Genomic DNA, 69,194 nt, shown 5'->3' on the forward strand with positions numbered 1-69,194 from the left:
AGGTGTGTGAGAAAGGCAGACTGTTACCCTAGCTCTGTCAGTGAGAAGCTTCTGCAAAGAAACCCTAAAGGTTCAAACCAAGTTATACAATTTAAAAGCAATGCTACAAAGTACTAAGAAAATGTATCTAAACATCTAAATTTGAACAAACGTTTTAAAAAAATCTAAAAACATTTTCTTTTTTCTGGCATTTAGGAGATCATCAGGAGGGAATTATTTGGGTAACACTAACTGACCTAAAACTGTAAAGGTTCCATCTGATTTCATGTCAGACAGTGATAAACAAAAACGTTGATGCATCTTTTTATACGATATATGAAACCGGTGTATGATTGAAAACCAAGTAACCTGTATGTCTAATTTTCTCCTTGTTTCTAAATGAAATCTGTAACCATGTGGTTGCCAAGGGACAGGGTGTACTGGTGATTAAAGATGAATGAGAAGGAGGGATGAAGGAAAACAGAACTTGAAAAACAGCCATCCATCAAACTCTGCAGTGGTGAATGTTAAAAAATAAATCATGAAAATTAAAAATGAAAAAAAAAAAGAACGAGAGAGAAATACCCTTGTACCTACTTTGTATTCAAAACCTGATAAATGATTTCTCCGAGGAGATTGTTTGGACGTTGAATATTTTAATACTCATTGCATTTCTGATGGCGCCATGCACGATGGGAGATGAAACAGATGACATATGGCAAAGGTCAAAACTTTCTGCTGGGAACAAAGGAGCCGATTTGATTCTCAGTGTTACACAAGTGTTTTGTCCATAATTCCAGGAAACATTTTTCTTGAAAAATTAAGGGTTTTTTTTTTTTGGTAAAAAAAAGCATCCCAACAAGGACTTCTTAAAAATACTTTTGTGTTTTTGATTAGTTTTGGAAATAGTTGTTTAAAAAAGGAGCATATATCTTTCTTGTGTTGTTTTTACTTTTTTAATTTAAGAGAAATCATTTTCTCAGCATAAACTCTCCAGTCTTGGACAGGAAATGGCAGAATTGAACAAGCAGTTTCAAAAGCTTTTACAAAATTAATGCCATGGTTCGCTTATAAGCTCTGTACAGACAGATCTCCTCTGCAAAAGCATAGACGCAGGACGAGATCCATGGCCAAACCTTGGGAGACCAGCAGAAACCTGGCTTTTCACAAACTTTACTACAACGGTTTTTAGGGGTGGCAATTTGCACTGACTCCAGGTTGCTGTGACGAGAGATCAAACGGAAAATAGCTAAAATAATTAGAAAAATAAAATTAATTTGCTAGTTTAGTTTCAGCCTGGCAACAAAATGACCAGCTGGTATATTTCTTTAATGAGCTCAGTGGAAGAGTTATAACAAGGACAGAACAGCTGTCATTTTCGCTGAGTCAAAAATAGTTGCTTTAAAAGTGGCAAATGCTAGAACCTTTTGTCAAACATGGTTTCCTCAAAGAAAAAATGTGCTGTCAGTGTTTTGCATCCAAAAGGTCTTCACAGGTAAAAATATTAATGCTGATATAATTGCACAAAAATCAACTAGGTACCAAATCTTTAAAATCTTCAAGACACGAGGTTTAGAGAGCTACTTGGTGCCTAAGAAAATGCCAGGACTCTTCTCCTAAGGAGGATCTAACTAAGAAATTAGATTTACAAGGTTTTAGGTACTGTTGTGGTGTGGAGATGGGAAACAAGGAAGCCCTTTCTGTCAAAAAAAAAACAACATCCAGGTAAGAAAGAAATACATCAGGAAGTACCAGGATTGGACTACAGAAGACCGGCATAAAGTGATTTTCTCCATTAAAGTCCCCCTTTAGACCATTTAGGACATCTGGAAAAAGGACAGTCAGGAGAAGAAAAGGTGCACCCTACCGTGACTGAAGCATCATGGCCAAAAAGTACTGATCAAGAAAGAATTGTTCCCCATCAGTCAGGTTTTGACCCTAGAGCCAATATCCAGTAAGCCAAGGCAAACTGAGAAAGTCTTAAAGAAGTATGGTCGACAATGTAAATATTTATACTTTGCATAAATCACATGCATTCCTGAATAAAAGCCTCTGAAATTTATGAACTATTAATTACTGAGCAATCGTTTACGTATTGAAAAATGAAATCAGCATATTTTATTTATATTTCTCAGAATCTGAATTAATTTGGAATTTAAACTAATATTAAAACTACAACTAAAGATTAGAAGAATAATCAAAAATAGCTTGTAACTAAATCAAGAATGTATATTTTTTATTAATAATCATTTTATATTAAACTGTATTTCCTAAAGACAAAAGAAACAAACAGCTAACGTAAACAAGCAACACTAATTCTAATTTACTACTACAGGTAAAAGAGGTAAAATCCAAAGAACAAACTATAAAGCACTAATAATTTACCAATTGAAAGGTCTACAATTTATCTCACATCTGTCAGTGTCATTGAAGCCTAAAAAAGAAATTATATGTTTTAGTTCTATAAGTTATTTGCCCTTTGAGAAGCACATTATAGATACTGAAAAACCAAGCCAGAAGACGGCTTCTCCTTCTGTCATTGCACAAAAGCATCATCCAAACCATCCTACTGTACTGCTCCACCTGTTTTTGGAATATGCTCGCTGCCAAAAACCGGACTAAACTCACACGCATAACCAGCCTGCCAATGCCCAACGGTTCTGAACTCAATAACAAGGCCATTATTCACATTGCAATCTCAATATCAATGATCTCGGCCATGGCGCTGGTGGTGTAGGGGTTAAGCGTGCGACCCATGCATAGAGGCTACAGTCCTCGAAGTAGTAATGTAATGTTGTGCTCTGTGCTGTATTGTTCTGCCTGCTGGTAATGAGAGTCCAGGGGCTGGTCTGTGGAAAAGGATTTCCCTTTGGTGACAATAAAGTCTAAAGTCTTACCCAAATTTAAACTGGAAGGGGAAGTTTGGGAAAGAGGATGTTTCCAGTCTTCAGAACCACTTTGGAATTATCCAATCTCTAGCACCATACATCTGCTGCGTTACGAGAACTGAGTATCTTACTTTGGTCCGATATAGATGGCTGCCCAGTTATGGTAAATGTCTTCAGTGTAACTTTCAAAGACTATTTCAAACAAAATACAATTAGTAACCTGAGGATGGACTTATAATGGGTGTGATTCTTGAATGTTAAACAGTGTGAGAGAGCCTGATCCTGATGTAGGGTTTTCAGATGCCTCTTTTACTCCAGCGTACAGGGTTTTCCTCCAATTTGAATCTAATGATTTTTACATTTCTTTCGAGTGATTTTTTTAATGTTTCTAGAGTAAAAAATGTCAATTGACTGACATACAATAGTACATTAGCAAGAGAAAGCGAATAACTGAAAATTTGGGGATACCACAGACAATTAAATGATTGTTACATGTTTTCACTGGATTTGTGTTCAACTCACTGGTGCTAATATCCAATCTTATTCCTGTCAAACTTCAGGTTCAATCAAATCAATGAGTCAAGAGTCTCTTCGACAAACGTCTTCCAATTTAATGCCAAATATTACAATTTAAACTATTTGGTCTCAACAACATGGTGCCATCACCTGGGTATAACCATCTTTTTTAAAGCTTTGATAAATCATACGTCAGTGTTATAAGGTCATATAAAAAGGACTGGCCTGAAACTGAAAAAGAAAAAAGATACCTTTATTTAACTTGTAGAACTTTTCTACCAAACAGATTTAAACTACAACAAAGTCTGCCTCCTCAAGACCTTCGCTGTGTATGACTGTGGCTCAAAGGAGCAAAGTGCAGGCAAACAGGAGGCTGTTTCAAAACAAAGCACAGGGAGCCCAAGTCAAATGAGAAAACACAGCAGAGGATCTGAGGAATAACTATGAAATCCTGGTGGTCTATATCCATACATACACGCAAAAACAATGAGGGAGATGATACGAGAGTGGAGACCGTTGAACCACTTGGGAATACTGAGCAGGTGGGAAAACTGGAAGCTTGAAGAAGCAATAACTGAAAACATCTGAAGACAAGCAGAAACTACAAAAATACTCCCAGGAAGAACAACAAATGCAGGAAGTGTCACAGTCCACATTGTGGTACAGAAGTAATAGAAAACAGAGCAATATAATATCTTAAAGTCAGTTTCTTAGATATTTCAGGTTTGTGTTGTCAAGCAGCTTTTGTGGCTGCTTAAAAAGAGCAAAAACGTTTTAGAGCCATGTAAGTCATAAAAGAAAAAACATGTCATGATCAGATGTTTTTAAAGCATCCGCGTAATTTTTGAGATTAAGAACTCTTTTCCTGCTATGCCTCTGATATAAAAAGGAAAAGAGAAACATATTTGTATTACTTGGTATTTAAACCTGCACCCTTAAAGCATGGAGTCAACAGCCAGACCATTAATGAAAACGTCACTATTCTTAATGTACTTAAGTTCATCAGCAATTTTACTTATATACCCCATATTAGTTTACAACATCTGCAGATGTTCACTCATCATGTTAAAATCAATAACTTCTTTCTCCAAACGCTCTTACTGCACGTTCAGCTTCAGCAGTTAGCGTTAGCTGATACAGCTTGATTGTCGCCAGAGTAATGTTTTCACAGCTACATTAATGTGCAGGCAAATGCTCATGAGTAAAACAAGGTTTATGTTGTGTTCAGTGAGTCTAAAACAGTCATTGCATGGATTGATAATATAAAGCAGACAAATTCTGGAGACAGGTGTGTGTGTGCTAAAGCAAGCCTGTGCACACTAGAGTAGCAACACTGAACAGAACCAGAGCAGAAATTATATCCATTTAAGTGCTGACAAGATTTTAGTGTTTTAAATTACAGTTTTAGTGACAAGCGACAATAAATTAGTAAGCAACAGTAAATTACAAGCAGACCAGACTCACCAAGGGCAGCTTTCAGGTACCTCCGTAGGAAGCCGTTTTGGTAGGTAAAATTTTTCTTGACTTCCTCCTCCTCACTAGAAAAAAATAAATCCATAAATCTTCACTTTATCAATTCAAAGTTAATCTTTTTTCTTGGATGGACAGCATGTTTTGCAATGATACCAGAGTTCAGCAAACCAAAAACCATCACTGTTTAGCACCTTTTAACTGCCTTGTGCTCACATTTTTACACATTTCTTGACTTTTCTTAAGAACATGAACATAACTATCATGAGCTACAAGCCTGAACACAACTGAAAAGAAAATATATAAAAATGATGATACATTCCTGATAAAATTTGAGTTAAATGAATTTTAAAGATGTTGGAGTTACAATTTGAAAATCGTCAATGAAAGAGGGAGGACTTCTACCTAGAAAAGGTAATTTGTGCTTGATGTGCCTGAAGCATTGGCAAACAAGGATCATGCTTCCATCAGACTTCTATCCATAATAAATGTGATCCATAATTGCAATTCCTGTCTGCTTTAACACTTGAAGCTGATGGTGTTTAGCCTGTGGACCAATTTGGTTCGAAGGGTTTTGAAGTGTGATTGTTCTGCAGGATACTAGGTTACCTTTTCATAGAAATGTCAAACATTTTCTGCCAAAATTATAATGTTGTGAGCTAGCAGAAGCAGAGTGAGACAGCTTTCAAACTGATCTTTGAGGTTAAATGTGTGTAGATAAATGAACATACTCTACCACTGGGTTACTGGTAGGTAGAAAAAAACAACAGTATGGTTAGCTTACCTCCTGTTCCACTGATTCTTCATCATGGCAGCAGCTGCTCATCTGGTTGACCCAACAGGTGCATCCAGTCTGAGGGTTTCAGTTCAGTTTTATTAAAACAAACGTAGGTATTCTTCTAAATAAGCTTTTACTTGCCTCACTGAAGTGTTTTTCTTTTTTTCTATGAGATCTCTCCATGACATTCCTCTCAAGTCTCTGTCCTTGTCTGCAGCAACACACAAACTCCACAGGTGGAGCTCATCAGCCGAATCCAGGCAGTACACCTCTCCAGATGGTGCATTCACTGCTTCGGGACGTTTGAGCACCGCCTTAGCGCAACGATAGCACACATTGTTTCTCAGCCAAAACCGGGACATAATGTAGGGAAACTTTGACTAAAACAAAGTGACCCAGATGCAGAACTAGCTTTCAAAACCAGTGCCTGAATTTTGACTAATCTCTTGTTATTTTTAATTTATGCTACATAAATAAAACCCTACATCGGAAAGAGGTTGTACTTTCTAATAAATACATATGGTTCATACTGTGTGTATATTTGACAAGAATTGAAAAATGGATTAAAATAAAGAGCAGCAAAACATTTTTTTCCGTAAGGTAAAAAATAGGTAAGTGTGGCCTGTTTTGTTTTGCATGAAGGCCACAGAAGGTTTGCCTATTCTTTACACTAAAGACTCAGGACTTAAAGATTATTACACTCAAAAGACCAGCAGCTTAGTCTTTAACAAATCCCCTCCCTTTTTACAATCATCTCATTTTTTTTCTTCAGCTGTTGTTTGTATTGACGTTTTGTTTCGTTTGTAGTTTTTTATTTATTTAGAGAAATGAAGAAGAACACAGAATCTGGCATTTATCTTTGGATAGAGGATGCCTAAAATATGAGTTTTAGAGGAAAAGGGTGGGAAGAGGTGAAGAGTTAATCCAATGAAACCTGCAGGGTTTTTACACTCAATAATGTTCATCAGCAAGGTGTGACTCGCTGGTCTGGGTTGATTGGCTCAATACAGCACACATTATTTATAAATAAGCTGTTCAACTTGGGATCCAGGGATTCCTGGGGATAAATGTATAAAGGGTTGGGGTTTTATGACTGAAACTGTGCATAAAAAAGCAGAATTGTGCATATGTTTCATATTTATTAAACATACACTACAACTAAACCTTTTCCCCCAGTGTGGTCAGGGTTTAACTATAGAGAGAGGAAGCGTTGAATATAAAACTAATAAAATACCAAGAGAAATAATTAGCTCTGAGTTCTTTGCAAACTACCTCCCCTGAGATGAAAAAGTAATGGTCAACATATAAATGAGAGCTGAAAAGGAGAAATCTATTTAAACAAGGAGCATTAGTGCTGTAGCCAAACCAGTTCCTCACATTGCTTTAAGAGAACAGCTTTATGCAGATTAAAACAGCTGATATCCCAGGAAGTGTTGGGTTTCTTTCTTTACACAAGCTTTCTACAATGTCAGGGGGCATATAGTGGCTTGCATAAGTATTTCTATCCTTTTTTTCAAATTTGTTTGTACCAAAAAAGAGGAGCATTAATCAGAAAAACAGCCAGGAGGTCCATCATAGTTCTGGAGGAGCTGGATATCTATTAGTTGTGCACATGGCAAAAACAAAACAATTGTTAAGAGACCAACCTGTTTTTGGCCAACAAGCAAGAAGCTATGTGAAATGGAAAACGACACAACACATCACCCTAAACACACAATCCCAATGGTGAAACATGGTGGTGGCACCATCATGCTGTGGGGATCATTTTTCAGCAGAGACAGGATAGCTGTTCAAAGTTCATGGGAAGATGGATAGAGGGCAATCATGGGAGAAAACCTGTCAGAGGCCATAAAAGACTTCAGAATGGAGTGGAGGTTCCTTATCCAACAGGACAATGACCCTAAACCTACATCCAGAGCTCCAATGAAATGGTTTAGATCAGAGCATATTCATGGGTTAGAATAGCCTAAGTCCAGACCTAAAAAAAAACAAGAATCAGTGGAAGGACTCTTAATGATGTTCACAGATGGTCTCCATCCAATCTGACTGAGCTTGAGGTATTTTGCAAAGATAAATGAGCATAAATATTCAGTCTCTAGATGTCCAAAAATTGGTAGAGACATACCCCAGAAGACTGAAAGGCGGTTCCATGTTTTGACTTAGGAAGGCCAAATACATGCCACAGATTTTTCTTTGTAATAAAATAGAAACACATGTATTATTTTCCTTCCACTTCAAAATTATGGACTACTTTGTGTTGGTTTATGACATGAATTATAAATAATATACATTAGATTATGTGATGTAACAAAATGTAGAAGTAATATGAATACTTGCAAGGATCTGTCCTTATGCACAAAAACTAAGCACAGCATTACTTCATGGGATCTGACTGGCAGAAAGTATGTTATAAAAACTTTTAAATTAGAGCAATCCTCACCAAATCAAACAGAAACCTTTGTGGATTTGTTGTGTTTCCCAACATATGCCTCAATTTATTAACATCATGTTGACATTAAAAAGCCTGTGTGCACACAATCTGTCAGCATATTTTTCAGACTTTTATTCTCTCTAAGTACTAGTCTGTGTGTAAGACGAGTCATATACACGGCTTTTGTGCAAATGCATTGCGTATGAGTCTGGGAGCTTGTTAAAAAGGGCATAATTAGTTGCTTACAAAACAACCTTGGAAATAAAAGAGAACATCTAGAAGTAGACATATGTCTGTGAGTAAATATATGTCCTCAAGGCTCTGAAGCAAGGCATTGAGTAGCAGCAATTAAACGAGCCGGTATTCTAGCAATGATAGCAATGATACTGTCCCATTCACATGTGAACAGTTCAGTGTAGAATGGTGACTGCCCCGAGAGCATTTTTAGTTGGAAATATGTCTAAACAATTTCTAAAAGGTCCAAAGACATGTAGTCAAAAATAGACATTTATCTAGTCTAAAAGCTAAAGTTTTGTTTTTACATATAAATTAGTTTTTTAGACATTTATTGTACTAGAGGTCAGAATATACACCTATTTTAGTGGAATGGACTTATCTTTTTCCTAGATGAGCTAAACCTCTACACACTCGATTATGAGCAAATTACATATATAAGACATTCATAAGTCCACATGTTTTTATGTCTACCAGTCATATGTTCATTGTTGAGTAAACTCTGTTACTCATCTGCCACTAGATATTATGTTAGCATTACATCATCTATGTTCAAGAGGTGGTCCCTATGCATGAGAGCGATTGGTTCCAGTTATTAGGACTCATGCTGATCAATTGACATTTTTCTTTTACTGAAAACATACTGAACTTGATCTCTGGTAATATGAAGATGTTTTTTTCATTGCACAGCCAATACAGCTTAAATATTCAACGGCACTTTAGATTAAAATGTGTGTTGTTTCCATTTAACAGTATATTACCAATATGTAAGTAAGTCAGCATATTTACCACTATTCCCCCTTTTAGAAATGATTAGCCTTCAAAAATCAACTACCTCATTACTAGCAAAACACATCAGGTGATTTAATAGCAAAATGCAAATGGCTTGCTAAGCTTCAAGTCTTTGAGGCTGAAAGGTGTCCTTGCCATCACCCTAATCTTTAGCACTATCCACAGATCCTGTCAGATTCTGGCTGGACCTCTGGCTGAGCCATTTCAAAATGTTGACAATATTTTAATGTAGAAGAAACATTTTGGTAAAATAAAAATATAACTTTACACAGTCACTAACCTACAAAAAAGGACATTTTGTGATGTATCCTGCTCATGGGCAATATTTCAGCTTTGTCCTCAGCAGGATCAGTTTTAAAATCTTTTGGACGCAAATGGTTGCTACATCAAAACATCGTAAAGATATCTCAGATTTTAGAGAAATAATTCACTGGAGTGTAAATCACTATGTTTCTAAGATCTAGCAGCTGATATTTGTTCTGTTATAAAGTTGAATGGAAGCAGCTCAACAAGAAAATAAATAGTTCATGCTTTTTTTCTTTATTTATTTCAGTGTGATTGTATCCAGGTCTTTTGTTAAAAACATTTTTTAATGTGGACATAGATTTAGACAAAAAAAAAAACATCTTCAATGGCCCTGATTGAGTTTACTGACCAGATTACCGATGCAACAGAAGAAAATGTTACAGAGCAGAATTATATTTGCAGTTACAAAGGAGTGTATTTTATTTGCAGGTGACACTTATTTTTTGTAATTGAACAGATTTTGAGCAGCTTCTGGATGTTTTGGAAAGTAAGTTAGTGATTATCAAGAAACGGTTTAACATTAATAAGTTTTGTTGCCTTGCAGCAAGAAGGTCCTGGGTTCAATTCCCAGCTGGGGGTCTTTGTGCATGGAGTTTGCATGTTCTCCCTGTGCATGCGTGGGTTCTCACCAGTTACTTCGGCTTCCTCCCACAGTCCAAGGACATGCCTGTTAGGTTAACTGGTCACTCTAAATTGCCCTTAGGTGTGTGAATGAGTGTGTGCATGGTTGTTTGTGTGCTGCCCTGTGATGGACTGGCGACCTGTCCAGGGTGTACCCTGCCTCTCACCCATAGACCAGCTTCCCCGTGACCCACTATGGAATGAGCGGTAGAAAATGACTGACATTTAAAACCATAATATAGTTTTCCAAAACAAAAATTTTGGGGGTAATTGGTGATAGTAAATTAAACTGAAAACTGCATATAAGCAATGTATTCTTTGTGCCACAAATAACTAGCTATTTTGTATAATTCACTAATATATGATATGACCATATATGAGTTACTGTGCTGAGGTCGGGAAAACACGAGAAAGACCAATATTAACACAATATTTTTACTGCAGCAGATATAACAGAAGGTCAACCTGCTCATCAATTTTTCTATTAAAACTATTAAAAGTTAATGATTTAGTACTACTTAAATAAATGCAAATCATGTACAAAGCATATAACAACCCATATCTAGAGGTTGATTAAAATTAATCATGCTAAATATGAACTGCATGGAAAATCTCCCCTCGAAAACCCAAAGATCATTACCAATCAAAAATGTCACTGTGTTTCTGTGAGAATTGTTAAACTTGGGAATAGTTGTCATAAGAAAACTGACACTGTTTAAGAAAAACCTGCAAAATGTAAGTTATTGCACAGTATTGTGTCTGATAGTTTGTTGCGTTGAAGACTGAACAAAACATGACTGAACATCTAGAACTCCTTGTAAAATGTGGACGTTTATATGAGCTGTAGCATCAGTCAACCCCTCCATTTTTGCATTCTACTGTTTCTTTTTTTTTTTTTTTTTGGTTTAAGGTTTAACTGTAACTATTTTTTTTTTATTTCTTGGACTGAATGGGCTGAAACAAACAAAAACAAATACATTTGTTTGTCCCATCTATAACAGTACTAGCCTTTCTGCCTATGATTAAAGAGTGTATTCTTTGTTGCTCCTAGTCTAAAGTTTCTGTCAAGTTGCGATACTTGGAAATACTCTTATAAAGAGAGCCTGCAGTCTCCGAAGCCCCACATTGCCCACACTAATGGATAACATGTGTAATCCTCAAAAAACACAGAATAAATAATGATCTTCAGAGGTTTTAGTAGACAGTTAATTCCCGATTGACTGAGTTATTCCAGCTATTTTACCGCATTTGTCTTTAAGCTTGCCTTAGCTAAACTCTGCCAGGTAATCTGTCAGCTAGAAAAGAAGTGCAAGCATGCTGTATAAATCTTAGGTCCATGTGAGTAAATCCTCAGCAAATGTCAAAACATTTTATCGTATAGCCATTTTTGAACATGAAAGCACAGTAGATATTTTGGCCTGTTTAGAAATGTTTATTAAAGTTTGCATGTAGCCCATATTTCGCCAAATTGGCAACATTAAAAAAAACACTGAGTCAAATTTAAGACTTGGACCTTGCTCCCCTTTTGCAACTCATAGAGCTAAAAAGGCATTTAGATATTAGAGCTCAGGGTATTAGTGGGGGACATTCTGCTAAGGTACTTTATTCGATATTTTTAAAAGTGTGCATAATGATTGCTTATTTGTACTTTTAGAAATGCAAGGCATTTTTATGATCTTCAGGGAGTTTCTTGTTGGGCACACGCAGCTTATATACTTCAATAATTGCAATGTTTAATAAAATGCAGCAAAATTCAGTCAATATATACACTGAACAGAGGTTTAAAATACAGTTTAAAAGTAATGAATCCTTTATTTTACTGGCAAAAGAACAAAAAAGAGCATTTTTCAATGCTTTTTGGTATGAAGATCAACATAGAATTAGAAAACTGTATTGACTAGTCAAACCTGGGCTGGGAATGTGACACAGATAGCAGGTTCTTTAGAGGATCGTTGTGATCAGGGAAACATTCATTGTGAAAGAAATAGGATTCCTAAGTTCCACAAAACACTGCTAAAATCTAACCTTTATACCATACACTGTCCCATCTCTTGAGCTGGACGTACAGTATAATTACCCCTCTACTAGACAAGACAGGCTAGATGTTGCAAACCACCAATCAAAATATATATTTTCAACTAAAACACTCACATGAAGTAGATTTTCAGTACCTACTTTACATGCAGAGGTCTCAAAGGTGAGCACACCCCCTGGTAAAATGCCATGTTAAATCATCTTCAGAATCTTTTTCGCCTTTTAATGTGACATTTTCCCTCTACAATGTAACTGAAAAGCAAATGAAACTGTTACGGGGAGAAATATTTAAAAGATGCAACATCATTGTTGCTTAATTGTGCAGCCCCTTAAACTAACACTTTATTAAACTACCTTTTGATCAGCATTTGGTCGTTTTTGATCCGGGTCTAATAGACTGGTATTGGTCCGATGAGTAAAACCGGGCCCGGTATTAAAAACCGATATTTATTACCATCTTTTTATTGTTTGTGTATGTGTTTCTGGAGGGGGAGGGGAGGGGGTTGGTCATGTGGTATTTGTTTGGGCATGTGACGGTTATAGAGATGCTGTGCAGGATTGTGAAGTGTTTAACTGAAGCAGAGCAGCAATGTCAGCGGTGTGTTTGTTTTTTAACAGTGTTAAAAGGGTAGTGCAAATATCTATCTATCTATTTATCTATCTATCTATCTATCTATCTATCTATCTATCTATCTATCTATCTATCTATCTATCTATCTATCTATCTATCTATCTATCTATCTATCTATCTATCTATCTATCTATCTATCTATCTATCTATCTATCTATCTATCTATCTATCTATCTATCTATCTATCTATCTATCTATCTATCTATCTATCTATCTATCTATCTATCTATCTATCTATCTATCTATCTATCTATAGATAGTATTGTAGTTCTAGACTCTGTTTAGGCCTTTCTGAATACCTTTGTGCAATGTAAAGATTTTGATCCTTTGTAACTTCTCTGCAAACTATAGCTTTAGCTAAAGAATGTAAATGAGCAGATGTCAAGAAAATCCAATAAGGACAAACAAAAGGTGTTATTTTAAAGTTTTAGTTTATTTGTTGGTAAGTATTGTAGCTAAATTGGCGGTTAATTGAGGGCCACAGCAGACTGAACTTGGAGATACTATCTGTCTAACACATGCTCCAAACAATCAGCAGTGATAAATTTATTCTGTTCCAAAATCCAAAGGCAGTCCAACGTTACACGAAAATAAAGCGTCGATTGAGATACAGACAATTAATGCAATGCACGGCCTGACATGACATGATATGACACGGTCAACAGAAAATATGACATCCCTGGGCTCACTCCACTTCCTCATCCATCAAAAGCCAGCGCTCCAGTAAGCACGGCATTCATACCTTGTGACACACACCCATCCACATTAACACACTCCAAGTGCCACATCATGAATTTGCTAATTTCACTGATATGGCTCTTACATCAAGGGTGTCCACACTTAAGCAACCAGGCCCTTGCACCTTTTTAAATGTATATGTTAATAAGTTATATTTTTGACCACGTAAGAGATTAGGTTTTCTGTCGAACTGTACAGGAAAAGGGTGTAAAATGTTTGGAAATTATTTATTATGGTTTCAAAAGTTTCAACTCTCAAAGCCTGGCATTTTACCAAGGGTGTGGATACTTATAGGAGCCAATGTATTTTCGGCTGTTTGTGTGAGATATGATTCTGGCTACAATATAGGTAACATTAAAATCCCATCTGGTGCTTACTGGGGCCAGGTTCACTTAGAACAGCTCTTAGGGGAGATAATATTGACATTTCCTGACATTGACAGATTTGTCCCTGACATGCAGCACTGAACCGATAATGAGGTTTGACGAGCCTCTTGTTAATCATCGGCTATCAGTCTGTTAGCTATTATTTAGTCAACTCAGAGGTAGGGAACAACACAGAGTCAGATGTACTTGCAGCAAGGGTAGCTCACACTTTGCAGTGCAAATCTACGAAGTATTAACACTCCTCCCTCTTTATTTATACATGCTTGGTGACACACAGTTCAAACAACATTCAGGGTGGGTGTGTGTGTGTGTGTGTGTGGGGTCAAAAAGGTTAGGGTTCATTTAGGGTTCACCAGGTTTAAGCTCAGGCTTATCAGTCCTGTCCACACATTACAAAAAGCCATGCTAAATTGGGCACAGGTCAGTTGTTTTCTTCGCCGGTTTGAGATGTTGGGCCATATGGGTCCAACCCCTTTGTACCCGGTCTTTCCCCTGTTACCCCGTCGGTTGGTTTGGCTCCTGTAATGGCAATATTAGCTTACAGTGGCTGTTGTGGATCCAGGATGGTCTCTCTGCGATTTTCAGAGCTGTCGGTGTGGTCAGGAGAACACGGTATGGCCCTCTCCAGCAGGGGGTGATCCAATCCTTTCTGTGGAATGTCTTAATCAGGACCAGGTCTCCAGGCCTCAGGTTGTTCTGTGAAATTGGAGCAGAATTTACTGGCATACTACTGGACAACTGTACTTCTTTTGTTTGTAACATCTTATTCATCCATTCAGCTAATGATGTTTCCTGATGTCTGTATAGACGGTTAGGATTTTTCCTTTATATAATTCACAAGCTCTGATAACAGCATACAACTCTGCAGTCTGTGCTGAGCATGTATGGGGCAGGGCCTGTGACTCTATAATTTTAGTTTCAGTGGTTACTGCATAACCAACTCTGTTTTTTCCATATTCATCTTTTGATGCTGATCCATCTACAAAGATTATTTGTGAGTTTTCCAGAGGTGTCTGAGAGATATCTTGCCTAGGTTTTGTATCTTCCTCTACCTTTGTTTTGCAAGAATGTGGTTTCCCATCTTCTGCTGTTGGAATTAATGTGCTAGGGTTCAGTGGACCACATCTTTGCAGTTATATTTGGTTGTGAGAGTAGCAATGAGGTCAACGTAATATGCCTTGCATGAGTCAAGAAAGGAAGTGAAGTTTGTAGCAATACAAGTGACACTGAATGAGGAACTTTCAGTGTGAGCGGGTGGCACAGCACAATTTCAGCTGTCTGTTTCACAGCTTCTGCTGCTGCGATGCAATTTGGAAATCCAGATGCCATCGAATCCAATTTTTTAGAATAAAATGTTTAAGGTCTGTTGGGGCCAAATGGTTGGGTTAATACAGCTTTCATATAACCCTTACATGCATCTACACAAAGTGTGAAAGGCTGGCTTTAATCCGGCACAGCTAAGGTGACTGTTGTTTGAAGCAGATTTTTTAGCTCTATGAATGCTACTTCTCCTTCCTTAGTCCATGTGATTTTGTCTTTTAATGTCATGTCTTTGCCATAGATCATAGATTGCAAGGGTTGTACAATGGCTGCATAGTCTGGTAGCCATTCTCTGCAAAAATTACACAGTCCCAGAAAGGACATCATTTGTTGTTTAGTTCGTGGTTTTGGGGCTTCCTGTATGGCTGTTGTGATAACATATGTGCCAAATAAATCACTTTCTCCTTGCAAAACTGCAGTTTATCCCTAGAGGCTTTGTGCCCCGTCTGGTAGAGATGTTTCAGAAGCTATTTTGGTAGCTTCCTCACAGGGTTGTCGAGTGTCGGAAGCTATAAGGATATCATCTACATACAACAGGACTTGGCTATGTTCAGGCACCTCACAGGTGCTCATAGAGTATCTTAAGGCTTGTGTATATACATGTGGGCTTTCACTGAAGCCTTGTGGTAGTCTGGTGTAGGTGTATTTTTTCCCTTTAAACTGAAAGCCAAATAAATGCTGTGACTCTTCATGCAGTAGTACTGTAAAGAAAGCATTGCTAAGATCTACCACTGAGAAATATTTTTTATCTGGAGTTAATGAATGCAGTAATGTATGTGGATTCGGGACGTCCGGAATCGCATGTCACACTATTTTATTTATTGGTCTAAGATCCTGGACCATCCTCCACTTTCCTGTGCTGGCTTTCTGCACTGGAAAGATAGGTGTGTTGCATGTAGCATCAGGTGCTTCCCTTAATATTCCTGATTTTAGCATGTCCTGTATTACTGGCTTTATACCCTCTTCAGCTTCTGGCTTCAAGGGATACTGGCCGTTCTTCAGATATTAATTTAACCTCATATGGTGGAAAACCTTTATTAGTCCTACATCAGTCGATGATTGGGACCACAATTCAGGTGGGACAGCAGCTAAGGCAGGGTGCCTGTTGCTCTCTTTGCTTTCAGCTAGGCCCTGTATTTGTCACTTTGCCTCATCCAAATGTGTCTTTGGATGAACTTTGACTGTCCACCCTAGACTGAGTTTCCAGATTCCTGTGTTAGGATCTACTTTCCAGTCAGAGCTTGTTAATGCCTCATATCTCCCTCTTTCAGCATGCTGTATAAAGTTTTCTAATTCTTTCCACTGACCTTCCACGGGTTTAGTTAATGACAGATGAGGTGTACTGCCTTTAAACTGTCGGAGCTGTTTTCCTGACAGTATGATTGAGGTGGAGGATTTCCCTGTTTTGGGCTCAACATACAGGTGCTGTATGGTAACAGTCTGATTATTTTCTCTGTGAAAAACAGTATCATACTGATGATCTGGCCCTGCAGTATTTTTATATCTCATGGTTACATGGAGCTCAGTATCTGGCATGTACTGTGCCTCCTGGGAGGTTTGTTTTTCTCTGGTTCTCCTCAGCAGTTCTTGAGCTGTTGGTGTGGGGCCTAGATCAAGGGACCAGTAATAATGCGACTGTGAGAGTTCATTTAGGACTCTTCCACTACAGCTTTCATACCTGTTACTGTTGATACTATATTTATATGCAACTTTTGCATAAGATCTCTTCCCAACAGGTTTACTGGGCATTTTTGACTTATCAGAATGGGAGCCTGACAAGTAAGTTTTGTCTCAGGTTCTGTTATTGTTACTGGTGCACTTAGGTAATGTACCTCTGATGTGCCAGCTGCTGATCTAACATGCACTGCGGTGTTGGAATATTTTACTCTGGGTGGAGGTTTAGTTAGCACAGTTCTACATGCCCCTGTATCACACAAACAGCTATATACTTTGCCATTTATTATTATGTTTTTATATGGCAAATCTTGCGTCCTACTCAGTGCTATAAGTTCCAATGCGGCTTGTATGTCAACTTCCTCCATTTCACTACTGTTTCTCTCTGCTAGTGGGGGAGGAGGTGGGGGCTGTGGCTGTAATTGTCAATTCTGGGTAGAGTTGGGGTTATGCACCCACTTTTCATTACATTCTCTTGCAAAATGTCCTGGCTCATTGCAAATCCAGCAGTTTTCATCTCTTGCGCCAGGGTTTTGTAAATTTGTTCTACATTCTCTAGCATAATGCCCTATTTTTCCACACCTCAGACACACATTGCTCTGTGTGTAACTGTGTCGTGGCCCTCCTCCTCCTCCTCTGTGACCTCTGAATCCCCTCCGTCCTATTTGCCCGCTTGCCCCTGAGCGATGCAAAGCCATTAAACTGTCTTCCTATCTTGCTGTGTTTTATGAGTGTGCTGCGCATACTCCAAAGCTTGTGTAACAGTTCCTGTATTTTGATTAACCCAGTGAGTTCAATTTTAAGGCCTTGCAAAAAGGCTCTCTTCAACTGTTGCTGATAGGCTCCTGCCTCTGCTTCATCATATGGTATAGCAGAGTTTGCTCTAAAAACACGTCTCATCCTATCCAAAAAATCTTGTGGGTCTTCTTCCTCCTTCTGTTTGCATTGTGAGATTTTACCATAATCTGCTGTCTGTATATAAACTCTTCAAATTCTTTCAAAGAGTAAGCGTAAGGGGTCCCTTAAATCTAGTGAATTATGTGCTAATGTGTCACCATTATCATCGCATCCAGTGAAACCTCCTGCTACTCTGCACCAGCGATGACCAAACAGCTGGGTAAAACACTGGAGCATCTCTCTGCCATTAAGATAAAAGCTTCCTCTGAGTTCTGTAATAGCGTCTAGAAATTCTTCCACGCCTTCTTGTATCGATGGGATACCTTTTAAAGCAGCAGTTCTGTCTTCCTGTGTCCATGGTCTATATACTAGAATAGTTGGCGGCTGTCGGTGATTAGCGTCACCTATGTTTGGATTTGCTACCTCAACTAGAGGGAATGTGTCTCCCTCTAAATTTATTCCAGATGGATGAAATTTCTGTTCGTGAGCCATTAAGGCTTCGCCTGGGTATATGCTAAGAATTGTTTTCTTATATTTACTCCTAGTTCGCACTCCTGTACCCCCCCAGGAATTAGGAGACCAGGGCTCACTAGAAGGGCTCTGTTCTTCTGTTTTAGAAGGATTGCTTAATTTTTCTTGCTTATTTATAGGAGTTTTAGGAACTGCTACAGCTCCTTCTATCTGTCCTCCAATTTGTTGTGCTACATCCTGGCCTGCTTCCTGCACAGCAGGGGGCCAAACATCTCGCTGTCTGGATGCGACCACTGTTTCCTCATATGGGCGCACCAAGACTGCAGCTGTCAGCTTCTACTTCCGCTTCTCCTTCTTATCTTGCCTCTGAATGTTTCTTAATTTACTTTGTTCCAGCCATTTGTCAGAGAATTTATACTCGATCTTTCTCTGTTCCTTTTTAGTTGGTTTCTTGGTTTTCATTATTTCTAATTTTAACTTTCCTTGTAATTTTAAGATATCGTTAATATTTAGTTTACTCAAGAAACCATGTTTTTTGTTCCATCTATGACAGATCATACCTGCTCCTTTTACATAATTCTCCATAAACTTTACATGCCCTTCTAAGTTAATTAGTTTACTTTGTTTCTTCCCCATGATGTTTAATTTTAGTTCACAATACTATAAATGTCCCAAATAGAAATTCAGTGGCATGAGATTCAAGGAAAGGACATTAACACGCCCTTCTACTGCGACTAATTCGCAGCGGTGTTAATTTTCTGGGATTAAACCCGACCTTTATCTCCAAGAATCACCAATACGTCTTTCTATTCTGGGCAAAAGAAAACACAAGACCAGCAGAATCTTGCTATGATTCTTCAAAATGCTTAGTCTTCCAAACACACAAAACAGCACTCACATAGTTAGTATTTTAACATATTTATGTCCCTTCAGCAATATGTATGGTTGACCTAGCTTAGTTTATGAGCTTTCTTTATTATTTAACACTTAATTTCATTCCCTTTCGGCGGAATGTTACCAACCAAATTATCCAGTTCACTTTACGGCACCTAGTTGTCTCTGATCTCCTTGCGGCGAGATCCTACCTAAATTTATCACTATTTCTTTGCGGCGAAATAAAACCTATCCAATGCAGTGTCCTTGCGGCGACACACTACCAACGACTTTTAAGTACTTTTCTTCTTTTATTTATATAGTGCTTACTCTTATCTCATGTACTGTATTTTAAAACTATCTCACCTCGGAGTTGACTTCTAGGTGACTCTGTCGGACCTCCAGAGTCACCTGGCATCGAGCAAGACAATAACCCACCGGCCAGATGCGAATGTCACACACCGGGACTTTCAGCCACCAGGCCAAGATGCGGCTGTGCGGCAGCACTTAACTCGACGTCAGGCTGTTCCCGGAGATCCGCCAGTCACTGCAAAGAAAGATAAAATTAGTTTACTTCTTATAATATCCGGCTCGAAGGACCAAATTAATGTTAGGTATTATTTAGTCAACTCAGAGGTAAGGAACGACACAGAGTCAGATGTACTTGCAGCAAGAGTAGCTCACACTGCAGTGCAAATCTACGAAGTATTAACACTCCTCCCTCTTTATTTATACATGCTTGGTGACACACAGTTCAAACAACATTCAGGGTGGGTGTGTGTGGGGTGTGTGTGTGTGTGTGTGTGTGTGTGTGTGTGTGTGTGTGTGTGTGTGTGTGCATGTGTGTGTGTGTGTGTGTGTGGGGTCAAAAAGGTTAGGGTTCATTTGTCTTGATTATAAACAAACAGAGGAAGTGGGAAGTGGGGACCTGGTGAATAGGCCCCAGATGCTGCTAATAAAAGAATAAAAACATAACTCATTATTGTGACCATCTCCCTTCCTGTAACATGTAAGGAGGGAAAAGCACTTACATGAGTGATAAACAATACAAAAGATATAAAAACCCTAACAGTCTTTCAGTGTATTATTGTTGCTGAGGGATTGAAGATGCTACTTTTATGGTATAGTTGTTGTAATTAACACAAGATCAGGCTGGTTTAAAAGAAATGTATTTGTTTTACAAGACTAAATTGTTTTGTTCGTATCTGTTGAATGATTGCCTTTGATCAACAGCCGTGAGTCCACAGTGCTGTAGTTGCTACTTTCTTGGTCTAAAATCCTCTCCTTTGAATTTAAAGTGATAATCTGAAGCTGCATTTTGTTTTGATGGATGGCAGAAGCACAATGTCATGGTGATTAATTACTGACGGTGCCAAGCTATTTACATAGAAATCTGTTATTCTTATTATAGCAAGTATTGGTAAATTCCCTAGCTATCAGTGAAATCTGACTGGATCAACCACTTCCTGCTATGACAGAAATGACTGGCATGTCGGTGGGCGGGTTCTGCTAAAGTGGTGGGGGTTAAATGGGATGGTTAATGGGGAGACTGGGGTTAAAGTTCCAAGCCAAGAAAGCAGGAGACTGTGTCAGGAGCCTGAAATAGGGAGGAGCCAGGGAGGGAGAAAAAAGTCTTAGAGGGTGATAAGGGATGGGGGGAGACAGAGGAGGGAGGCTGTGTGGGGACAAAGAGAGGAAGAAGGACAGAACAGAGATAAGAAGCAGCAGTTAGCAGAAGAAGCCTGGTGATGTGAATAGTTCAGGGAAAACATGTCCAAACACAGCAACTCCCCTGATTAGGGGGGAATCATTTCTGAAGACCTCAATTATCCTTCAGGTGAACATCCAATGAAAATAGAGACAACAATAATGAAACTGTTTTTCCCCTAAATCACCCATTTAAGCTAAAAATGTTTCAGAAACTGATTTTTTGTCTACTCCTGGGCCTAGTCACCTAGTCACTGACAGATAATATGGGTTATCTCTTAGCTGCTCAATAAAGAAGCTGGCACATTAATGAGCTTCGTGCATCCTAATTATCCATTTAACCCAGCAGAACATCTTTGAAAAGTGATGACACTAAACAGATGTGGGACTTATTTCCCCTCCAACTCACTGGCTGCCCGTGGCTGGTGTCTCTGCCCGCCAGTGCATTGATGGTTCTCTGTGTCTGGGGCTGGGTGCTTGGGTGTGTGCCAGCTCACTCCCGGTAGCTGCTTGAGGGGCCTGGGCCCCCCGGCTCTTTCGGGTCTCTGCTGAGAGTGGTGTGCCCTTGGGTCTCAGGTCTCTGAGTCCATGACTGTAGCTCGATGGGGCTTCTGCACTGTGACTGCTGGGTTGGGTGTGGGTTTGATCCTGGCTTTGGTACTCCAGGGGTTCCTGGGCTCTCGGGGGCCTTTGGATGTCTCTGGCTCCAATCTCTTCTGTGTCTGCCTGGGGCCATGGTGGGCAGGTATGTGGCCCCTCACATCCACTATTGAATATTCTTATGGTGAAAACTTAAATACACAAGCATGCTCACACATACAGCCACAGATGTTTGGATTCAGGTGTTTACAGACACACAGATGTTCTATATTGAGCTGCAGTTGCAACTAAATACATCCTTTTTTAATTAGTACCGTGTACTTTTCAGTAACGTTGTTATATATGCGTTGTCCCTGTGTTTTTTTTCCATCTCACTCTTTCTGCAGGTGTAGAAGCAGACTTTTATGGTGCTATCTTGTAGTCTCTTCATCATTTATTATTTCCTCTACTCTAATCTTCTCTCCCTTTTAACTTTTGCCCCAACTCTTTCCCTTTCCTTCTTCCTTTTTCCCTTTCATTTCATTCACCATGTATACTGCATTTTAAATAATCCCAAAGTAATTTCTAATAATGTTTTTCATATACAGTATATTAAGTGGAGCATTATAGTGATAGCCGTAATACTCCAAATGTGAAAGTAAATGTGTTGGGCTTCTCCTTGGCACTCAGAAAACAAATTTGAGTGCTACTCTGCTGGACAGGACACGTCAGAAAAACAAAAAACAAAAACCATACAATGTCCGCTTGTTGGGAAAATTACTTCACCTTTAAACCAGTTAGTTGATAAAAAATAGATTAGGGACAGCAGGAGCAGTTAGGAAAAGCACAGCTTAGACAGGAGCATTTATCATGCAGAGGTGCAGTCAGGCCTAACTTAAAAGTGGCATTGATACAAGAAATAGAAAGCAGAAAGGCTTATTGTGTGTTTGTGTTCGCATGTGGACGTGCTGCTGTGGAAGAGGACAAAATGTATCAGCAGTAAGCTATTATTTCTGTGCATGTGCTTGTTTACTACACTTTTAGCATTTCCCCTCCATTTACGGCTGCTTCCCCCACCACACACAAATCACAAGTTTCACATTTATGTGGAGAGGGAGATTACAACAGCAGCTGTATTAGAAGCATCAATAGAGGGTGGTATTGGAAAGTGCTTGCCAAGCCCCTGAAGGAAACAACAGCACTCTGTGTAGTGGAGCAACTCTTTGTAGTCCATTTCGTTCAATTGAAGCTGACAGGAGAGAAATTGGTACCTTTGCCTGCTCCAACGACTGACACCAAAACCTGATGGTTTCACTGCAGATGGTTTTAACTGTGTAGGAAATAACTTATGCAGCAAAGGAACAAAATGCAGAATGAAGCAAAGGGATTCAGCGGCAGCCAATAAAGAGCTACTTAGGCAATTTAGAGCTATACTCACAAAGTTCTCGTACTTTTAGAATAGCGAGAAGAAGAATGGGCAGAACCTGTGCAGCAAAAGTGGAAATCCTGACTTCCTACCCCAGAGGAATGATAGCTAAATCAGCTATTTAAACCACCCTGGTTTGATAGATACTTCACTCGTCCCGAGGGAAACGGGGCAGGGAAAAACATTTTGAATTAGAGAGATGGCATTCAGGTATGAATGAGTTCAGTGCTTTACTGAAAGAACAAGAAGCTCTCCAAGCCTGAGCTGGAGTGCCATGCAAGTGTATCATGGCTTGAACAAATGGGATTTGAAGCCTGAGGCTCATAAGACTGGAAAACCTCTAAAGAGACCAACTCAGGCACACAGATTGTGTGCAAACTGAGGTAATTCTGAACCATTTTTTTACCCACCCCAGGCATGGTTAGTCAGGCAAGACTGCTCCAAAAATAACAACTGTGATTGTCTGCAATGTCAAACAGGAATTAGAACTTTGAATAACAATAACGCTTAACATATGCTATGATTCTAAGAAGAAAGTCTATGCTGTGTTCCCAATTTCTAAAGTAGAATTTCTGGTATTCCAAGTTAATGGTGTATGAGGGAAATTGTGACCTAAATTAATGCATACAGTATACAGCAAGCTTCAAATTGGTTATTGACGTCAGGTTTTAGATGACTACTAAAATTCTGTATTTCAAGCTAAAGATTTTTCAAGCATACATTTTCTCATGCCAAAGGAGCTGGTAGTCAATAATGTAACAAGAACATTTCATTTTACGCTGAACATACAGTTAGCCACTTTCCAGAGCAGAATTTGTTTTCAGGTTTGAGGGAAAAACATAATTTCTGGGGATAATATCAAAACAATAGATCGGGTTTGTCCAAAGGACATATATTTTAGATTCTGGGTCATTCTAAATTATGTGGCACGGAGTGGTGTGTCAGGGCATGTGGGAACCGAACCTCATCAGAAAGTGCACAAGATGTTTTAACAAAGAATAGCTACAGAACAAGATTACCATTTTCTGGGTTTCCAGCGGTTTTGGTTGTTTAAATCTAAAATATTTAAATTTAAGGCCTTCATGAATGATGAAAAACAACTTAAAGTTAACTTACTTAATAACTTATGCAAGTTAAATCGAACTTTATTTGGTGTTTTTCAGCATGTGACCTGGATACTAAATTTTAAAGCCCCCAACTTCATAATTATTCAAATCCCAGTTTCCAAGCCAAGCCTCATTAAATATACACTGACAAAGGAGCTGGAAGTGAATTACATAATAAAAACATTTGTGTTTTAATTGCCTAAATATATAGTATACCAGCTTCAGGAGCATAATACTTTTATAGGTTTACAAGGATAGCTGAATGTGTGGGGATAAATAAAAAAAACATCACTGTTTTGTAAACAGATTAGTCCAAATAATATGTTTTTCATATAAATCAGTAGTATCACGTGGAGAAAGGAAAACATGAATTCCAGATAGACATTCCCAACAGTGTTAATGTTGGTGTTAGTATCATGGTGTGGGCCAGCTGGGCAGCCATTCTGAACTGCCTTGCAGAGCTTACGCTTCTGCAGCGTGTCAGGAACATTTTGTACCAAAGCTCTCCAGAAAGTGCACAAATCATTCTAAAACTGAATAGAATATGAATAAAGTAACCATTTTTAAAAGAAGAGTTAACTTTTACGCTATTTCAACAGCAATATTAAGATAAAGAACATTGGGCAAGTGGCATTGCAAGACTAATGAACAGTAAATAAAAACATTTTGTTCTTCCTTCTTTCCTTTCCTTTTTTTGTTCTGCACATAGGTTAATGTCCAGTCAATATTCCACTTAATATTAGATACCTTTTAGTAATAAACACCTGACTGAGTTGTAACAAGCTTAAAATTACACTCGTGTTACTTCTCTTCTGTTCACTTCTCCTAGTTAGTGTTACAACACCCCCCACAGAATCCTACATGTTTGTATGTCGGTCATCTTAATTTATTCATGCATGCATAAAAAAGAAGTAATTCTCTTGGAAACAGTGATGACGCAGCACTGAAGCGTGGTAAATATTAAAAAGAGGACTCCTAAGTGTTTTGAATGGGGAATATCCCTACTTTTAGACTGAGAAGGAGAATTAGATAAGAACATGATGTTCTCCTCCATGTAAACCATTTAAATAAATCATGTCTCCCCTAAAAGGCCCTGCGGTATTTTCCCATCTTTGGTTAGGCACACAGAAAGGAAGACCTGTTTTATCTCTTCTTCTCCTACATATTTGGATCAACATCCAAATTATCATGTCAGTCTATTTCACTATTTATACGTTGTCTTATGGCAGAGATGAAGTTTCAGGAAAATTCCTCCTACCCATTTTACTTCTGTTTTCATCTCACATATCTGTTTACTCTCCCGGAGGAGAAAAGGAGAGGTAATCTTTTCACAGGCGAAAAATAAACTGAAGTAAAAGAAGAAGAAAAAAAAAAAACAGAAAGCAAGCCCCAAATATCCCCCAAAACAAAATTGATGGAGTAGCTGGTGCACTGAAGTTGAAGTGTACTTAATGGCAGAGGCTGTTCTCATGTGGCTTTTGAAAGTTTCATGCCCTTACATTAGGTTTCTATGTAAAAAGATTATGTTGAACCAACTGAAACACACCAGCTTCCATGCCAGCAATCCACAAAAGAATTCAAAAGCTTGAAGTATGCACCGGTCAAACTTTTCAACAATGTAACAGGGAGTGTAAAGGCTGAAAGGACTGTTCCTAAATTTAGATGGAATGAATACTACTATTAAAATATGCCATGTGGTAGGGTTTAAACTTCCAGAGCTGAATGGCTAATCTCTGCCCATTTTATTTTCCCTAAATTGAAGCAGTGGGTAGTCTGAACTCACCTGCAATTCTAGAAGTGGCAAACATTTTTAAAGATAATCACAAGACGTCCTGCATGCAAACACTGTGTGTGGTCCAAGACTAGTGCTGCACTTCACACTGAGCACATCATCCCCTGGGTGAAACATGGTTTTGGCAGCATCATGCTTTGGGGATGTTTTTCTTCAGCAGGAACAGGGAAGCTTGTCAGATAGATGATTTTAAGTTGGATTGGGCTAAATACAGTGCAATCCTGGAAGAATAACCATTAGAGCCTACAAAAGATTTGAGACTGGGATGGAGGTTCACTTTCCAGAAGGACGATGACCTTAAACATACAGCCAGGGCTACAAGGGAACTTTTTAGATATTTTCATTTGTGAGAATGGCCTTGTCAAAGTCCAAGTCTAAATGCCATTTAGACTGGGAGTCAAGAATTTAAAACTGGTGTTCACAAATGCTCTCCATCTTATCTAATTATTTCGCAGAAAATATTGGGCAAAATTTAAGTCTCTAAATGTGCAAAGCTGGAGGCATAACAAAAGACCTGTTATACAAACAAAATGTGGTTCTATAAAATATAGACCCAATAAATGCTCACCACACTTCACATTAATCCACTAGGCATGCTCTTGATTTGTCACACATATCTCCTGTTTGACGTTTGTGGTTACTAAGGGACAGAATGTGGAAAAGTTTTAGGGCTATGAGTTCGCCAAGGTACTGTAAATACAGTTCAGGTAAGACACCACAGGACATGAGTTAATTTATCTGAGCAAAAAAACAGAGTGGTGGCTAGAATATTAGCAGTGCAATTAAAGGATGTTTAGTAAGAGTCTATATGAGAAAGATAACGGTTTTTCTGAACATAATGGAGCCATTTGGAAAACACAGCACCAAACACAGCTGGAGACTTACTGATGCAGAGACTCCCAGGAGAAGGTTGATGTTTTGTCTGTGTTATGAAACATGTAGTCCTGCAAAAAAGATGGCAGTGAGGTTGGTAATCCTACATCTAACATACTCGTCACTGTTTTTAATCCGAAAATGGCAAAGTTAGAAATCAGAACTCAACTTGGCATGATGAGGCTAAAGACCACAGGCAAAGTTAAAAACCTATGTGGCATCATAGACTCGGACCCTAATTTTAACAACCAAAGTCTCTTGAGAACAGTACAATTCTAAAGGGTTTCCTACCAAAACAAGACACAGTGGGCCTGATCTTCAAACGATTTGCGTGTACAAAATCGCACGCAAACCTGTTTGCATCAGCAAAGCTGATCTACAAACAAGGTGGTGATCGGATTGTGTGTGCAAAATCAGTGGAACTGTGGGCGCAAATTTTTTAGCGTGTCTGCCTTCATGAATATGCAAAACATATGATAATGACCCAAACGCGCAAATTCATGGGAGGAGGTTATGCAAATGTCATCCCTTACCACCCATAATGCAATTTTCAAAGCCTGAAATGGTTTGTGGGTGCAATGTTTGTGTATTTAGCACGTTTGAAATGCAGGTAACTGCATTCTTCTTGCAGGATAGTGGCCAGGTCACTATGTGATACTGGTGGAGGAAAACGTTTCCTGACTCGCTCCTCCAAAACACCCCAAAGTGGCTCAATAATATTTAGATCTGGTGACTGTGCTGGCCATGGGAGATGTTCAACTTCACTTTCATGTTCATCAAACCAATCTTTCACCTGTCTTGCTGTGTGTCTTGGTGCATTGCCATCCTGATACACGGCACCGCCGTCAGGATACAATATTTGAACCGCTGGATGCACATGGTCCTCAAGAATGGTTCGGTAGTCCTTGGCAGTGACGCGCCCATCTAGCACAAGTATCGGGCCGAGGGAATGCCATGATATGGCAGCCCAAACCATCACTGATCCAACCACATGCTTCACTCTGGGCATGCAACAGTCTGGGTGGTACGCTTCTTTGGGGCTTCTCCACACCGTAACTCTCCCGGATGTGGGGAAAACAGTAAAGGTGGACTCATCAGAGAACAATACATGTTTCACATTGTCCACAGCCCAAGATTTGCGCTCCTTGCACCATTTGAAACCGACGTTTGGCATTGGCATGAGTGACCAAAGGTTTGGCTATAGCAGCTCGTCCGTGTATATTGACCCTGTGGAGCTCCCAACGGGCAGTTCTGGTGGAAACAGGAGGGTTGAGGTGCACATTTAATTCTGCCGTGATTTGGGCAGCCGTGGTTTTATGTTTTTTGGATACAATCCGAGTTAGCACCCGAACATCCCTTTCATGGGGACGCTGTGCTGGTCCGTTGTGGTGAAGAGAGAGCTCAGCCGAAAAGCGGAGCTCTCGATTTACCAGTCGGTCTACGTTCCTACCTTAACCAATGGCCATGAACTTTGGGTCATGACCCAAAGTCATGACCCAAAAGAACGAGATCCCGCATCCAAGCGGCCGAAATGAGCTTCCTCCGTAGGGTGGCCAAGAGATAAGGTGAGGAGCTTGGCCATCCGGGAGGGGCTAGGAGTAGAGCCGCTGCTCCTCCACATCGAGAGGAGCCAGTTGAGGTGGCTCAGGCATATAATTGAAATATCAAGGGAGACAAATTAATTAACAGACATATTTGTCTTTTATATTGTTTATATTGATTTACCAATTTGTTGCGAGTTACGTCGAGCAAGATAAGAGAAATAATCTCGTCAGGGCAGATAACAAACCTGCTGTGAGTAGCACAACAAAAGTTAACTAACTGTAACAGTCCATAAAAGCAAGGGCCGAACGGGACAGAAGGAAAAAATCAGCAACTGGATCATTTATAATAATGCAGTGTAACAATCCCTGCATATTTCTAGTAACACAGCAGAGGATCTGTTTGCTTTTTCTCTTTTCCAGCCAGTAGCACACGCAATTTCCTCATTTGAATAGGGCGGTCTGCACTTACTTTGCACCTGTTATCCACTGCATGCTCCATCTGTGAAAATCGCACGAAACACCCACACTTATCGCACATGCAATTTATTTATAGTACACCAAATTAACACCCACTATTTGGGATCTTTGAAGATCAGGCCCAGTGTGTATACTATTGTTTCAGTAGGTTAAAGTATTGTGACATTGTCTTTCCTGATCTGTCAGCAGCTGTAGCTCATCCAAAATGCTGTTGCCATGAGTGCTGACCAACACCAGGAAAATGAATCATATCACACCAGTCCTTGAATGACTGTCCTGCCTCCCTGTTTGTTAACATATATATTTTTACAGTCGTACTTACTCTCTATAGGGGACTCGCTGGTCTTCGAAATAAAAACATCTCAAACTATAGCCCCATAGGTCCCTCAGGTAATCAGAGTCCTGTTTGCTGAGTGTTCCCATGAGCAAAACTAAACAAGAAAAGGGAGCATTTACTTTCTATGCTCCTCCGCTTTGAATAAAAACCTGAGATATGCAGAGAACCTTGGTTCCCTTAAATCAGTTTACTGCTGTTTTCTTCTGAAGCCCAAAGATTGCTTTATCACGACAATTTTTATGTCTTAGCAATTTTTATTTTTTTTTCCTGAAGAACTTTAAATTAACTTGCTATAAATGGTACAATAAAAACACAGTTGCCATCCCTTATTTTTCAAACTTCCTGTGACAGCTAGCTGCGCCACAGTGGTAATATTAGCTGGAATGTAAACAGAAACAAATGGAGATTCAGTATCAGCTGCTATTTTTATTTCTGTTGTCCTCTACAGTGCTTTAGCTGAGGTCATTTTTTTTAACATCTCTGCTTTCACGAAGATACAATGTTTTTTCTGCTTGTGTAAAGTTGCTGTTATGTACCTTGCAAACCTCAAGACTGTTCTGCAGCCTCGCCAGTCCCTCACTTTTTGCACTAATGATGAAAGGGGGAAGGAAAATCAGTCCCAGTGCAGCAGGTAGGTCATTTTAAAACCAGTCAGGGTCTTGAAAGTAAGAAATATTTACACATTATAATGTAAGGTGTTCCCTGCTGCTTCAACTGATCCATTTAGTAGCTCCTCTACAGGACAGCATGTCTGTATCTCTGTGCAGACAGGCAGCAACAGGGAGTTACTATGGCAACAGGACACTCTGCATCTCCCATTTCAGTAATGTTTCAATTCTTTTTTTTTTTTTTCCATTCATCCAGTTTATTTCCAACTGTTAGATTTAAGACTGGCTAAAAAATACAGTTAGCACTGTTCAAACAGGTTGACTAACTTGCAACCAGCAACATTGTAAACTACATGATGTGTTGGAATTATGATTATTGGTTAATTAATATTTATCAAGAATTATATTTAGCAATCATAATTTGACAAAATTAATTTCTTAACCAAAATCCTCATTTATGAATTGAAGACCAGGGATGTCTTCTGGTGTTGTAACTGTGGCTCAACGCCTTTGATAATTACAACTGTTAAATACTCAGTAATAATTGATAACTATTACCAGAGATGTCACTCTTTAATCAACCGTTTCTACCGAAACGTGGAGAACCTTTAACCTTATTTTGACTGACGAATCACTCTTGCACAAAATAAACACAAAACGCCTTCTCTTATTAAATAACAGCCTGATACAATCCGCTCTTCCGATTTAATAATCTTCACCTACTCAAACATGCAAAGTTCTACACAAAAAGGGATAAAATATCTAACTAAACAAAATAAAGCAAAACAGCAGTGAGTGCGTATGGAATCAAACAGCAGTTATGGCCAAAGTGATAATATGTCAAGGGAATATGGTGCTGAACGAAGCTTTGGGAGCGCCGCCCACCAGAAAGGGTAGCTCAGTGGCGGGGGTGAGCACACAAAGAGTTATAAAACTTTTGGGGCAACTTTTTTCCTACTCTATCCTGCCCACGCTATTCCTAATAACGAAATAAAAATAAAAATAAAAAAGAATGGGTTTTACTTTGTTGAAGTCTTCCTTCTGAGCAGAGGGAGAGAGGAAGAGGGGGTGGAGTTGGAAGTTAATGTGCGTCCACAGTTAACTTCGGGAAGAGCGGTCAATCTTCGTCCTTTGGCCTCCTTGGCGAAAAGGAAAAATATGATCTGACCGTCAGCAGTTGACTAGAACCAAGCAAGGAGGGAAAGTTGCGTTTCCTTGAAACTCTGTGGTTTTGGTTACGTGTTAAACTCACGCCTTCGATCGGCAAAGTGAAATTTCTGGCCTTCTTATTCCAGAAACCTCATTCATGAATTTTTCGTTGGCCAACGAAGGAGAATAAATGAAGACTCCACGTGGGACCTCTTCTTCTCCAGAGAGAGATGCTTCAGTTGCGTGTTAACCGTGTCAAGGTCTCCAGCTGAAGGCGTTCTTTAAAGGGGGTCACCTTCCTTTATAATCTCCTGTGACGTCAGACTTGGGACGCCCCCGTAATATCAGCCACAGTGGTCGATGGGATTTGTAGTGACGGACTGTCCTGGATACAAAATGGCCGATGACGTTGGAAAGGCATAGTGGCGTCCAGCAACGTGCAAATGGTCCAATATTCAGCAAACAAGTGGTCCAACATGATGCCATACATATCCTTTTATAGCTGTCCAAAAAGTCCTCTTTGTTTTAAAGTATTCACCAACTGCAAGATTTTACACCCAACTACAGAGCCTGTACAACAATAAGAAAAGCATAGAGATTAACATGAAAGAGCCTACATTTAGACAGCATCAGTATCAGTATGTTAAAAGGGAAATTGAAATGGGTTTCCATGGTTTCATATTCTAACACACTCCAACACTAAAAAACAGGAGGAAACCAGACCTGACTCTCTGATGTTTGATCTTTAGACATCTTCCAGTCTCTTAAAGCCATGCCGGGTACCTTTTTGCCATTGAGAGTGGAACATCACAAAATGTGCTGCTGTTATTTAAATGGAGGAAGCAGGGGCAGCAAAAAGCCTTTCCAAGGCTGATGATGTTTGTGTGTGTTGGGATGTTTGGGAATAAAGAGTTTGTTCCGCTGCCTATTCTTTGTTGTTGACAAAGGAGTTTTCATCAATTTGTCTGGCTTCAATGGGTACCTTTAAAAAAAAAAAAGGGATTTAGGGACGCAGACAGCAAATGTACATACACACGTTTGTGTTTTTGGATTTAATGGCGCAATGGAAGGTCTGAAAATAATTACTGAAAGCCAGAAGGGATGAGTGAGGGGAGGAAAGCAGGTGTTAATTGCTTATTTTCTGAGGGCTGAACCACAATGAGTAAATTGTGCCAAGCGCCGCCTGTCTTCCTTGAGTCAAACATACTTTAATTGCTCATTCGCTTTGGCAGGAGGAGACATGCAAATCAGCGTGGCATTTGAAAACCTTCTCAATATGGCACAATGACTGGGTGCGCACCATGTTTGTCATATACTGCTTTGGTGTGCAGGGAAAAGTAAATGCCAATTTATTTCGTCTCCACTATTAGGCTGCTCGCTGTGCAAATCAGCTTTTTGGTTTTTTGTAACACTGAGACAGAATATTTTAAAACAACACTGTCTTGAATTATGGTAATCAGAGGGGTATTTAGCCATAATGAGGCCTAAGGCAAAACACAGGTGTGGGCACCTGACATTTATCTAAAACTACTTTTAGTATATTGTAGGTAAATGCTATGATTATGTCCTATCTGCAAAGTGGTTTACAAAGGGAATGTTTTGAAATTTCCAAAAGCCCACCAAAAGCTAACTTTTGCTCCCTTAGCACTCCCTTAGAACTTAATTAATTGTTCATATCTTGCCTAATTTGCTTCTTGTATTCATCCATTTGTTGCAAGAGTTCTTTATCTATAGTTTTGGATGTTTGAAGATTCAGGAAACATTCTTTCAAGTTAATGTAGTTCATGAAAATAAGATTTGTTTTTTTTGGTCAGTGGTCTTTTTTTACACATGAAAACTAGGCAGAAACTCATGTAGGGTAAGTTTTGGTCTATGACTAAATTTACAGTAAATTAAGACAACAAATAATGACTAAAATATACTTTGCTACGACTAAAATCACTAAATATGACCAAACTGCGACTAAGATTAAACTGAATTTTAGCCGAAAGACGCACTAAAACTAAATTAAATGTGTTGCCAAAAAACATGTAATTGAGAAACTATCAGGGTTATAACAAAGCATACAGGACAACTTATGGACCACCCCAAACATAAATCAGATAAGTTACATTATAAATTTGTTCCCCCCAATAAATCATAAGGCGAGCCTATATTTTTAAGCAATATACAATTAAAAAGACAAATTAAAAGGACAAAAGAAATCTGTAATTAATCTATACAAAAATGTATTTATTCCTTGCCCATCACCGTTGTTGGTTCGGACTATTGTAGCCTCAGCCAACATACACAGTAGTGCCATCTGAGGAGCAGAGGCGCTGTGTCTATAAAGCACAAATACCTGACCTCAAGTAAGTAGCTATTTAAAACATAAAAGATGTCACACATTTCTTTTTTTTCCACTCATCAATAAAATGAAACACATTTGGAATCAGATTGCATTTTGTTTACCACATTACTTTGGTTGAATCTTGAGACAGACTTTGGTGTAATGCCATGTAAATCTAAATTAGCTAAACTAGCTAGATTCTTCAGACAGATTTGAGCTTTCATGTTGAGGGTCCTAAATATTTCTATAATAACCTAACACTCAGAGGGTTAACTCTGAGTGTTAGGTTTTCAAAAATGTAAGTTTTTGAGAAGAGTTTAAAACAGGAGCGAGGGGCTGAGCATTGCGAGTGGTGGTGTTGTGTGTGAGAGAGCTGAGACTAAGAGAAAGGAGATAGCAGAACAAGTGACTGCAGATAGAGAAAGAAAGAGAACAAAAAACAGCAAAAGCACACAAAATGTCTAAACTATTTTTGATTATGCCTGAATTACTTCTTTGGATATTTTGTTATTCTGATTCAAATGGAAATAACTATTCTCTGGTAAGTCTCTGGTGTGGTTTTTCTTTTCGGTCTTATCTGACCATAGCAACATCTTCTGCCACATTTGTAAGGTCCCATAGCTTGTAACAAACAGCAAGCAGAAATTTTTATGGCTTTCCTTTAACAAGGGTTTCTTCTACATACTCTTCTGCACGCTGCATTTTTTTTTTTACAAAAAGTGAACGGAAAGCTAATGTTGCTTTGGACTGTTGATAGGTTGGCACGTGCCAAAAATATCAACAAATACAATGTACTTTCGTAAGGCACTGTATAGAAAACGTTCCTCACAGATATCTTCTCAAACTTACAAATGATGTTTAGGTTGCCATTTGAAGCCTAGAAATTCTTAGAATACTAAAATAATTAAATAAAAGATTTGAGCTGCCTACAACCCCATGTGCAGATCATATGTACATCCCTCCCTGATCATGCTGTGGATCTCACTGTGCCCACAGGCTCCACTGCTAAGTAAATACCAGCCAAATAAAGAGAGACTGTTGTACGGATGAGGTGCTTACCCAGTTTACGCTGGGATTGCATCATAAAAACATCAGTTGTTTCGTTACATTCAGCCACCAGATCCCACCGTTCCCTACGAGCTGCTGATCTGGAGCAAGTGAGCAGCACCAAAGAGGCTGATTGTGCTCGTCACTTACTGACTGAGCCTCGGCTCCTGTGGGAACAACTCTGTCAGAAGCTTATTGAGAGAGATTGTTCATTTTTGCAATTCTGACAGCAAGTCAAACCGAACATAGCAACATATTCAAGTGGCACTGAAAATCAGAAGACTGTTTTATGGAGCAATCACAAAGAAAATGTTCCGGTAAAGTAACTGCCAGGCTAAAAATGAGTCTATATTAATCATTACAACAAAATCTGTCTTGATAGAGGATTATTAGGTCTGAATCTTCAACCAGGTTGCAAAAATATGCCTTCCACCCAATCGAGGATAATTAAGTGAATTCTTTAACAGGTATTGCATTATTGAGAATCCAAGAAAGTCAACAGGTAATTGCAACTATCTTGAAGGGAGAACACAGTCCAGTTATGCTGTTGTCCCCCTTTCTACCAGGAGCAGCAGCATGTATTGCCAGTTGCTGTCAAAAATAGCTTAAGGTCTGATACATTCTGGCAAGCAGGGAGCTGAGGAGCGGGATGCCATTTCTCTGCTCATTACGGAGCAACAGTCTGCCATATTGGTGTCACAAAGCAACACCTCTGAGACCTCACACCACAAACACTGTCCCCTGCTCTAGGCACAAACACCTTTTTTAATGGAGAAGAGTGTACAAACCCACTTTTCCGGAAAGGTTTAAAGCTTGTTTTATTTATTGAAACCTTTCTTTAAAAAACAAATACATGGGAAAAGAAAAAAAAAATTACTCAGACATTACTTGACTTAGAAAACAACAACAAATATAGAATCTGTTCTAGAAGCATAAAAAATTAAGACTAAGGAGCAATGGAAGAACAGTTTGGAAACTGGTCAAGTAATCTCTGTCTGGAAAGTTCTTCAGCCAGAGGGTCGGACGGTAACAGGGGATGGTGTCACAGTTGGGTATAAAACCTAAGCTTCACCTTTCCAAGCAAAGTGCTTAATGGCTTATCAATACAGACAAACCTCCAGTTTATAAAGATAGTCAATCATTTGTTGTGTAACAATAGGTTTGGCTGCAACAATGGGTTTCCTAAGGGCGGTAGAAGGAAAAACCGCTTCATCGACGTAATTAATAATACCGTCTCTTCTGGAGGAATTTAAAATTCTTTGAGATTCTTTTCTACAGGCATTCAGACAAGCCAGGTTCAGGCGGCTAGTCTTATTTTCGGCCGGGGCACAGTCACCGAATACATAACAGCCAAGCGTACTTTACTTTGGATCTAAAGTTTCTTTGAAGATGCAGCTTTTTACATGGCAAGTGAAATCAAAACAGTTAAGCACGTGTCCTCCACATGCAGCAAAGAGAAAGAACAGTGATGTGCACCAGAGTTTTGAAGCTCTTTGACGTCATGGGGATTCCAGTCGTGAAACTCTTCCTTCTCTGGGAGCTGTCATGAAAGTTGGTTAAAACTGTGCATTCTGGGACTCAGACTTTTTACCAGTCTTTTGTCTTTTGTTCCTCCGTTGGCTAGGCAACACATTAATTTTTTTAAGTCTCATCAGCATTAAATTTATTTGAAAACCACCTCTGAATTTGTTGCATACCGCCAGCAGAAGAAGAAGCAGCAGCACTAGCGCTAAGATGGCGGACCAAGAAACATAGGTACAAAGCCAGGTAATGTCAAAAAGTTTATATATTTCTTAATGTCGTTAATATATGCTCTTGGTCCGTCATCTTGGCTCTAGCTGCTGCTTCGTCTTCTTCTGTTGGCGGTACGCAACAAATTCAGAGGTGCATACCGCCACCTACTGTACATCATTGTATAAATCCACCCACTATATTCTATGTTTTAGTTTTGTATTTCATAAAAATAAGAACAATGCTTCATTTATAATACTCTTGATTCCCCCCCATCTCCCCTCTGTTCCTAATATTCCTTTTAGACTGAATTATCTATCTCCCATTGCCTTTTTCCATCATCCAATCTCGGCACTACGTTTACTGGCGGTGAGGAGTGTGACAGCGCATGCGCAACGCGAATCGACTAACTCTGTGCTCCACTAACCAGCCTGAGATCACGTGACGCCAAGTCACTGATGTAAATTCGTATTCTCATAGAAAAGAAATCATATTCACAAACTGTTATAGCATATTGTATTCATAAAGAACAAACCACGAGTGTAAACTTGAACTTTGTGTTTGTAATTTCTTGAAGCTGTAACATTTTATTTTGTATTCTTATAGAGAAAATATACAATACCTCTTTTGGATTTTACCTATGCACAACTATTGACTAATATGCACACATTTCCGTCTTTACATACACATTGTTTCTGACAGCGTTCTTACCCCATAGTGACGGTGGAGCAAAGTACAGCCTCATGCTGTATACCTTGCGCTGTGGCCTGCCCTCGACATAGCCTGTCACGAGTTTGAGTCCCAGCCCGTTGACCGTTGCTGCATGTCTTCCCCCAATCTCTCTCCCCATTTCCTGTCAGATCACTTAAAAAAATAAGAAAATACAGGCCAATAGGGAAAGTTTATTCAACAGGAGGACATACTGTAGTTGTGGAAAAGAGAATGTCGGATTTGGGAATCTCAGTATCTTATATTTGCTTTTTGCAGATGATACGGTTCTACTGGGTAAATTTGGGGGGTTAGTTTCTACATCAAGTGGAGGGGTTTCAGTATCTTGGTGTCTTGTTCATGGGAGATGGATAGACAATTTTGGGAATCCGTTCGTAGTAATGCAGCCAATTCTCCAGTCTATTGTGGCAAGGAAAGAGTTAAGCTCTCATTTTACTGGTCCAACCCTCAAATATGGACATGAGATATGGATCATGACAAAAAAATAAGATTCCAGATACAGGTTGCTGAAAGACCTTCCTCTTAAGGTGACTGGAATCAGTCTTTGAGGTAGTGTGAGGAGCTTCATCAGCTGAAATGGTTCAGGGATCTGACCAGAATGCATCCTGGGCACTTATTTTTGGAAGTTTTTCTGGTATGTGTCCCACTAAAAGGAGACTCCAAAGCAGACCCAGGACTCACTGGCGGTACTATACATCTCTGCACTGGAAATACCTTGGGATCCCAGCAGAATGATCTAAAGAGTGCTGCTGGGGAGAGGGACATATATTTCCCTCTAAGTCCTGTTACCCCAGCACCCAAACAATCCTAAAACCACCTTGGCTAAGTTGTTCACATTCCTGTCAGTATTTAACCATATTTGTGTACAATTCCATCAGACATTTTGTATTCTAAATAGATTTACATCACAGCAGTTCAATTTGGCTGCATTTAGAATAAAATAGTGGATAAAGTATAGCAGAGTATGACCACAAGTGTCAAACTCCAGTGCTCGAGGTCCTGTGTCCTACAACTTTTAAATGTTTCTATGTGTCAGCCCAACCTGAATCACATAACAAAGGTCATTAAGAGGACTATGTAGCACTTGAGTGCGTAAAGAGGTGATTTGGTCATCCAAACGCTGCAGGACACCAGCCCTCAAGGACTAGAGCTTGATATCCTCATTTTAGACAAATGTAATGCTAAAACTAATGACTTCAGAACAGTCTAGAGTTGCATTCATAGTGCTTACATCTTAAATACAGTCTTTAACTAAAACTAATATTAATTACTTAACAAAAATATGTCAAGAACATGCAGTGATGGGTCACCCCTATGTTGTTGGTTGAGGGGTGTACTGTACTGCATTAATTACCGCTACTCTAGTATTTAATGCTAAACACATGATTTTGATGAATAACAGATTTTGACATGTAATTTACAGATTCACAAATAACAAAATACATTTACTCACATTACTGTAATTGAGTGTGATTTTTGTGTTAGTAAAATTTGTGCTTTTACTTGAGTATGTTATTTATTTATTTTTTTTACTACTGTAACACACAATTGTGTTGTGGCCATAAGAAGACCAGTAAAAACGTCTTAACTACCGCAGGAGTGTCCATTGCCTGCTAATGATGGTGCACGGTGTACCTATGCCTGCTATCTAGAGGGTCATCACATTTTGGTACAACACCGGAAACTGCCAGAACAAGCCGTGCTGAAAAATAGAGATGAAGGAGATGTGCAGGGTCTACACAGCAATGTTTTAGATAATGATTTTTTTTTAAATCAGTATAACTCAATTCAGCTCCACAACTGGAAGTAATACACTAACTAATCATTGCTATTTCATGCAAACTCGTATGAAAACACCAGAACCATGTTTTAACATCAGTCTAATGTTGACAACAGTATCTTGATAATTGGTTAATCTTTAAAATTAATGTTTATGTTGTCTTACATAAATGAATAAATTCTAAGCACAAGAAGGAACCAAAAAGAAACGATAAACAGCAGGTGATTGCGATAAGCTTTGTTGAAAAAGTTGCTAACTTTGTATGTTAGACACATTTTAGATGATTTACCTTTTACTTGAGTAGATTTTTACAGTTACTTTTGTTTTTTGGTAACATTTCAAAAGTAATTGTAATGATTTCCTTTCAAAGGATCAGGATTTTTGTGGGAGGGATATGAGCTTTCAGGGTTGCAGCTGCCGTGCCATATGTGTGTGCGTAGACAGCAAAATCTGACGGCACAAAAAACAACAAGATGGATCCCTCTGGTCTGAACGCCAATCTGACCTACTAGACACAGTTGGCGCTGTGCAAAGCTGATAATGAGTAACAAAACACATTTATCATAGCTGATTCCAAAACACAACACTGAAAAACACAAAATGAAGAAACATACCTGGAACATTTTACTAAGTGGGAGCAACACGTCTCCATTAACCAGGCAGCACATACACCAGACAGGACCCAATATGCAGACTGTAAGAAGATGCTCCTGAGACAGTCCAGAAAATAATAGCATAGTGTAAGATGCTGGCAGGCAACACGTACAGTGCTGGCCACATTTATTGATGCCCGTGGTGAAGATGTGTCAAAACGCCAACATAAATTGATCCTTTACTGCAGTAGCATAGAAAATTGCAGAAAACCCCAGCATTTAATTTTATTTGAATATTCCTCTCTGCACACTCTCTCAGTGTGTTGTACGTGAGATTCATCTGCATACATTGGTTTAAACAAGTCATTATTTTAGCTACTGTTGCCTTTTGGTCATCTTGAACTAGTCTTGTCCATTCTCCTCTGACATCAACAACTGCTAACTGCATATTTTCTACTTTTTAAACCTTTCACTGTTAACCTTGAGAGATGGTTGCGTTGGAATATCCTAGCAGATCAGCAGTTTATATTTCAGAAAATGGTTTAAACATAGTTATTCTTAGTTATTCTTTAATAACTACCTTTTTTAGCTATGACATGCAACAGGCAGGGTCTCCTGTTGAAATTCCCTTTTACAGAACCTTTGTTCTATATTTCTACTTGTCATACTGAGCGTGTTAAATTTGCAGCAAATACTTTTTGCAGAAACCGTGTGAAATACACAAAGGAAGATGATAAAATGGGCTTTGCAGGGTCTCTGAAGTGCATGACAATTTGCAGTACTTTTACTAGCTTGCTGAGGTAATAGCCATGGTAAACAGGTGCAGATGGGTGCATCCTATTGTTTGCCAAGTGTGAAAGGAGCCGTGAAGGAAGGTATTTAGACAACTCAATGAGTCATTTTCACATTTGCAAGATGCTGTGATCTGTGTTGGGGGAGAGATGTGTCACATAAGCAGCATGTGGTGAGGAGTGTACATATATCTTGGCTGTCGGGCCTTGCTCTGTCTCAACCATTAATGTACCTATGAGTAAGATAACATTTTCTGTCGCTACAGGATTCACACAGTGTGTGTTGCAACAGAGAAACAGTGATGTTATGCAGATCACTTTAGTTCTTTGAGTCACCCTGAGCAGATTTTGTTCAGTCCACTGATCTGCGATAATCAAAACATGAATGTTTTTGTGATACTTCTTGACTTATCACACTAGCAATGCTATGGCTTAACAACACAGTGCCAAGTCCTCACCTCAAGAGAAGTGCCATGTAAAACTCTCAGCTCCACATAGATGGGCAAAAGACAGCGGACTAAGATTTTCTCACCAATGGGCGTACTTTTTCTATTTTAGCTTGAATCTCTAAGGCAAAAAAGCTAAGAGAAGCTATGACCTTACAGTTTAGCAAAGGATAATGGGAATGACATTCATTATGTTGGTATTTCGTAAGACAAAGGGACAAATTGTGATCTGAACTGGCACTAAAAAAAGGTTGTACAATTAGATCTCTAAAACTTGTACTCTACTTTTATGAGGGATATACACAAAAGTTCAGTAGCTGGTCCAAACGACAAATGTTGAACTTACAGGTAGTGTTGTTAAAGAAATAAAAAATAATCCCAGGAAATTATATATTATTATTACATACAGAATTAACCTATACCTAGGAATGTCTAGCCCTACTAAGGAATAAAAAATGCTGGTGTTATGGACTAATGGATTCAAATGTATCTTAGATTTTTTCTAATTGTTCATGATTTAGAGAAACATTTTATTTCTTAATCTACCAAGACTATTAATAATTTCAAGCTTAACTGTACCAGTCAGTTTTGGCTCCAATCAGTGAGGTACATGACTTCATCACGAGAAAATTACATTTTTGGAATGGCCTAGCCAGACCTCATCAGATGACCTGTGGGGTCATCTGAAGAGTTCTCCTGAGATTCCCATAGATCTGGATAACTTTCCAGAATAGAGTAGGCGAATATTGATGCATTGTAATGTGGAAACTAAAAGACATAAGGCTTCCAATAAATTAAATGCTGTTTCAACTTACTTTAAGGGTGTCTGCACTTTTAATTTTTTATACTTTTCCTGCCTGTTTTTCAGTTCAATTGTAAGGAATACATTTTACATTAAACTGTTAACTATTTACAATTATTGAAAATTCTCTTTTTTATTTCACTTCTGAAAACCCTCCTTTTTTACAGGCGTCTGCACACTTCTTAGATGTAACGAATGTACAAAAATATGTAAATGTAGCTAAAGGTTTGTAGGGCAAGAAAATATTCTTCACCTCCGGTACTTTAGCTAGACCAAAATAAGAGCTACCACATATGACAGCTGAACTACTGGCATTGTTTCCTTCAGCTGCTCAACAGGGTCTGCAGAGGTGCTGATCCACAACGCATTCAGCCAAGCAGAAGGCTCTGGTGCACATCAGCAGTTACGGTTCACTGAAGGAGGACAGTGTCATCAGCAAAGAGCAGATACCACCATAATGTCAGTAAACTGGACCGTCTCCAAGATCCCAGCTGAATCCTTGTATGTTCCAAGTGCAACAAACAGAAGAGGAAAGGGACGCACAAAGTGACCGATGCCCACTGCCTATATTCCAAAAAAAGAAATGCTTGCTCTAGGCATAAAGATAGCAGAGAGTTTGCAGAAGCACCACTGCTGGCACTCTAATCTCCCATAGGATAACGTAGTCTGCACAGACAAACCCTATTCCAGACAGAAAAGCACCTGTAGACATGTCCTAATTTTGTGAGCCCTATGATTAATTAAGGGTGACTCTATAAACTTTAGGTAGGCACAAAAAATATTGCCTCCATCTGCTTTTATTCACTAACTAGAGTTAGTCTAAGAAATGATCAAGTAAAGTCCTATAATGTATCTCTTGCTGTTTGCTCTGAGAGAAATATGGATAAGAGAAATAAAACTGGTAATATGTTGGAGCAGACACTGCACACAAATCATTTCAACTGCATCCTTTATGAGTCTTAAGTACACAGAGGCTGTGAGGTTACAGTTTTATTGGGTGGAAGCAGCTGTGCGTGTGTGTGTGTGTGTGTGTGTTCCTGTCTTGGCATCACAGTGAGAACCATTTTCCTGATTTCACCATCTAATTGAGGACTGTTTGTACCAAAGTGAGGACATTTTGCTGGTCCTCATGACCTATTTTGCTAACGGTTAGGTTTAGGACTAAGGTATGAATTGACTTTAGGTTAAGGTTAGGGTTAGGCATGCACTGGTAATGGTTAGGTTTAGGGTTATTGTCAGGGTTAGGGCATAGAAAGGGTTGAAAATGGCAGAAAATCAATGGAAGTCAATGGGAGTCAACACATGGTCCTCACTACATATAGCAAAACAAGAGTGTGTGTGTGTGTGTGTGTGTGTGTAAGTGAAACGGCAAGGCAGCGGGAGGGAAAATCAATATTTCATCTTATCAGGTGTTTATCTGAAGGGTGGCATAGTAAATGTCGTGATGAATGGTTAGAGGTGGGCCGGGAAAATGCAAAGTACATGAACAGGTCAGGGTCTTCCTCGAACATTCACATACACAGAAGAAAAGCTGGTGGGATCAAGTCAAATTACTGTAAAATATTTATATTTTTGCACATAAGAATTTCTCATGAGAGTAGATACATTCAGTAGCATACACACTGAGATATCAGTTGCGTTTGCTTGTCCTTCCTCTACAAGTAATAGTTACTCAAACCTTAACCTACTTGCAATTTAACTCTAAGACTGTAACCTCAGTTTTCATTCCATAGTTTTAGTCCTCAGCAGTCCACAAAAGGTCATTGTGCAGTGAAGTTTAAGTTTCCACCGGGGTATAAAAACACAAACATGTCTAATATAATAACAGTGGGTAAGCCTTGATAATTCCCTGCCTTCACTGCCTCTCCCAGGCAGCTGTCGCAATGTCTTTGTGCTTTTGAGTGTGTGTGTGTGTGTGGGGGGGGCACATCTGTCTGATCCCAGAGACATTTGTAAGCCACCGTGAGAGTTGCTAACAGATTACGACAGACCTTCTGCGGTTATGGACACATATATAGGCTAAAGCAAGCTGCTGAGCTAATTTCGTCTCCAAATGGGGGTGGAGGGGGTTGCACTGGACTACCTGGGAGAATTAAAAATCATTTTTCAATGATTTGTGGGCTGATTTTGTCAATAATTTTGATGGCTAACCCCTTTTTGAAGAGTTATAAAAAATACACTTGATGGGCTGAATCGAAACTGACTCTAGCCATGCAGTGATGACAAACAGTCAGTGTGCGCGCGCGTGCGTGTGTGTGTGTGTGTTTGTGCTCCTGTCTTGGCATCACAGTGAGAACCATTTTCCCGATTTCACCATCAAATTGAGGACCGTTTGTACCAAAGTGAGGACATTTTGCTGGTCCTCACGACCTATTTTGCTAACGGTTAAGTTTAGGACTAAGGTATGAATTTACTTTAGGTTAAGGTTAGGGTTAGGGATGCACTGGTAATGTTTAGGTTTAGGGTTATTGTCAGGGTTAGGGCATAGAAAGGGTTGAAAATGGCAGAAAATCAATGGAAGTCAATGGGAGTCAACCATCTGCGGCGCCAAGATGGCGCCGCAGATGGTTGACTCGGCGTGTTGGTGCGCATTGTTTTGTTTTGTTTTTTGCTTTAAAACGGTCTTCTGTGATGGTACCCGGAGCTCTCTCACCAGAGAAGAACTCATGAACATCAGGGCTACTACACCAGAGGAGTTATTTCCAACTTTTCTGCCTACTGCTCTGGAATTTTTGGACATTCTGGTCAAAGGTGCGCTCACCTTTGTTCACGCGGTGAAACGCCAGAAGAGAGGGAAACGGGCTGGGGTGCTGGTACGACTTCGCCAGCGTGGACTACGAACACCGTTACCTGGAATATTTCTCTCTAATGTGCGCTCACTTCCCAACAAAATTGAGGAACTACAACTGCTGTTGGGGAAAAACAGGGACTTTTATTCATCGGCAGTTTTGTGCTTCACGGAGACGTGGCTGTGTGGATTAATACCGGACTCTGCGCTGCAGCTGGCAGGATTCCAGCTCTACAGAGCGGACAGAGACACGGAACTCTCCGGCAAAGGGGTGTTTACATCCCGCCGCAAGCTAACGTGCAGGTCGCACAGCGCATGCTCGCCGACCAGATACTGAGTGTGGAGCGGACCAACCCGGACTCCTTAGTTATCGTCGTTGGCAACTTTAACAAAGGTAATCTCACCCACGAACTCCTCAAATATAGACAGTTTATTAAATGTCCGACCAGAGAGGACAACATTCTGGATCACTGTTACACCACCATCAGAGACGCTTATCACGCCGTCCCACGTGCTGCACTGGGCCAATCCGACCACATCATGGTCCACCTGATTCCTGCATACAGGCAGAAACTAAAGCTCTGCAAACCTGTTGTGAGGACGACAAGGAAGTGGAGCAGTGAGGCTGTGGAGAATCTCCAGGCGTGTTTAGGCTGTACAGACTGGGATGTGTTCAGGACTACTACCAACAGTCTGGACGAGTACACAGAGGCTGTGACTTCCTACATCAGCTTCTGTGAGGACAGCTGTGTACCATCATGCACCAGGGTGAGTTACAACAACGACAAACCCTGGTTCACAGTTAAACTCAGAAGGTTAAGACTGGATAAGGAAGAGGCCTTCAGGAGTGGGGACAAAGACATATACAGAGAGGCAAAGTACAAGTTGCAAGGCAGTGAAAGAGGCCAAACGACTGTACTCTGAGAAGCTCCAAAACCAGTTCTCAGCCAACGACTCTGCGTCTGTCTGGAAAGGGCTCAAGCAAATCACCAACTACAAGCCGAAAGCCCCCCACTCCATCAACGACCGACGCCTCGCCAACGACCTGAACGAGTTCTACTGCCGCTTTGAAGGACAAAGGGACAGTCCTGCAACCATCCCCCACGACGCCCCCCAACAGCTGCAGCCACAATCCACCACCCCCATCTCTCCAACCTCAAGAGGGGCCTTGGCACCTCCAACCCCCACCCTGAAGTTCCCCCCCACCAGCCCCCTACCCACGCCGAGGACGGCTCTTTCCATCCAGGAGAGGGACGTAACAAACTCTTCAGGAGACAGAATCCCCAGAAAGCTGCTGGTCCGGATTCTGTCTCACCAACCAGCCTGAAGCACTGCGCTGATCAGCTGTCTCCAGTCTTCACAGACATTTTTAACACCTCACTGGAAACATGTCATGTGCCAGCCTGCTTCAAGTCCTCCACCATCGTCCCTGTTCCCAAGAAGCCAAGGACCACAGGGCTTAATGACTTCAGACCCGTCGCCCTGACCTTTGTGGTGATGAAGTCCTTTGAGCGCCTTGTGCTCTCACACCTAAAAGACATCACCGACCCCCTCCTGGACCCCCTGCAGTTTGCCTACAGAGCCAACAGGTCTGTAGATGATGCAGTCAACCTAGCCCTTCACTTCATCCTCCGGCACCTGGACTCCACAGGAACCTATGCCAGGATCCTGTTTGTGGATTTCAGCTCTGCCTTCAACACCATTGTCCCAGTTCTGCTACAGGAGAAGCTCTCCCAGCTGAGTGTGCCCGACTCCACCTGCAGGTGGATCACTGACTTCCTGTCTGACAGGAAGCAGCGCGTGAGGCTGGGGAAGCACGTCTCTGACTCCCTGACCATCAGCACCGGTTCCCCCCAAGGCTGTGTTCTCTCTCCTCTGCTCTTCTCCCTGTACACCAACAGCTGCACCTCCAGTCACCAGTCTGTCAAGCTTCTGAAGTTTGCGGACGACACCACCGTGATCGGACTCATCTCTGATGGTGACGGGTCCGCGTACAGATGGGAGGTGGACCATCTGTTGGACTGGTGCAGCCAGAACAACCTTGAGCTCAACGCTCTAAAGACAGTGGAGATGGTTGTGGACTTCAGGCAGAACCCAGCCCCACCTGCCCCCATCACCCTCTGTGACTCCACAATTGACACTGTGGAATCTTTCCGCTTCCTGGGAACCATCATCTCCCAGGATCTCAAGTGGGAGCCAAACATCAGCTCCCTCATCAAGAAAGCCCAGCAGAGGATGTTCTTCCTGCGGCAGCTGAAGAAATTCAACCTGCCAAAGACTATGATGGTGCACTTCTACACAGCCATCATTGAGTCCATCCTCACCTCCTCCATCACCATCTGGTACGCCGCTGCTACAGCCAAGGATAAGGGCAGGCTGCAGCATGTCATTCGGTCTGCTGAGAAGGTGATTGGCTGCAGTCTACTGTCGCTCCAGGAACTGTACACCTCCAGGACCCTGAAGCGGGCAGGGAAGATTCTGGCTGATCCCTCCCACCCCGGTCGCAGACTCTTTGAGACTCTCCCCTGTGGCAGGAGGCTGCGGTCCATCTGGACCAAAACCTCACGCCACAAGAACAGTTTTTTCCCATCTGCCACCAGCCTGGTTAACAAAGCCCGGAAACCACCCTGACACTCTCCCTTCCCCCCACCCACACCCCACCCCCCCCCCACCCCACCCCTTTTTTTTTGCTGACAGGACACCTGTAACTGTAACTCAATGCGTTACATTAACGCTCAGCATGGACTCCTGCTTTACTTGCACTGCCATACTTGCACAATGATCACCTGCACTGTTGTATTGCTCTTGCATCTTATACTGCTCTATATTTACTCTCACTCACTTAAAACTGTGCACATATATTTATATTATATTGTAGATATGTTTATACTGTTTAATTTGTATTGTATTGCAACAACTACGCCAAAACAAATTCCTTGTATGTCCAAAAACGTACTTGGCAATAAAGCTTTTCTGATTCTGATTCTGATGGTCCTCACTACATATAGCAAAACAAGAGTGTGTGTGTGTGTGTGTGTGTGTGTGTGTGTGTGTGTGTGTGTGTGTGTGTGTGTGTGTGTGTGTTGCAGCAGAAAATGGAGGAATGTGGGTGGATTACAAATGCCAAGAAGCATAGAGTCGTTCTGACAAGTGCAGCATTTGCAGACTGGTTGGATGTGCTCAAGGCCTTGCTGCTAGCATGTATGTCGTTTTTCAACATGTAACATTGAAAAGAACATTAGATGCAGAGAACAGTATGGTGAAAGACAGAAAAAAGAGGAAAAGTAAGATGCATGAAGAACCAGTCAGAATAAATATATAGGTGAAATGTTAAAGGGCTTAAGCAATAAACCTGTAATCAAATTTTAGTTAGAAGTTTACAAATTAGGGCAGAGGTGTTCTTGCAGCTCTTAAATTTATTTGTTAAGATGCTTCACAATCACATTAATCATGTGGATTTGCCAATATTAAGGCTTTAACATATTTTCACAACCTTATTACAGTAGGTATTAAACAAATTTATATAAATATGCAGTTTTTTTAAAGTGATTAGAGTTTTCTTCTAACTGCTGAGATCGTTTGGACTAGAGGCCTTAAAGCATATTTAAGAGTGGTTGGGCCAATCAACCGCTAACACGATGCCATAATAATTATTCATTACAGATCACACATAATTATGATTTCCTAAGAGATTAGGAAAAATGGCCGAATTACCACTGCTGCTCAGAAACTGCCAAAGAACTGTTTATGCCTGTTGGATAAAGTCTCTGGCAACCTTAAAAAATCCACCAGCTCCAAAACACCAAACTCTTCGTCTGTTATTGTTCATTGCTAAACACTAAAAAGTTTTGAGTGTGTATAGAATTTAAAAGATCTCTCCTATAAGCCAGTTTATATAGATGGCTCACAGACGTTCGCGCACCCCTGTCAAATTGTCAGGTTGTCGTAATGTAAAATATTTGACTTTTATTAAAAAAAACTGTAAAACTTCCATTTTTTCTGACATTTATTCTGGACAGTTCAAGCGAAAAACAGATATTTATATATAGTTAATAGAAAATACAAACCTGCAACAAACTGCTTGTATAAGGAATGTTTTGATTTATTTTCAGCACATAGTCTTCTTTAGTTCAAACCGGCCATAAGCATCAGTTGCAAAGGTGGATATTTCTGACATTTGTGTCCTTAAGCTAAAACTATGGTTTGCAAAGACATTACAAATGGTAGAAAGGATGTCATTGTTCAAAAGTATCAATCACAGAAAGGGGAGGGGGGTACATGAGACTGAGGTTGCAAAGAGGGCGACTGTTACACTAAAGAACGTACGGTTATTTCTAGCAATGAATGGTCATATTTTACGTGTGATAATAATCTCCTGTGCTCTCCGTATGTCTGAATGAATGAGTGTGGTGTAGAGTCAGATATATTTTCTCCTAAAGAAACCACCCAAGCCAGCTAAAATTTCTAAAGATCTTGTGGGAAAATTTGATATTGTCAGAGGAAACGAAGCTTGAACCTTTGGACCACAGATTTAAAAGGTATGTTTGTAATAAAGCCCATAGTAATACATGATGGTGGCGGCACAATGCTCAGAGTGGGTAAAGTTACTTTTGGTCCAAACCCCTCAGGTGTCTGCTAGAAACCTGAAGATGAAGACGGATTTTAATTTTCCAGCATCACAGTGAATCCAAGCACACATCTAAACCACCGAAACAGTGACTTCATGAGAGGAAAATTAAAGCTTTACATTGCCAAACTAGAGTCCAGAAGTAAATCTGACAGTAGAACTGTGAAGTTACCTAAAGATGACTTTAGAGAAGAGAAATCCTCATAACAGTTCTCCAAAAGCAGAGAAATATGAAAGGTATAGGAGACAGATATTATCAAGTCAATAACTGAATACCAACATTAGGTCAAACATTTTTCAAAACAAGTATTTTAAGGGTGTGCAAGGCAGAGTAACCTGCCATGCACACAAATACATCTCAACAATAACAGCAAACAACAGTGCATGCAGAGTGTCCAATAAATCCATTTATTGCAAGCCAAGGCATAAACCGATGATTCGGCACTGTCTCATCACTAGTCATTCTGGACCTTTAACCTGATCAGATTTGGACCTTTGACCTGTAAGAACCTCAGCTCTAGGCAATACATTAAACCTGCACAACCAGCATTACACAGCAAAACTACATCAACATACTGTAGGAAAATCTTAAAGTAAACACATTAGCTAACCTTCCCCCACATGCAGTGGCAGCCAACAAATCCACCTGCAGTCAAAGTCTGACTACCTTTCAATCCACTAATTAAACCTGTAGTGAGGTGCGAATACTGTTTAGGAAGCCAAAAACAGCAGCCAGCTGTATTGTGCGAGACCGCACTCTGACACAGACTGATAGGCTTTGAGCCTACGCTGAAGTAACAGAGATCAAGGTTAAAACGAGGCAGAGACAAAGAGAGGTTTAATCTTCATGAAGGGGGGTCAAATGCCTAAACCACAGATTGCAGCCACCTTTTTTCATACAATCAATCATTGTAATTTTGTTTAATTTCATCCATTGTTAAAAACATGTATGCACTGAATAATGTGTTTTTGGATATTGTGTGTGTACAGTGAGTTGAACAGAAGAAGAGACCTAGTGCAAGCAAACCTTGACTGCAATAAATTCTCAACGAAGAGAAATAGTTTTGAGATGTGTTTTCACATAAATGAACATGTAGAGTTCTTAAACCCAACAAGAGCCAATATACACACAGTTGGAGAAAACAAGGAACAGTGATGAACCTCCCCAGGAGTGGCCGACCAAATAGATTACTCCAAGAGCGCATCAACAACTCAGGTCACAAAATAACCTAGAACAAAATCTAAATCACAGCTGGCTTCACTTTGTCTCTGTTATGATCAGAGATCATTATTCAACAATAGGAAAGAGATGGGCAAAAATATCATCCATGGGAGGATTCTAAGGTCAAAACCACTTCTGACTAAAAGAACAAAAATGACACATTTGAAAAAAAATTTCACATTTGCCAAAAGCCATCTTGAAAAAGCCCGAACCTAAGAAGAAAATATTTTGTGGACTGGCAAGATGAAAATAGAAATTTCTGGAAGGTGTGGTGCCAGTTACAGCTGGTGTAAAACTACCAGTCAAGCACAGTAGTGGGAATTTGATAGTTTAGGGTTGCTTTGCTTCTTTAGGACCTGGATGACTTGTCATAATTGAAGAAACCATTAATTCAGTTTTCTTCTGCTTATTGTCCAGAATCAGTTTGTGACCCATGAAAGGCAAAAAAACAGAAAGTTTTGAAGTGGCCTAGTTAAAGTCTTGATTTCAGTATGATTAAAAAGATGTTTAATGATCTTAAACAGGCCAATCATGCTCAAAATGTCTCCACTTCGATGTTAAAGAGTCATTGCCAGCTACTATAAATCCCTGATGACATTTTTTTGCTGCCAAGGGTGGCACGACTAGTTATTAGGTTTAGGGGACAATTACTTTTTCACATATGGCCAACAAAATAATGAAAAGAGAGCTGAAAATATTTTTTATAATCACTTTAGGGTTTACAGGGCATGCTGTGAAGCTCCCAACTGAGAGTTGTGTCAACGTGTGAAAATCCTTCCAGGAGCGATCTCAAGAGCGTGTTAACATGGGCGTGCTAACAAGGCTTGAAGGAGATTCAAAGCCAATGACCCCTTTGCTCTTTCACTTCCACCATCTTGTCAAATCTCTGTGTCTACCAGATCACCACGACTTACGTATTAGTAGTAAATCAAAAAAAGATATTTTTGTGTTTCGCGAAATGCACATTAAGGAGAGATCTTGTTAGTTGTGACACAGTAGTCTGGTATTTCATAGAAATCCGTTTAATAATCTGTATCTGAGATTAAAACCGTTGTGTCCCTAATCCCTCTCAGAGTGCACGAACAAACGCACACGTACAAACCAGGAAAGTCTAAATCTCACTTCCTTTTTGGCTAAATGACCCCTGGTCTAGACAAAATAAAAAAAAATTCTTACAATTATTAAACAATATTCCCTGAATATGTTTGTATAGAGCCACCTACAGCTTCAGGTGAAGTGACAAAATACAAGGTCTTGAAGGTTATTCAGTTTTCTTCCTTTACTTAGAATATTTCATAATTATTCATAATGAAGTCCAATGTTGAATGCTCAGTATATAACAGCTTTTATCCTGTGAAATGATTACATGGGATAAATTCCCTTATGGTGCAGTCAGTAACTTGGACAGAATACCAGGAAGAATGTTTAAACTTTCAGAAACGTTTTCCTAAGTGCATACTCTCTGCATCATATCTCTGTCTGAATCTAAAGTGAGAAGCCTCCATACATCCCAAAAGGCCAGCACCAGGACAGGTCAGATCAACTTTCTAGAAGTGTCCTAGGGAATACAGGGGATCTCTAGAGTACACTCCCCTAGGTAGAGACTATGATAAATAATTTACATTCTTTTGTGTCACATGTGACAACAATATCCTGTGCTCTCCATTTGTTTGGACTTGAAAGCAGAAATGAAAAGCTAAGAAACTTCCCCAAAGAAAACATCCAGACAATGGTGTAATTTTCTAAAACCTTTTGGGAGATATTGTTATGGTCTGATGAAACCATACTTAATTTAATTTAACAAACAATCTGTCATAAGCAGGTGAATATTTTACTGTTCTATCTCTGAAGTTCTGACAGAGTTCTTTGAATGTCCAGGTGGCTTCTGAATCTTTAGTCCTTTCTGTTGTCTTTTTCCCATGGTTTCTTCACATTACATCTTAAGCCTTCAGGTTCAGTTTGGAGCACATTTCTAAGCCAGAGCCATGCACTAAGAGTGACCAAAAAAGGCAATGTATGAATGTCTGACCGTACTTATAGTTGGAACTATATGACTGGAGCTAACGCAGTCAAAGATGGGAAAGCTGCCTGGAGGCCAATAAAGAGAGGCTGTGTTTCAGCAGGAGTTCATCTACATTCAGTGTAAGATTCCTCCAGATAGCTGCACAGATCTGTAATTTTTGATGGGTCTGGTTGAAAAGAAATCCACATTTGTTCAACTGAGTCCATGTCAACAGGATGTTTTTCCTGGAGCATTTTCACATCTGCAGTTTGAAATTTACAAACCTCCAATACATAACATTTAATAGGTTTTAGGTCTTCAGTCAATTTGTTTTATTTTTAATTACACTTTTAAATAGATGGGTGCTTTGTATCAACATATACAAACACCAAATACTACATTATTTATAGCATAATCTACTTTGTCTGACCCTAGTTGGGTTTAAATTGTAGGAAAAGTACTTGTGTTCCATGCTAACTTTGTTCCCCTATAGTATATAGTTTATTTTTTAACTGTCTTTTTACTTTTAGTTTGCTTCAACAGTTATTTAGACTTACAGTATTTTCTTTAGTAACAAGTAAATGTTTATTTCCAGTTATTATATCTCCCTATAATATTTAGCAAAATGTGAGATTAACCTTTTTTTTAACAAAAATATAAAAATTATGGTATCTCATTCTTTTTTTAAGGTTGCAATAGTTTAAACCCAATAGAAACTTCAATAAAAATTTACCGATAAACTTAACCAAACAAATTTTTGTTAACCAGTAACACTGTTCAAGTCATTGAAGTTTAAGTCAAACAATGAGACTGAAAGTTGCTCGTATAAAACAAGACTGCACCAATCTATTTTATCATGTCTCTCTTCTTGTGACGCCTTCACACATCACACTATGGTGTCCTTCCTGACATTTTCTCCACCACCTTCTCCTGGTGCACCCCCTGCATATGTGCTGATGGTGAATATAACCATAAGCATGTCCCCCTGACAACACTGTGCTTCCCATCATCACCTGACTTCCCAGATTAGGCGATTGTGAAACCGAGTGCCCAGGCCTAAATCTATTTGGAAGAAGGTCTGGCCCATTTGTTGCTGTGTGACGCCCGCCCAAGGCAATGGAAAAAGATTTCGTGAGAAACGGTGGGCATCTCTCTTTGTTAATCAGAAAAAGAGAGAAGTGAAATGGTTTGAGAGCAAATAAAAGAACAAGAGCTTGAAATGTCAATGGTGGACCTGTAATAACAGAATAATTTCAAAAGAACCTGTGCCATTTTAAGCAAAGTGCTAACTGACTCAGGAGCTGGGTCTATTGCAATTGTACAGCTTATGTAAGCTTTGAACATTGTAGCAAATTGGAAAATTTGGCTGTTAGCAACTAGAAGCAGAACTGAGCTTAAATTGATAGTTTAGATTTTTTTATAGTGGGGTTGTGCAGAGACGTTTTGAGCAGTTAATATCTTGTCTGAAGGTTTTTTGGTTAAAGATATAACCCTCATGAAACCCTTCAGGGATTAAGTGGCAGTAGAAAATAGGCTATAAATTGCAGTATTGTTGGGTCTTTTTGGACATTTCTCAACATTTATTACAGAAAGAATTTATCAGTAATAGATACATAGAGAGAACTCATCTGGTTACCAAAATAAGCCAACTTTCAGTTTTATCTGGAATGACCAGTGGACGACTGGAAACTCAGAAATCCAGTGTTTTATCCAGATCAGTGAACGCACCATATCTAAGCACTACCAGGTCAGAAACAGTCTTCAGTGTGAAGCCTTTACTGAGTGAAAAAAAATAGATGTTCTCAGCACCAGTAAGATGTTTAAAATGAAATTTAACAAAGCAGATAAATGTAAGAAGGTACGCAAAAGGAAAATGTATTTTCTAAGATGTGTTTGCAGTTCATTCAGAATGCAAGAGTGAGAGCAATGGTTCAGACAGACAGTAAGAAGGCTAAACAAAAGACAGCAACATTTCTTAGTTTTATCTTATTGAGCTTTTAACATTTGTCTGCAATGGTACATGCTGGATTTAAATATGTCTGAAACATTAGGAAATCTCAGAGTTAAGCCAAGGATCTATTTCCTCTGACCATAACAGGGCTAATCGTAAATAAAAAATGCTAAAGACAGCCTAAAATGTCAACTCTAATAATTTTGTCTTAGTTTTAAAATAATGAAAGAAATGTTTCAGCACAACTGCTCTTTTATACTGTAAAAATAGTAAATAATTACCCTAACCCTAACCCTCATTTCCGGAAGGCTAGAAAGAATTCATAACTCACTGCTTGCAAAAATATTTCTCAAAAGCTTTCAACAGGTGCTGGTCATTTCGGCTCTTGGCCACTTTGTACCCGACTTTTTCAGACACAAAAAGAAGCAATTTGCCGTTGGATATTTCATTTTAGCAATGCTTCAATTCATTTTTGTCGTAGGGACATTTCACACAGATTTAGCAATTCTCCATTCTTAAATATATACTATTATCTAATCGTAGTCTCTTGTAAAGAAACACTATTATATATAAATAACATCTATAAGTAGGAGTTCATCTGTTATTTATCCTAAGAGTCAACTGACCAAGCAGTAGGGGAAACCAAAAACAATGGAAACAGGGTGTAATATGAAGTTTTCAAAAAATAATATACCACTGAATGAAGTTATAACTGAGATTGCTGCAGTTGCTTCTCAATAATCCATTGAAAATAACCCTAAATTATTCATACACCTGGCAGATTTAGATTTAAGGTGATCTTTTAATTTTACAAAGATTTTTCTTCTGACTGGAAGTAATACAAACATTTTGGAGTTGCCCAGTTTGAGACCCTTAACTACACCTAACTACCGAAAGGGTTAGGGTTAAAAACGGATATGTAATAGTGCTTGGACAGAAGTAGGTTTAAAGCATACCGATCAACAAACAGGTCTACATAAAGTTTAACTGGTTAAATACCTTATTTTATCCTGTCCACATGAAAACCTCTCCGTGTTTCTATCCCGTTAATGGCTTGACTTCAAATATTTAGCATATTCTGCTTGCAGCAAAATTTCACAAACTTTTTATTAATTTGTACTTTATGGTGGAATTTTCTATGCAGCTGGTGCACCAGCATCAGAGGCAGTGTCTCAAAAGCTTTTTTCAGCTATCATATATCTAACATAATGCCTTCATTATCCTGCTTAAGTGACAGAAGGCTGCCACTGGTCACATCAATGTTAATGTTGCCTAGAGCTTCATTTCAGATGTGCCTGTGACAGTGAAAGAGAGTGCTACAGCACACATTCAATATCTGCCATTTGTGTTTGACTGAACAGTAAATCAAGAGAAGTGTGTCAGTGAAATCCTCACAGAGTCATAGTTTCCCACAACAACATGCCACATTTCCACAGCAAATAAGATCTGTGTGCCAAGTGTGCAGTGGTTGCATAAAACTAAGCTGAGGCTTGTTGAACTGAGTTTTATATGCATGCATTAACTCTGATAGCTATTATCAGATGACGAAATATATGTTGTTTGTTCTTTAACAGCTATGTTAGCTTTTTTTCCTTGCATTTCTTGTGAAAAAAGGCAGAACAAATATTTGTGCTTTTTAAAGCGTAGAGGATTAAAGTTTAAACACTGCTGTTATTTATTCATTAGGATTCTTCTGAACAGCTGATAAGAAAGCAAATTAACCCGCTGCTGCTGCGTGAACCTGGCTCCTAATGTGATTCCAGCAGTTTAGAGTGCTGCCCCACTGAAACTGATACACAGACATATTTGGTAAAAATGTGGGAAAAAAAAAAGCCTTAAAATAAACAAATCGTTTAATGCAGCAGAAAAATCTCCCACTGCCACTGAATAATTTGTGACTTTCTGGTGGGTTTGGCATGAAACAAAGAAAACATGAAACAGGAAATGGAAAAGCCCACAGTTGATGATGGAGGTTCTATGGTGGGCCTTTTTGGAGGTTCTGCAGTAAGTCTTGTTGCAAGGTTCATGGATGGATGGATGGATGGATGGATGGATGGATGGATGGATGGATGGATGGATGGATGGATGGATGGATGGATGGATGGATGGATGGATGGATGGATCGATGGATCGATCGATCGATAGATCGATGGATCGATCGATGGATCGATAGATGGAAAGGGGGAAGAACACATGGAATGACAAATGTAAGGTGGGAAGAGAGGAAGGAAGGACCCGAGAAAGCACAGAAAAATGACAACAATGAAAGACATGACCAAGGAAGGAATAAAGGACATAATAAAAAAAAAGAAGGAATGACGGAAAGGCACACGCAAGCGTGGGAGGAGAGAAGGAAGGAAAACAACAGAAGGATGGAAAGATACATGGACCAAAAAATGTAAGGAAAGAATAAAGGACACAAGGAACTCAATTCAAGGTTGGATTTGTTTTTTGCATAATCTTACATTGTGGTGCTACAGTTAAAATGAATTTATTAACACTCAGCTGGATTACTGGATTGCACTTTATGTAGGGTTCAGGACTTCGTCCATCACTTATCTACAGAAGGGGTAAAATGTTGCAGCTCATCTTTTAACTGGCCCTCAGAAGTTTGAGAACATTTCCTCCATTTTAACTTCCCTTCACTGGCTTCCCATCCCTTTTAGGATTTATTTTAAAATTCTTTTATTTGCTTTTAAAGCCCTCCATGGCCTTGCTACAGCCTATCTCTCTGAACAGCTGCAGCCTTGTACACCAACCCACTCTCAGATCAGCTGATCAGCTGCTCCTTACTGTGCCTTGGACTGAGAGTAAACTTAGAGATCGTGCTTTTGCTGTAGCAGCTCCCAAACTGTGGAATGATCTGCCCTTGGAATTTAGACAGGCGTCTGCTTTTATATCTCTAAAAACTCATATATTTTTTTACCCTGCCATTTTCACACCCTGTAAGTTGGTTTTATGTCATTTTTATATTAGTTCTCTTTGGTTTATGTTTATGCTGTCTTATATTGTTTTAACATTGGGCTGCTACTTGTGTATCGTGTGTTTTAATGTGTTCTTTCTTTGTTTTTGAAACATGGCGATGACAGCATCATGAAGAAGGGATGCCTCTCTTCAGGCTTCTTCTCAAGCCTCAAAGACTTGGAAGCCATACGTGCAAAAGACTTAAGACTTGGGTGGAGGTTTACCTTCTAGCAGGACAATGAACTTAAACATACAGCCAGAGCTATAGAGAAAATGTTTAGATAAGGTATATCCATGTGCTGGAATGGTTTAACCAAAGATCAGACCAAATCCAATAGAGAATATGTGTCAAAACCTGAACATTTATTTTTACAGATCCTCTCCAATCAATTTGATTGAGCTTGACCTGTTTTGCAGAAAAGAATGGGCAACAATCTCTGTGTCTACATGTGCAAAGCTGGAACAAAGATACTCCAAAAGGCGCTAAATGTGATTCTGCAAAGTATTGACTCAGTGGTCTGCACTCGTCATCTTTAGTGACAGAAAAAGTCTTCGACATGTTGAATATGTTTGACTACCTATTCCAGAAATGCAACTTTCTTATTTTATCCAAAAACAATTAATCCTCAAACAAAAACTATGAAATAATTTCTTGTTGATATATATTTTTAGCTTTACTTTAAACCATTATGAATTCTTTTTTTTTTATTATTCTGACCTTGAATATAATTAATTTAATAGACGTTTTACTCTTTCTGGCTCATCTCTTTGTTCCCTGCATGAATTTATTCCCTGCATAATTGCTAGAACCTTTGAGGTATTCAGTTGTCTTTTTCTTATAATTTCTGTCAATCTGCTAGTTCATTATCTTTCTTAATTATTAAGCATTTTAAAGCTGTCTTATCAAGAGTTTTAGATAAGGTCATTAATCTACATTTTATCATGCAGAAAGGCAACGCTTTTGTGGACTCTAGTGAGTACAGACATATTGTGCTTGCCTTCTGTGATAGGCACTAGAGAGGTAGGCAGTATTTATATGTTCACTCCAAGTTGTCTGATTTTATGTTAAGGTCATATTTCACAAGCATGATGGTACACAAAAAAGGGTGGTGGGACTGTAAACTCGGTTCTGCTGTATGTTATTTGTCTGAAATGCATCCCCAAACCGAAATGCCAGTGACAGTTGTAAAAACTGAATGACAAATAAGAAATAATTATCTACTATAATTATATAATTCATTGTCAATAGACAACATTTAGGAGTCTGATTTGCTGCCTTTAGTTTAGATATTTTAAACATTTTCTTTTCAAATGCAGACTCAAGGATGTTGAAGATTGTTTTTCAATGTTTTTTTGTAAGTACTACAACACTGAGTCAGCAACTACTAATACTCTGGTTATACTATTGTGTACATGCCATGCATTGTTATAGATATGTTTCATTCAGGAAATAACATTCTAGCATTGCATTTTCTATGCATCTGATGCTATACTATATGAAATGTGATCTCCAGCCAGGCCAGGCTGTTCAAATATCTTGGCAATAAACCAATAGTGACGTCACTTAATCTTATTGTACACTACGCAGATGTTCTGTAAGAACTGATAAAGATTTCCCTACCTCAGCATGCTAAATGCATGAAGTGGTTGACTGTGTATAGATAAACAGCATGAGATGGTCAGGCAATCGCTGAAAAAAAGTAGAACACAGGACTACAACATCAAGATGAAAATGAACATACCCTGTCCTAATGTAGTAGCACACAAAATTGAAAACACCTCATCCCATTACACAAAATATACTGTACAGTAAGCAACAGGTGTGCATCTTAAATGATTTATATATTTCATATATGGAACAGGGCTTGATGTTTCAAAAAGTATGTTTCACTCCTTTATGCTTAGAGCCATAAAAAATTGATTTTAAGGAGCAAAAACATACAATATGTTGCCAAAGGTTTTAGGTCACACCACCAAATCAATTAATTCTGATGTTACCATCACTTTCATGGCTGCAGGTATATAAAGGTTGGTGTGGAGAGACCTGACTGACCTGCACAGAGTCCTGACCTCAAACTTCTTGAACACCTTTGGGATGAATTAGAATGGATGCTGCAGTCCTGGGTTTGTGGGAAGATGTTCACAGTTAAAGTTGCCACTGCTGGCAACAGTGGGCCCATCAACAAGTTAAACCTTAAATATTAAGAATAAGATGTCATCAAAGTTCATGTACATTTAAAAGTAGACAGACCAATACTTTTGGTAATATAGTGTATGTAGTGAGACAAGAGCCCTATGACAGAAATTTATTATAATGAAACTTCCAGTATGGTTATTTGAGATTTATCTGCTTTCTTTAAAACAGCTGATTGGCTAGTCTGGATTAGACTGATTAGAAAATAGTCTGGGATTTCTGGTTTATCATTTATTTTCTTCTTTGTTTTCTTCTCACTTATCTAACCAAATAGCACTGTTGGTTAATGGGGTGCCTCAATGTTCATCAGTTGGATTGTGTTTTGTTTTTTTTACACAATCTTACATAATATAGGCCAAATGATACAGTAAGTTATTCAAAATGCAATAAGAATAAAACTTTACAGACGTAGTAAAATGCTCGGAGCGTAGCTTGACAGCAATACACCGCTGCAAGTTTAGGACAATAAAAGACCAATTAGTCGCTTTCTCAGGGTGCACTCATATTCTTTTTATCCAGCGTAGACAGTCATACAATTACACAGTTGAAAGGTATCATAATTTATGTTCTCATTAACCCTAATTTGTGGCAGATTTGAAGACTGGAACACTTTGCCATTGTTTCTGAAACTCACAGCAAGGAATGTTAATTGAAAGGCTTTGCCAGCTTGCCTGCTGTCGAGTCAATTTCAGAGATTTGAGGTTTGGAGGCGGTAAAGTTCTTCTGAATGTCATGGCAAATTTCATTTACCAGCAGAGCGCACAAGTCACAAGTTTTAAACTCTATCTCTCTTGGGAAGGAATGCCATTTCATGACACACACAGATCTATGATTTGACTGGAATGCCCTGTGCTTTGAAGGATTCATGATTCTGGCAGCAGCTGTTTTGAAGAATGTGAGATGGAGAAAAGAGGCAGGTAGTCATGTGAAGATGAAAAATCTTTATTTCAGCACCAGGCATACAACCAAGATGCCTAAGCTGACAGGGATTTATTTCTACATAATTTTAGGGTTCAGTGATTGCAATGACAATTACACTGCAAGGGAATGCCCTGTATGATGATCCGTGGATGAGGCATTTAAGTCTTTCTGGGTGCATAAAAATTAGTTTTAAGCATCAAAAATAACCCTTTCAAGATATTAATAATTGGGCATGCAGCAATTTGCATTGACATTCACTACATTTTCTATGTCCAAAACAATCCTAAATTTAATAACAAATTTAGATTTATTTTAGTGTTTTGACTGAAATGCCATTTTGTTTAAGTCACAATACAGTTACATTCAGTCATTCTAGTTTAAGTCAAGTGAATTTAGTGCCAGTTATAAAGCATTTTTAGAGTCTCTATTTTTTTTTTAAAGAAAATAATTTCTTTAAACACAGTTGACTGCAATGAAATTAAATGAATATTTAGCTCCCGGTTAGAAAAACAACACGGCCGCCCTGTGAAGTTGGAGAGTGGGAGTTGGATGTCCAATATAGCTGCGCAAGTATAGAAAACAGTGAAAGTTCCAGGTATAAAGCACTTCTGTTGGTTTGTATTTCATATTGCTGTAAACTATCTCTTTCTATATATTTGTGAACATGTTCCTTTTGCATTTGAACACAAATGGTGAGAAATATATTATGAGTTTGTATTGCTAATACATGCCTTGCAGCTGACGTCACACGCTCACCGAACTCTAGCCGCCGCCATATTGAGTACCTTCTTTGGTGCCCCGGTCGTCGAAGATGCCGTCCGTGTGTTGTGCAGTTGGGTGTGATAATAAGAAAGGTGACCCAAATATTTCTTTTTATCGCTTACCGAAAGAGGAAGAACGTCGTCAGAGATGGCTGTCAGCAATCAGGAGGGCTAACTGGACGCCGACTGCAAGTAGCCGTCAGTGCAGTGCACATTTTGTATCATGTGAGTTTCAAAGCACGTCAGGAGAGCTAGTTCAAGCTACTGCCAACTGGATTTAATGTCTTGAACATATTTTTCAGAAAATTAAGTGATTAGAATGAAACTGATTAGACACCGTGTGTAACAAATGCATTTGATATGAAGATCGGAATATTTAGCTTCAGAGATTGCAGTTGTTAGCTTAGATATCTGTCTACAGCAGGATCTTTGAGATTAATGTAGTATTTTTACATTCCATTCAATTGAACTTACGCAACATAATGACAGTAAAATATACAGCAACAGAAGTTGAAAACTTACAGTATTACAAGCTAAGAAGCTTGATGATATATTGTGCTGATCTTAGATTAACCTAGCAAGATGTTTAATTTCTCTGGTTTCTTCATTGTAGCTGCTTTGGACACAGACCTAGTTACATTAACTGAAACCTTTGTCTCATCATGTGCAAAAAGCCAAAACCCACTAAGCCCAGACTACGTGCCAACAATATTTCCTCATCTAAGTTCTCCAAACAAGCGAAAGAAGATTTATCAAATGGCCAGGTTTGAACACACTCAAGCTCTAAAAAGAAAAAAAGCAGTGATTGATGCTGACAGAGGAGAGACGGGAAAAGCAGAGGACAGACAGGAGGTGGATGGCAATGACCAGCAGGATGGAGGAGAAGACAGACAGGAGGTTGGATTGGCGATGGATGGTTCCTGTACCAATGCTTCTTGCATTGCAAAACCAGGTTTAATCTGTAAGGGGAAAATAATTGTTATAGCTTAGAAAGACATCTATGTAAATTGATACTGAACTAAATTATCTGATTTGTGTAGTAAAGCAGTTTCCTTGATGGTAACCCTCAACATAAATTCAGAACACAATAGTGGGACAATAAAACATTTAGCACATAAGCCAGCTCTCTGGCTGAGGTAAACCAATCTGGGTCTTTTGGAGAACAGTTAAGAATTGACTCCTTGTGTTACCTGATACAAAAAATAGATACTTTGGGTCTTGCAGGGTGGAGGAGGTGCAAATGTTCTATCAAAATCTGCGAGTAAATGGGGCAATCACTTTCCCAAGACTAAAATGTAGAAGAACATCTTGGAAATTCATCTCATGTCTGCATCCTTAATTACATGAGAAAAGACAGACCTAGGATCAACTGGGCTACATCAGTGTAAACTCTGGAGGTGTTTAATTGAAAGGTATTAAGAAGTACCCTGGTATCTGTTTGGCAGTAATATGTAGGTACACAGTGCTACCTAATTATGTACAATGAATTGTTGGAGGAGCTAGCATGATAAACAGACTGAAATAAATGTTGAGCATTCTCTAATTGGAGGGACATCACAAAGTGAGCACATTTATTTTTAGCTTCGGGTAATTTATACACTCTTAAGAACGTTATTCTAAGACTTGTCTTAAACGTCTAACTCTTTGTTTTCTTGGGTTCTCGGCTTGACACAGTCTCTCTGAAAACAAGCTTTAATTTTTGTACGACACTGCATGTAAGCACATCAAGTGAGAATAAAAACATGTATTTAAAAAAGGCAAGTGAGCGCTTGTAAAGCTGCAAACCCTCCCTGTAAACAGTGTTGGCTACAATGGAGTATTTCTCCCGTAGTAATTGGACAGATACATGGGCGCCTTTAAAGCTTACATCAGAGTGTTTCAGCTGTGGTTACTAAGCTAATTAGCGGTAAACAAGCAGATGGTAACTGCTTCTCTGATTCTCTTAAGTTGTTTGAGGTCACCCGAAAGATGAGAAGCCATAATCTTTAGGCTTTGGGGTGAATTCAGGGTGGTATTCTCATCAGAGCAATGAAGTGATGTGAGTCCATCAGCAGTGAGACAATGTATGTGTCTCTCTATGGAGGTGGAACTAAACTGTAAGAGCTCCAAAAATCTTCAACTATGCAGTGTTACTAATTATCTGACAATGAGCTGAAAGAAGTGTTCTCACAGTGGAAGTGATATAAGTGCATTATGTCTTTATTCTGTGCTCTTGGTCTTTTGAGAAGATTATCCCAGGCAGTAGTGCAGGTATTGTTCCAGGAGTCAAATTAATTTTCAACTTTGAACTACAAAAATTGTATACTTACAGTTCCAGAGGGCTGCACGGTGGAGCAGTTGGTAACGCTGTTGCCTTGCAGCAAGAATCTCAGCCTTGAATCTTTTCGAAAGGAGTTTGCATGTTTAATCTGTGCACGTGTGTCTTGTCTCTGGGTACTCCGGCTTCCTTCCATAGTCCAAAAACATATCTGTTAGGTTGATTGGTATCTTTAAATTGCCCTTAGGTATGAGTGTGTATGTGCATGGTTGTGTGTCTCTGTAATGGCCTGGCGACCTGTCCAGGATGTAGCCCACCTCTTGCCCAATGACAGCATTGCCTCTTTTTCTTTTTGGATGTAAATCAAAACTTAACTGTCCTATTTAGAGTGAAACAAAAAACCCTGGTGCGTGCTTACTGAACCACCCTTAGCTTTGACTGGCAAGATCTGTCTAAATAAAAAATACCATAAATATGGCATTTTTATTGCACATATTTTAGATTAGCTAGATTAACTGTGTTGTATGCAGTTGCTTCTAATACTTATAATAAAACTGTACTGCAAGGAACCACATGGAAATCAGTTAGTGTGGGGGTGCCATGAAACAATTATCCCCACTTTGAAACATGGTTGTGGCAGCATCATGCTGTGAGGATGCTTCTCTTCAGTAGACGCAGGGTAACAATGGAAGAAAATGCTTATAGTCTACAAGAGACTTGGGACTGGAGTGGGAGTTCACCTTCCTGCGGGACACCAACCCTAAACATACAGCCTGAAATTCAAGGTGTTATTTTTATTCAAAGCATATTCATGTGTTAGAATGGCCCAGTCACAGTCCAGACCTACGTCTAATTAAGACTGGATATGAAAAGCTGGTAGAGACATACCCTAAGAGACTTGCAGCTATATTTATAGCAAATGTTAGTTCGACCAAGTTGTGACCTAGAGGGATTTATTCATGTTTTTATTTGTAACAAAATGATGTATTGATTATTTTGCTTCCACTTTACAATTGCAGGGTCTTTCACATAACATATTTAAATACATAGAAGTTGTTGGTTGTAACATGACACAATGCCAAGAAGATGGGTATGCATACTTTTGCATGGGAACTGTATACCCTGTAAATACTTTTTTTGAGCCTGATACTTCGTTTTTGACCACCATATCAAAATTGTCCAAACTGCTGTAAGTTTTAGCGGCCATTGGAGGTAAGTTAAATGTTTGCTGTCTTATTTAAAGACACCTGAACACAGACAAAAACTTTGGTCTAAACCAGTAACCTTATTAGTGGTGGGTAACATTTTGCACCATCTGGCACAGAGCATGAACATACATGTTTGTAAGTTTCTCAGTTAGTGAAAGAAACACCAAGATATAATTAGCTAAAACATTAAAGACCTCCAGAGAAACCCTGAGACATCCTCTTATACAAAAACAACAACAGAGGACCTACAGCAGGGGTCAGTTTTTTAAATCTAAGGTATCATTTAGGCCTAGAATTGTAGTGCCTTGAAATTTATTAAAGGTAATCCCTTCTTATGGATGTGAGACGCCATCTGATGTATAAAGTTAAGTCAAGAGGTTAAAAAATACAAATGCAGGATTTTTAGGAGTACAAGCAGTGCAATCTTGTAATTGTAATTTAAACTTCTATCTTTATGTGGAGGGCAAATCTAAATCAGGTTAATAACAGAATATTGTAGACCTGTGTCTGGTGGAATCATTTATTATTTTACTCTACCTCGCAAAACTGTTACTAGAAATAAAGTCTCAAAAACAAATGTCTCACAAAGGGATACACAAGACTTAAAGCACAGCCTTTATGCAACGCTGCCACTTCTACACTGTTGTCAAACTTTATTAGGAATACTTCCACCTCGAAGTGTAAAAAAAGTGTCATGTCTGGTGCATCACAGCTGCTGAACCAAAGGAAATCTTGTGTCTGTCTCTGAGAAACTGCCAGCAATGATAAAACGGCAAAGCTCTTGTCACACTTCACCTGACATGTCTAATCGCTTCATTTTGTCCATCTGCCTTTTAAATGCTAGCTATATTCCAGCTATACTACATGCTCTGATGTTGTGTGGTATATAATAAGGTACTGCTCCGCATAAGCTCATAAGCAACAGGGATTTGGGTCCTAACCCCTGCATGAAGTACAGCTCCAGCATAAAAAGACAAATATCTGACTTAAAATACCATCCCGATCCTGTGAAAGCATTTTTGATGAAGATCAGCAGCTGCAGATGGTTTATTGAATATTCTCTTATCTTTAGCCACAAGGGAAAGAATAATAAATGCTTAGATGTTTAAACTGAACGAAAATATTCCCTAAGAATCACTTTTACACCATGAAATCCAGTGTTACAGCCTTGAATGCTGCTGGTTTTTTAAGCCGTCCTCCATTTTTTTTATTTAGGCATTGTGAATACTGAATCAGAGGAAAGGCCTGCCTACTCGTCCGGACAAAGAGAAAAGGGGATTCGATTTGCTATTTGTTTCCTTCCCGCCCATCAAAAATAAACATTTATATTTCAGTCAGCGGAAATGTCAGGGGGGATTTATGTGCCCCCCGTTTGTGTCTGTGGCCTATTTAATGCAACACTGCACACCCCTCAAAAGATGGAATAAAAGCATGGCTCTTCATGTAGAAAGCCATATTGCAGGGCTATCAAATGGTAAGGTGTACCAGATTGATATTCCTGGATGGGCCAAGATGCTGATTTGAATCATATTTCTGCTCTGACATACCTGAAATTAGATCCACTAAAGAAGCGCAAGGGAGATTTTTTTTTATAGAAATAGGGCCCAGAACTCGGCTTCTCCAATCAGAGCAAAGGAGCTTCATATAGTTTGGTGTGTTTTTCACAAGATGGATAGAGAGATCGAGGTTTCCTCTGCAGTAGTGAGGGCGTTGCTCTGTTCTGTCTTGGTGAGGAAGAGGCTGAGCCTAAAAAGAAAATTTCTCAAATTAAGTGATAGCACTATGTTCCAACTCCCATTTTTGGTGATGAGATATGGATCATGAACAAATGAAAGAACAGGATCTTGGATACATAATACTAAAATGAGCTTCCCCAGAGTGTCAAGGAGATAGGGAGAGTAGCTCTGTCATCAGTGGGAAGCTCAGGGTTTAGGACACACAGAGCCTTGCAAATACAGTGCCTTGCAAAAGTATTCGGCCCCCTTGAACTTTCAACCTCTTGCCACATTTCAGGCTTCAAACATAAAGATATAAAATTCGAATTTTTTGTGAAGAATCAACAAGTGGGACACAATCGTGAAGTGGAATGAAATTTATTGGATGTGTCAAACTTTTTTAACAAATAAAAAACTGAAAAGTGGGGCGTGCAATATTATTCAGCCCCTTTACTTTCAGTGCAGCAAACTCACTCCAGAAGTTCAGCGAGGATCTCTGAATGATCCAATGTTGTCCCAAATGACTGATGATGATAAATAGAATCCACCTGTGTGTAATCAAGTCTCCGTATAAATGCACCTGCTCTGTGATAGTCTCAGGGTTCTGTTCAAAGCACAGAGAGCATCATGAAGACCAAGGAACACACCAGGCAGGTCCGAGATACTGTTGTGGAGAAGTTTAAAGCCGGATTTGGATACAAGAAGATTTCCCAAGCTTTAAACATCCCAAGGAGCACTGTGCAAGCAATCATATTGAAATGGAAGGAGTATCAGAACACTGCAAATCTACCGAGACCCGGCCATCCCTCTAAACTTTCATCTCGAACAAGGAAAAGACTGATCAGAGATGCAGCCAAGAGGCCCATGATCACTCTGGATGAACTGCAGAGATCTACAGCTGAGGTGGGAGAGTCTGTCCATAGGACAACAATCAGTCGTACACTGCACAAATCTGGCCTTTATGGAAGAGTGGCAAGAAGAAAGCCATTTCTCAAAGATATCCATAAAAGGTCTTGTTTAAAGTTTGCCACAAGCCACCTGGGAGACACACCAAACATGTGGAAGAAGGTGCTCTGGTCAGATGAAACCAAAATCAAACTGATTGGCCACAATGCAAAATGATATGTTTGGCGTAAAAGCAACACAACTCATCACCCTGAACACACCATCCCCACTGTCAAACATGGTGGTGGCAGCATCATGGTTTGGGCCTGCTTTTTGTCAGCAGGGACAGGAAAGATGGTCAAAATTGATGGGAAGATGGATGGGGTCAAATACAGGACCATTCTGGAAGAAAACCTGTTGGAGTCTGCAAGAGACCTGAGACTGAGACGGAGATTTATCTTCCAACAAGACAATGATCCAAAACATAAAGCCAAATCTACAATGGAATGGTTCACAAATAAACATATCCAGGTGTTGGAATGGCCAAGTCAAAGTCCAGACCTGAATCCAATTGAGAATCTGTGGAAAGAGCTGAAGACTGCTGTTAACGAACGCTCTCCATCCAACCTCACTGAGCTCCAGCTGTTTTGCAAGGAAGAATGGGCAAGAATTTCAGTCTCTCAATGTGCAAAACTGATAGAGACAAACGCCAAGCGACTTGCAGCTGTAATTGCAGCAAAGGGTGGCGCTACAAAGTATTAATGCAAGGGGGCCAAATAATATTGCACGCCCCACTTTTCAGTTTTTTATTTGTTAAACAAGTTTGACACATCCAATAAATTTCATTCCACTTCACGATTGTGTCCCACATGTTGTTGATTCTTCACAAAAAATTTTAATTTTATATCTTTATGTTTGAAGCCTGAAATGTGGCAAGAGGTTGAAAAGTTCAAGAGGGCCGAATACTTTCGCAAGGCACTGTATTCCATGTACTCAATTATCCCTAAAAAAAACTCCAGTGCAGGTGAAGGCCTTACAACAATCCTCTAATTGTTAAACATATTTAATTTGTCTTTAATATAATCTCAGTACACCTCCATCCTCAGATGTTTGATTGAGAACAGTAGAGAACAGCATCATGAAGACCAAGGAACACAGCAGAAAGGTCAGGGTGAAAGTTGTGGAGAGGTTTAAACTCAGATTTTGTTATAAAACATCTCACAGGGCACTGTTTAACCCATTGTCACCACAGGCCAAAGAGCATTAATCAGACAGGGGGCTAAGAGGCCCATGAAGACTCTGGAGGAGCGGCAGAGATATATGGCTCAAGCAGGAGAATCTGTTGACAACTCAAAAGTCAGGAACTCAAACCTGGCCTTTACAGAAGTGTGGAAAGAACAAACTCAATGTTAAAAAAGTCATAAGCAGTTTGCAACAAGCCATGTAGAGGACAAAGCAGACATGGGAAAGAAGGTGAGCCCATCTAAGGAGACCAAAATTGAACCTTTTGGCCTACATGTGTGATGGAAAACTAACACTGCATATACCCTGGACACAGTAGACCCATGCAGAAATACTGTGGAAGTTGTATCATAATGCGTGAATGCTTTTTTTTGGCAGATTTAAGGAAGCTGATCAGAGTTGATGGAAAGATGGATGAAGCTAAATACAAGACAACCATGGCAGAAAACCCGTTAGAGGCTGCAAAGGACTTGGAGAATCTACACCTTCTTTTGGCCAGGGAATACATTGGCAACCCCAGTGAGGAGCTTTAAAGTGTTGCTTTGGAGAGGGATGGCATTCCCTCTAGAAACTGTTATTGTCCAATCTTAAAATAGCAGAAGACAAAGAATAGATGGACCTAAATATCTGGACCACAAGTATCACATTTGTGGAAAAAGAGATTCTTGCAGACTTTCTTCTTTCTTCTCTACCTTGTTTACAAAAACTAACATATTCCAGGACTCAGACTGCAGGCATAACATTATGTGAACATTAGCCTGAGAGGGTAAGAGTTTAGTCTCACAAGCTGACCTGTGAACTGTTACGGGATCCCGGTAAAGAAAACCCAGACTGGATTTAATCTCATGCAGTACCAGTCACTGAACCATCTGGCCTATTTAGTTACTATTGGTCTCAAGGTAAACTCTGGGATTTACAGATGTATTTTTAAAAATAAACATTCTATATGCTTTTAGAGAATATGAACGAGTCAGACTTTAATAATTTGGTGCAGAAATATCTTTAACATTTGAATAATTTAGCCAAATGTTAAATGTTTGGTATATATACCAAACAATGCTCGATTTGTTTTACATGTCCTATATCAGTATAGTCAGGATAAAGTGTAAACTTTTTTTACACTTCAACTGAAACAAAGGAAACTTGGGGATTCAATGAATCAATTTGGTTTTTAAAGCTAAAACAACTGCTTTGAATAATATTGTGAGGGTGAAGTCCAGTATGAAAGATGATGACTTAAGATAGTCTTACAATAATTCAGGCACATCCAGATCACAGCATTTATTGACATTTAATGCATTTGTATTGTCTGATATTAAAGTAGACTAAACCTGTCCTGTTTTAGATCAGTTAGGAATAACAAAATCATTCATATTTGCTTAGTGCAAGACGAATGAGGAGGACATTTTTTACTGATTGCTTTTTAAATTCAGAGGTTTTCATACATTTGCTTATTATTTGGTAAAATGGCCTTTTAAACTGTATGACTTGTTCTGGTTGTTCTTCCACAAGCTTCTCCAAACACTACTGGTGTAACTGATTCAAGGTTTTCAGGCCACCTTGCTCACACAC

General features: G+C 39.3%; 1 long non-coding RNA gene across 1 annotated transcript; it reads right to left on the minus strand.

Moving 5' to 3' along the window:
- Nucleotides 1–30,824: 30,824 nt before the first annotated feature.
- On the minus strand, nt 30,825–58,834 carry LOC124861896. Its single transcript, XR_007036788.1, has 4 exons — nt 58,493–58,834; nt 58,061–58,129; nt 31,361–31,619; nt 30,825–31,207 (listed from the first exon to the last, which is right to left on the minus strand). It is a non-coding gene; the product is annotated as an uncharacterized LOC124861896 (long non-coding RNA).
- Between the last annotated feature and the right edge of the window lie 10,360 nt (nt 58,835–69,194).

Source organism: Girardinichthys multiradiatus, chromosome 24, assembly GCF_021462225.1.
Source record: "Girardinichthys multiradiatus isolate DD_20200921_A chromosome 24, DD_fGirMul_XY1, whole genome shotgun sequence".
NCBI classification, from domain to species: Eukaryota; Metazoa; Chordata; class Actinopteri; order Cyprinodontiformes; family Goodeidae; genus Girardinichthys; species Girardinichthys multiradiatus.